Genomic DNA, 72,089 nt, shown 5'->3' with positions numbered 1-72,089 from the left:
TTTGCTTTTGGTCTCCGAATAATCGTAGCACCACTACTTCCGAATAAATGAGAAGGTCACAACTGAAACAAGTTCTTATGTACAAGAATCTCTCATTTGGAAACCAGAAAATAATTGCTACCTATCCATATTATATTAGAAGCACGAAGGTCCTTAGCGAAATATCGTTCGCTTTTTTTACCCGTTAAAAAGAGATTTCATATTGGACAAAATTGTAATTTAAATTAATTTCCTAATATTTAGGATCTTAAAATCAATTTAAATATTTTTTCTTTTTTGAAACATTTATAGAATCCTAATATTTAGGACTTTATAATCGATGAAAATTTACCTCACATAAATTCTTTTCCTAATTAAAGTATGTAACATGTTTATAATTAGTAGTACCAAAATTAGAAAAAATTTAAGGCCAAATATTAACTACACGTAGAAGGAGTTCATGGGCATAAAGAATAAATTTGTTTATATTTATTTCCTAATGCTAGATGACCTTCGGCCCGTGCTAGCACGGGCTCAACATAGTGTGTAGTTGAATTTTTCGTATGTATGCAAAATTTTAAACTTATTTATTTGGTTTTAGTTACATTTTCCTTTCTACAGAAAGTAACTAAAGTTTTTTTACAAAGAACATGCAAATTCTGTCAAACACTACAATTTATATACAATTTGAACATAGCTTTTTGTTGTACAAATGACATACAAAAATATATACAATCTATTTATATCTTACTCTTTGAGTGTTAATCTAAAATTTCATTCAAAATCTACTCAAATTTTTACCAAATTGATATATAAACGCCAAAGGATATTTCAATTACTTGCAACGTCTAATTCAGATAAATAATAATTTTGTAAGATTCTATTTTTGAATTCAAAACTTCGAAACTTTTATGGATGTCAATGGAGTTTAAGCTTATGTCTTTATGTTTCACATGTCTTAAAAAATTGTGTATAAGAGAATACATAAATAAGTTTCACATAAAATAACAAATAAATGGTTTCAGTCTCGCCTTCAGCAGTGTTCCTTTTTTTTTAAAAGTAACTTGACTTTAGCATGGTTAGGATGACGTAAAAAATTATGTGATAGTTAACATGGATCAATTATACGGGATGTGATTTTTTCAAGGAAGCTTTAGTTCGACCCTTTTTTGGGATAAGTTTATCCTTCATAGTTTAAAAACGAAGACGGGAGGTGCAGTAAAAAATAAGGATTTCTGGCCTATAAGCTGGTAAGAGTGCATAGGCCTATCTCTATGTATATCATAGAAGTGGCAAACGGGCGGGTCGGATCGGTATGGTTTGGGTCAAAATGGGTAATGAAAAAACGAATAAATTATCTGACCCGATCCATATTTAATACGGATAAAAAACGGGTTAACCGGCGGATAATATTTATAACTATATTATCCATGACTTCTTGCATGTGATTACTTTTGGGAGAATTCTTAGTCTCCTTAACTTGAGGAACCCCTAGTTTGAGGCTTTACAAATCTAAAAGTTAGACTAATTTGTTATCCATTTTCTAAATGGATAAAATTGTTCTTATCCATATTTGACCCATTTTTAAAATGTTCATTATCCAACCCATTTTTTAGTGGATAATATGAGTGATTAACTCTTTTCTTTTAACTATTTTGCCACCCCTAGTATGTCGGATAGAGTTGGGTGGAATAGGGGAGAAAGAAGAGAGAGAAAGAATGAGGAAGATTGCAGTCTAAATACATTATTTTGTATAAAATTAGTAAATTATATATCAAATATTATAAAAGCATTGTAGAGTTGTATAAAACTTTCTAATATGTGTATTGGAACTTATTCTAAATACTCATAAGCTTTTTTTGCTTAACACATAAGTAGATCTGTTGTTTTGCAACAACATCGCAGAGTTGTATAGAACTTTCAAATATATGTACTGAAATTGCTAAAGATAAGATTGTATAGAACTTTGAAATATGTGTACTGAAATTGCTAAATATATAGTTTTTTCAACACATGAGTCTGACAAAGTTTCTATCTGTAGTTTTCTCCATGAAACCATTTTTCTCCTAGCTCTTATACTTACATCATAACAAACATGTTTGTTACATCTTTTACCTTTTGGGATAAATTTTGAATACCTCAATAAATAACAGTTAAGATAAATAAATACTCTAAAAATAAATAATACAGAACAAATAACCACATCATGTGTAAAGTAACAAATTGTAATCTTAATGTATATTTCTTTGCTAAACAACTTAATGAATATGGTGGTTTTCTTTTAAAATTGTCCTATTTTAGAGAGTGTTTGGGCAAGTTTTTATGAAAAAATAGCTTTTAAGTATTAGCATAAGTTGTTTTTCAGAAGCTGAAAAATAACTTTTTCCTATAAACACTTCTGAAACCTAGGTCGAGCATAAATTGTTGTTCTAATATTGAGATTTTTTTTGAAAAACAACTGAATACCCAAACATAAATTGTAGTAACTCTCTAGTAGTACTTTTTTTTGAAATAGTTTTGACAGAAAGATCTTTTCAAAATAAATAAATTTAAGAGGTTTGGTCAAATTGTCTGTTAAATTGGGTAAAACTATTACTATAACTTAATTAGCGTCACAGCTTCTTACAAAATATATTATCGGATAACTTTGTTGAAAACCCAATTAGAGTTCAATAGAATTGTTTTCATTATATTTCCTAACAAATATCAAATGTTTACATGTACAAAAATAAATTTAGTGACGTAGAGACAATTTTTCAAATTAAAACAAATAATATTCCCTAATTGTTGGAGTTCATGCATAACTTACCAATGAATCGACCTTTGCGAGTATCCCGATTTTCTATAATTAACTTTCAAGATGTGGCTAACTTATTATATTAGTCTATTACCTTCTTTTTTTTAAGTTGCATTGCAAATACCAGTGTATTATTGTTTTGGGTTCGATTTTTTGACTATATTTGTTAACTTTATAGTATTTGTTATGATCACTATTTTTAATTTAAATTTAATGTATTTGTGTCTTTGACCAATTTGTACAGATAATAATCTACAGAAGAAGTTAAGTCAAGCTATTATAAAAGTTATTTCTAAGGAGGAGGGCCGACATATATAGGTAAAAAGGCTGCAACGCACATGTAGCCGAAAAAGTCGATTGGGCCCCAATGTTGCAGCGCTATTAATGACGGATGTTATGGATATTTTGTCCAAATAAGGAAACGCACAATACACAAGGTAATCTAGTACTACAAGATTAAAGTACAGTTGTGCGCGAAATGCCAAAATTGTCCCTGGTCGGCAAGCTGACATGATGACTTTCAGCTGCTTCTCTCGCTCTTCTATATTTTAGTAATTTAGTATCTTGAGATCAACTAAAATTTTATTTATTAAATTTATCCTCTTTATTTGAACTAAGTCCTTATATTTAGGATTTTGATATCAATTAAAATTTAATCAAAATTAATTAAACTTTTATCTTATATAAATTGTCTATATCTGTATCTATCTATATACTATATATTATATTAAAAGCATGAAGTCCCTTAGCAAAATGTCGTTCGCCTTTTTACTCTTTAAAAAATGATTTCACATTGGGAAAAAGTGTAAATTAATTATTTTTCTAATATTTAAGCGAAATACATTAAAAATTTGTATTGAATCTTTTCTTATTTAAACTATATAAAATCTTTTCTTATTTGAACTATGTAGAAACTCCTAATATTTAAGTTATATAAATTTATTTCTTAAATTTCTAAACATTAAAGGTTACTGTTGTAAACTACCATAAACACATTAGGACGAGTAAGAAAATATCTGCAAATAAACAACATGCTTACGTTTAAAAATAATATAATTCATAGTAATAACTAATAATATATAATATACTTTAATTTTTTTATTAACATATTATAATATATGGACATATTAAATCACAAACTCAATTACAATATTTGACAAGTGAAACATAGATAAGATACTTAAATTTGTATATTGAAATTAGTAGTAAATCGTACTCTAATTTATAAGATCGTTAACTTTCTACATATTTTTTTAAATCAATGCTTATTTAAGTAATATAGGAAGTCAAATAATTTTATTCATGTAATTTATTAAAATTTATTCCCATCGATAAGGATTCACGCGCAACGCGCGTACTCTAAAACTAATATATGAAAATACAAGTAGTGTGAAACATAGGAGGGTCTAGGATGAAGGTGTCGGGTGCCATAATTTCCTTTAATGTATACCTTTTATTGACTAATACGGAATTTATTAGGAACGTTTATACAATTTTTTTGAGTTTATTTGGTTCAACATAATATGTATTTTTTATTTGTAAATATAAAAATTACAACTCAAATATAAAAAACAAACATAATTGGCATTTTAAATAAGGAACGACACCTTTATTATAACAACACAAATAAAATCAACACTTTCACTAGAAAGTTACATCTTTTTCTGTATATAAAAAATAAATTTATACAAGTAAGATAACATCTTAAATAAGGAAATTACATCAATCAGAATAGATTTTTTTTTTAAAACATATCTTCAATAGATAAATTATACTACCTTCGGTTCAAAATAAGTGATTTTTGGCCTTTTTTTGTGATCCAAAATAAGTGATTTTTTCATATTTCAGGAATGAATTAATTATTTTTTTCCTACATTGCCCTTGGAGTAAATAGTGTTGGAGTATGTGTTATGAGTATTTATGTGAAGAGATAGTAAAGGTTAATATGGTCAATTTCATTGCTAATTAATGTTAAAAGGTGGATTTCTTAATCCGTGTGAAAACAGCTAAAAAATCACTTATTTTGGACCAGAGGGAGTATCCCATAAGTATAAAATTAAATAAACTTCAAGTTCCCAAAAATCAAAATCATAAATCTCATATTCTTTTTAAAGGCTTACAAAATCTACATGATAATTTAATAGTAAAGAGATTTAATTATATTTAATAACCATAGAATAACACAAATTTTTATGATATAATAAAAGAAGATGGAAAACAATTAATCTCAATCCAAAATTCCTATTAAGACCTAAGTTTTTCGGATTTCAAAGAAGAAAACTCATAAATTTAAGATTAAGAGGAATGCTTATGTTATATAATTTTAAAGTTTTGGAGTCTCTTTTTGAGTGTTCTTGCTAGAGACTACATATAAAATAATAGAATAGAGAAACAAAATAATATAAATAAATAATAAAACGACAAATAGCAAATGAGGAGATAGCCGAAAAGGGAAATGACTGGGACAAAAGAAAATAAAAAGCATAAAGAAAAGGGGAAGTCGGACAAGGTTCAAGATAAATTGCAACTTGAATTTTACGCCGAGAAAAACTTTCAAAAAAGTCTGCCAGTCATGACACCTTTGTCTAGTAAATTACGGTTGCGGGTAGCTGCGGGTAGCAGGATCAAATATTTAACCTAGTTTAAGTAAATTTCAACATATGTATATAAAAATTTTATCATTTCAGCGAGTGTCATGCCACCCCTTCCTAAAGGATTGGATCCGCCCATGGTGTGAAAGAAAGTACTGCAGTAACTTCCTTTCTCTTGTCATTTTCCTCTCTTACAGCTTGTTTGATGGTTGTTACCTATTGTATTGTATAGTGTTGTTAGTTTAAATATAATATTTGTTTTGATTGTTATTTTAATTAGTGTATCGTATCATTAAATCAATCGTTACGTAACATCGAAAATTCTCATTTTATGTAACGACCGATTTGGTGTTATTGCGTCGTTACCTTATTTATTTTTTCTCATTTTGTCTTTACTTATTATCTAATAATTATATTTTTTTCATTTGTCCTACTTTTTTATGATAGCTCTACATGGTACCCTACTTTTCTTGTAGGTTTATCCTTCAAATTGTTGATGTCTAACATTATGTAAAGATAGAAAATATGATCTATCCAAACGTTATATTCATCGAAACAATATAATACAATTCAATACAACACAATACGATACATTACGAAACAAGAAACAAGAAGTAACAACCATTCAAACAAAGTGTTATTCAACTAATATGTGGACATATATTATATGAAGCAAAAGATTCTCCCTAAACAAGTGTTTATTCTTAAGTTATAAACAAGAAAAATCAAGAATTTTTCTTTTGCTTTTCACAGAGAAGATGATATTGTGGAAAGACCATGAATGTCGGATTGACCCAGTGGCGAATCTAGAGTAGACGCAGTAGATTCAATCGAATTCAGACCCTTAAATATATACTACTATGTTAAAAGAAATAAATAAAAAAGGTACATATAGAGAGATTTAAAATTCTAAATCCGCCGTTGAATTGACCTACCAAGTTTGTCCGACAAAGGACGTCCATGCACAATAAGCACAAACAATCTTCTGAGATATGTACACATACACTGCAAACGATAAGCTCATTAATGTCAAATCCTTCCAATCACCCTTATGCTTAGGACTCAAATTATCCCTTAAACCATTTCCTAATTTCTCCACATCAAATATAAGCTGTGGCAATACACCCTTTTTGTTTTCCTTGTTGATTTGCTTCTCTGCTTTCGCATTTTTGAGATCACTTGATTCACGATTTTGACAAGATATTAAGATGGAAAATGATCTTGGAGTAGTGCACTTTGTGTGACATTCTTGAATAGTAGGAGTAGTGTTTTTGCTGTGGAATGAATGACTGAATGAGATTGAAGCCATGGAAAAAACTTTTTAAAAAAAATAGCTTTGATTGTTGGATATTTTAGATGGACATCTGAATGGAGTTGAGAAGATGAATTATTTAGTATGGCATTGATGAGTTAGGGAAAGAAAGTGAATAAAGTGGTTGCCCCACATTATTTGGAGCAACTATAAAGATAAAACAGTCAAACTCAAAACATTAGGGTAGAAGGAAATATCTTTCTATAAGAAACCATTTTCTGCCTTATGTTTTGGTAGTAGAAACGTATGGATAAGGTATTGCATAGAGGAAAAGTCAATGTGGATAAAGGCAGGAAGTAATTTCCGTTGGTATGGTTAAGTGATAAAATCAAATAAAAATCAAATGATGTATTCATTGGTTTGGTATAAATATCTATGTCTAAAAAGCTTTTTTTGTAATATATGTTGTAGAGTATTAAACCACGCACATGACAATTTGCCCCGTTCTTGCACAACTTGCTTATGATTTGGCTATGCCAAGTCAGCCTAAAGTACTATACTCAAGATCCCTAAATGAGTGCTAGATAAGAGAGGCAAGAGAATTTTGCCAAATGAAGCTTTTTGTATTTTGGAAAATTTGATTGTTTTACTTGATGAGTTACAAATTAATAGTCTCCATTATATACTAGTCTCCTAGAGGCAGGTAAGTAAATAATAATTATTACACCAGTCCCTTAGTATTAACAAGTAAGTTTGCTCTCTAAAATTCTCTACACAGTTAGAATCTTCTAAGGTTTTTTTAAAAAACTCATAGGGTTTCAGAGTCTTCCAAGAATCTCCATATTTCTTTAGAACCTTCCCACAAGTGCTAGCCTCCTTCCTATGTCAACTTTTCACATGGCAAAAATATATGCCAGTGGCATGATGATATAGCGGGTCACGATAATTAGCCCGAATTATGTGCGTTGTACAAATATCGGAGCATGTTAAATGTCATGGGCTACTTTCCAGACACGCCCCATGACCCCTTGGCCGCGCCCCATGGCGGCCTAGCAAGCCTCACAATGCCTAGCGCCATGGTCGGCCTCGTGGTCTTGGCTGCGCCAAGTGACAAGCGCGCATGCGCCTCTGTCGCCCCACCGATGCCTCTCGCCAGCGCCCAAGGGGCTGGCCAATGACAACAGCGTCGCGCGCCCTGACAATGCCGCGCGCGCAGATCCTGATTCCTCGCCAGCGCCCAGCTGCAAGCCCATTCCAGCAGCACCTCGCGCACAGACCCTGATGCCAAACACCAGCGCCCAGCCTCAGGCCAACACAGCAAGTGTCGCGCGCGCCCACAACAACGCGCGCGCAGACCCTGACCCGCAAGACAAAGTTGCTGCCATCGGACTTAGTTCTACCTTGTAATAAACTAAGTCTTTTTCATTGTAATTATAGGCTAGTTTACATCATTTCATTCAGTGTGCTTCTACAGCTTTATTAGGACTAGTCATGTAATGTTGGTTTATTTTGTTTAAGCATTATTAAGGGGGACCAAACAATCAAACATTTTCAAGCAAGCAATTTTCTGTACTGGTGTCTCTCCCTCGACACCGCATCTTTTGTAATCAGCATTTCAGTCATCAATAAAATCATCATTATCATCATTCAAAACCCAATGCTCTCTCAGTTTCCGCAATTGCTCGTGACATTGGTTTTCCCGCACGGCACTGACAATCTAGTCTAGCGTGCGGAGGGGACCTCATTGGCGGACATCAACCGCACTGACATCGGTTGCTTAGCCTTACATTGCCCTTCCAAAGAACATCAGGAAGGCGTTGCGTAATAGTTGGTATCAGAGCCTAGGCTCGACATCGGACGAGGGAACACATTTGCCATCATCGCCATTTCTAACCATGGTGAATCATGGGGAGCGCCTGGCATCCCTAGAAGAGACGGTTGACCGATTACGACCCATCATGGATACAGTGCCTGATCAAAACAACAACCTAGTGCAAAGGTTGAACGACCTGGACCGCCGAATGCGGCAGGCAGAAAATGACATTGCAAAGGTAGCGACTACTGCCATGTTTCTTCAGGGCGATGCCAAACTTTGGTGGCGGGTCAAATACGAATCTATCAAGGCCGGTGAAGATACTCTCCAGACATGGGATGAATTGAAGGTAGCCATACGCCTGCAGTTCTTCCCCGAAAATGTGGAAAACAATGCAAGGAGAAAGCTACAGGAACTCCGCCACACCAAATCAGTGCGGGAGTACGTGCGCGAATTCTCCGCACTCATGCTAAACATACGCGATATGGGGTACAAAGACAAACTCTTCGCATTCATATAAGGTTTGAAACCTCATACCCGTATGGAACTATAGAGACAACGGGTAGACACCCTGCCCAAGGCCATTCAAGCTGCAGAATGCCTTGGTGATTATCATTTGGGAACTCAAAATGACAGGCCCCATCCGTCTGTCCGAGGGGGATTCAACGGGAACCATCCCAGTAATGGTGGCCCAAGCAAAAGTGAGGGAGATCGGAGTGCATCCAAAACTAAGACTCCTCCCTCCAATAGCAACAATGATGCATCCATCAACAACAATCAGGGGAGAAAGCCTCCCTCAGAATGCCGTCATTGCGGCGGGGCACATTGGAACAATGAATGCCCAAACATAAAGGCCAATGCTCATCAGACTGTCGAGGATGAGTCAGACGCATCAGACACATCAGAAGAAGACCAGGTAGGCGCCTTCAATGCAATTGTTGGCTCTATTCTGTATGCCTTAGCGGAGACCAGTGCATGTTCTCATAAGAAAATCTCGGTCCCAATCACCAAGAAAGGGAAGGAAAAGATGGACGAGAGACCTCCTAAACAAGCGAGGACCCTAATGTTCGTCAAATTGAAAGTGAATGGCAAGCCCCTTCACGCATTAATAGACACGGGTGCCACCCACAACTACTTGTCGTCAACTCAAGTAAAGCGCCTGGGTCTTGTTGTGCAAAAGAGCAAAGGCCGCGTCAAGGCTATCAACTCACCACCCTAGACATTGGGTGGAACAGCTACAAATGTCCCAGTGAAACTTGGTCCATACAAAGGAAGCATCGACCTGCGCATCGCAATCATAGATGACTTCGACATCATCGTGGGTTTGGAGTTCATGAGGAAAACCAACACCATACCGGTACCATATGCCAACATGCTCCTGATGATGGGAGAAAACGGGGCCAAGCCCTGCACCATACCATGCTTTCCCATAAAGATGCCCGCTGAAAACATCTCGGCCATGCAGTTGGAGAAGGTAGTCAACAGACATGAACCCCTGGTTCCGGCTACCCTTCGCAGCAACAATCAGCCATTAGGTCATCGACCTCAAGAGACTGGTGACGCTCCTCAACGTGTAAAGACTTGTCAGCCATGCCACAAGGACAAGTTGGATCACTCATCACAGAAAGGACCCTCACAGCCATTACATGTCCCTCAGAGACCATGAGAAAGTGTTTCCCTCAGATTCATCACGAGATTGCCCCAAGTCGGTAATCTTGCATCCATCATGGTTATCATAGATCAGTTTTCAAACTATGCAACCTTCATAGCAGCCCCGCAAAACGCATCAGCAGAAGATACAACTTGACTCTTCTTTTCGCACATTGTCAAACATTGGGGCCTGCCCAAAGACATTGTTAGTAGGCGCGACTCACGCTTCACTAGCAACTTTTGGACCCACCTCTTCAGGTGTTTTTGGTCAACATTGAGTCACAACTTAGACATCCATCCAACATCGAATGGCCAGACAGACCGGTTCGATGACATGCTGGAGTTATATCTCCGTAACTTTGCAACCGGATCACAGAAGCATTGGGTGAAGCTCCTAGATGCTGCTCAACTGTGTTTCAATTCTCAAAAGAGCCATCATACAAACAAAAGCCCTTTTGAAATTGTTACCGGACAGCAACCGCTTCTCCCGCAAATGGTGAATACATCAACCATGCCGAAATATCCTCGAGCTGCCAACTTCTCGAGCGAATGGGAGCGCAACATGGGGATAGTGCGGAGCTATCTCGTCAAAGCCCAAGAGCGGGCAAAAAGATTCACCGAACAAAATCTTTGCTTTGCCCAACATCAAACAGGGGACAAAGTAATGCTATGCATCCCAAAGCGATACTTGTTTGCAGAAAGGACCCATGACCCTCGGCTGCAACAAAAATACATCGGGCCCCTGCCCATTGAAAAACGCATTGGGAAGTCCACATACCAGGTGAGAATTCCATCCTGGTGGAAGATCCATCCAGTCTTCCATGTCAGCCGCATGCAATCATTGCTTCGCTACAACAGCAAGCTCAAACAACAGAGGGGCGCAGACCTCCCATCCAACAACCATCAGAATCATCATCATCATCATCATCATCATCATAAGGCTCCGAGGACGGCGCCAACTCAGGTGGGGGAGAATGTCATGGGCTGCTTTCCAGACATGCCCCATGACCCCTTGGCCGCGCCCCATGGCGGCCTAGCAAGCCTCACAATGCCTAGCGCCATGGTCGGCCCCGTGGTCTTGGCTGCGCCAAGTGACAAGCGCGCATGCGCCTCTGTTGTCCCACCGATGCCTCTTGCCAGCGCCCAAGGGCTGGCCAATGACAACAGCGTCGCGCACCCCGACAATGCCGCGCGCGCAGATCTTGATGCCTCGCCAGCGCCCAGCTGCAGGCCCATTCTAGCAGCGCCTCGCGCACAGACCCTGATGCCAAACACCAGCGCCTAGCCTCAGGCCAATACAGCAAGTGTCGCGCGCGCCCACAGCAACGCGCGCGCAGACCCTGACCCGCAAGACAAAGTTGCTGCCATCGGACTTAGTTCTACCTTGTAATAAACTAAGTCTTTTTCATTGTAATTATTGGCTAGTTTACATCATTTTCATTCAGTGTGCTTCTACGGCTTTATTAGGACTAGTCATGTAATGTTGGTTTATTTTTTTTAAGCATTATTAAGGGGGACCAAACAATCAAACATTTTCAAGCAAGCAATTTTCTGTACTGGTGTCTCTCCCCCTCGACACCGCATCTTTTGTAATTAGCATTTCAGTCATCAATAAAATCATCATCATCATCATTCAAAACCCAATTCTCTCTCAGCTTTCGCAATTGCTCGTGACATTGGTTTTCCCGCACGACACTGACAATCTAGTCTAGAGTACGGAGGGGACCTCATTGGCGGACAACAACCTCACTGACATCGGTTGCTTAGTCTTACGTTGCCCTTCCAAAGAACATCAGGAAGACGTTGCGTAACATAAAGCATGTACAGATATTTCTTAAATGTATAAAATTAGTTTTATTTGGTAATTTGGAGAAAAAAGATCAATTCTGTGGAGCTTATAGTCGGAGCCTATAATTCATGAATCCATTCAAAAGACCATTGACTATCAAATCAAAGTTTATATATGTTTAATGTTTATTAACTTATGTAAAAGCTAAAAGATTTTTGAGAAAGTAATTTTATCACACTTATTTCTTGCTAGAGGTACACTATCGAGAACTCAAAAATTTGTAAAATATGTACAACTATACAAATCTCTAAAGCAAAGGAGAAAATGTCTAACAAAAGTTGGGCCAGCCTTGTAATGGATCAAAACCAAAACATAATAGCCCATACTTTAATTAAGGGCCGATGTGCACAAATAGCCATTAAGAGCATATGTCTTTACTTTAAAGTCAGTGTTTTAAATGTCTTTAGTCTTTAGCCACTGGTTTAATAAATTTTTACCTGACCGAACAAAAATACCCTTCTGCTATAACTTATACCTATGCTTTTATTAACTTTTACCTGACTAGACAATCATCAGCAGCAACAACAGACTGTGATCGTCGAATTTCAAACTTTAGAATTGCAGAAGCTTCTCTTCCAATTTGAAACTATAGAATTCAACTTTCTCATCCAAAAATCGACATAAATTTACGGTAAGTTATGCTTTTGTGTGTTTCTATTGATTTTTATTTCGTTACTAGGAATTTGATTTTTTTTGAATTTCTGGATTGATAAGGTTAAGGACATCGCGTCCTGTGATAATTCTATAAAAATTGAGCACATAATGTTATGGATTTGGTGTCCTTAACATTACCGTTGTTACTAATATTAAGGACATAGTGTCCTGATTTTGCAAATTGAATTGAAAAAGTTAAGGACACAATGTCCTTAACTTTTTGTTGTTCTTCTGAATATTAAGGACATACTGTCATAGTTTTGCAAATTGTTTTGAAAAAGTTAAGGACACTTGGTCCTGAAATTTGAGTTTCAAGTTGAAAAGTTAAGGACACTTGGTCCTGAAGTTTGAGTTTCAAGTTGAAAAGTTAAGGACACGTGGTCCTGAAGTTTGAGTTTCAAGTTGAAAAGTTAAGGACATTTGGTCTTGAGTACACCGCAACGGTACTCAGTAAGTGCCAAGCCTAACCTCGGTCGGGTAGTGACGAGGAAGGCTAGGGACCTACTGAGATTAAATGAAATATAAGGTGCGACGGTATAAGATAAACAGTACAATTGGAAGATAATAATAAGAATCAATACAGGATAATAAGGATAACTATAACTGAAACAGAAACAATCACCAGGAATACCACTCATCTCAAAGATAATGACCAGGGATCTCTCAGTATCCCGAGGATCTCTTAGTACCCTCAATATATGCTAGAGATCTCTTAGTATCCCGAGGATCTCTTGGTATCCTCAATATAAGCTAGGGATCTCTTAATATCCTCAATATACGTTCTAGGGATCTCTCGGTATCCCACATCTCAACTCAAATCATAAATACGTGCAGGAAATCTCCTGGGATGTCGTCCCGTACTCCCAAAGTAAAACACACAGCAACAACACAAGGAATACTCAATTAAGCTAAATTTCGTACCAAGTAAAAATAGGTAATTCTAACCTAACATGCTTCACATAATACAATTACGGCAGTTTAAACAATAGCAATTAAGTAAATTAAACATGCCTTTTTAAGCTAATAGCAAATTTAAATTTCAAGTAGAGTAAGCAAAAAAGGAAAACACAATTAAAGCTACTTAAGTGAAAATAGGATTTTCAATAATTAGCACAAGTACGCACTCGCCACCTCACGTACAAGGCATTTCAATTACCACAATACCAAATCCCACATAAGGTTAGACAAGCCACTTACCTCGAACCAGCTCAAAATCAACCCGAAACCATGCTTCTGCCACGAGTACTCGACTCCAAATGGCTCAAATCTATTCAATTCAATTGTATAATATAAATAACACTTCAAGTAACCAATTCCACAGAAATTCTAAGCTAATAGTGAAATTAGGTAAAATGACCAAAACGCCCCTCAGGCCCACGTCTCGGAATCGGGTGAAATTTATATTTTTAGAACCCTCATACTCTCACGAGTCTATACATAACAAGAACACTAAAAGAGTTCAATTGACCCCTGAAATACCCATTTTAAGGTCTCTTAATCTCAAGCCCTAATTACCCATTTTCCCAAATTTTTCACCACTAATTAGGTCCTTAATCACATATAAACGAGTTATGAAGTCAAAAATGTTACCTCCAAGCGATTATCCTTTGGTTTCCTCAAAAATCACCCTCAAAAGCTTCAATCCCGTTCAAAAATGGTGGAAAAATGAAGAAGGATCGCGGATGGGCTATTTAATTACTGCCCAGGTATTCCTTCTTCGCGAACGCGGAAGGCCCCTCGCGTTCGCGAAGCACAAATTCAATTGGGCCCAGATTTCTTCATCACGAACGTGATGCCCAGGTCGCGAACGCGATGCAACACTTCTTCCTCCTACGCGAATGCGGGAACACCATCGCGAATGCGAAGAAGGAAACCAGAACTGACTGCTGCAACATTTTTTTTGCAATTTCTAAGTTCCAAAAATGACCTGTTGAGCATCTGAAACACACCCGAGGCCCCCGGGACCTCAACTAAACATGTCAACCAATCCTAAATCATCATTCAAACTTGTTCCAATCTTCGGAACGCTGAAAACAACATCAAAACACCAATTTAGCATCGGATTCAAGCCTAAGAACTTCAAAAACTCTCAAAATACGCTTTCGATAAAAACGTCTATCAAACCTTGTCCGAATGACATGAAATTTTGCACACATGTCACATTCAACACTAAGGAGCTACTACAACTTCCAGAATTCCATTTCGACCGTCGGATCAAAATCTCACTATCGAACTGGAAGCTTCAAAAATTTAACTTTTGGCATTTCAAGCCTAAATTAGCTACAGACCTCCAAAATACAATCCGAACATGCTCCTAAATCCGAAATCACCCAACGGAGCTAACGGAACCATACGAATTCCATTCCAATTCCGTCTTCACATTGTTCTGACTACGGTCAAATTTCCAAACTTAAGCTCTCATTTAGGGACTAAGTGTCCCAAAACTCTCTGAAACTCCAAATAATTCCCCCCGGCAACTCACAACAGCAGAAACAAACACGGGGAAAGCAGTTAGTAGGGGATCGGGACATAAATTCTTAAAACAATCGGCCGGGTCATTACAACTTGGTCCTGAACTTTGACTTACATGTTCCAAAATTAAGGACATTTGGTCATTAACTTAGAGTTACAAGTTAAAAATTTAAGGACAGGCAGTCCTTAACTTCAAGTTTCAAGTTCAAAAGTTAGGGACACTTGGTCCTTAACTTTGAATTCCAAGTTCAAAAGTTAAGGACACTTGGTCCTGAACTTTTATTTACCAGTTCAAAAGTTAAGGACACTTGGTCCTTTACTTACAATTCCAAGTTCATAACTTAAGGACACTTGGTCCTGAACTTTAAGTTCCAAGTTCATAACTTAAGGACACTTGGTCCTGAACTTTGAGTTCCAAGTTAAAAAGTTAAGGACACTTGGTCCTAAAGTTAAGGACACTTGGTCCTTAACTTGTTCTTGAACTTACAGTACCTGTTTTTAATTATACAAGAATTGCTCTATAAAATATGTTATGAGTTTCCCATTCTCTTGACTTGCAGAATGGAATCAATCTGCATTATAGTTGCTTTTAATGGTAGATGGACTGAAGACTTTAAGTATCTTGATCATCAAACAAAGCTTGTTCTAGTACCTAAGGCAATTCGGTTTGAAGATTTCATTAAACAGATCTTTAAAGTTATTGAATTGGATAGAGACAAGTTTGAAGCAGTGATATGGTTTGATACCAACCTTGGAACAAGCAAGGGAATGCTTATATCCAAAGATTTAGATCCTCACACATTTATAGAGTTACTAAAAAGTCATTCACTCTTCAAGGGATGTCGTTTCATTGTTGATATTTCGGAAAGCGTTTTTGGATCAACAAGTACCTTTGAACATGTCAACGGAGAAACTCAACATGGAAATTAAAACAAATGCCAAAAGATAATGGAAATAGATATGTTCGAAGCCCAAACAATAACTGAAGAGTTGCTTCAAACATTTGATTCTATTCAAGTAGAAGGACAACGTATTATAGAGATTGACAACGAACAAGCTTTGGGTATTCAAGTCTTAGAGAGAGTACCGGTAATCGAAGAAGTTTCTGAAAAAACCTCTACTCAATTAACTAGACGAAGGTCAAATTTGAAAAAAAGAAAGAATCCTCAACTACGATATTAAGAGAAAATGCTTCGTTGGATGAAATAAGTGGAATCAATATTTGACAAAAAGAAGAGTATAATTAACTGTTTTTCGAATATAGCAATTAAAGGACATTTTGAATTCAAAGTTGTTAGATCAAGCTCAACAAGATATTCATTGAAATACAATGATGATAGGTGTGGGTGGGGTGTGTGTGCTTTCAGAATTAAAGATTCAACATTGTTCAAGATAGTAAAGATTGAGAAAAATCATGACTGCTCTGTTAGCACTATGAAAGTTGATCAAAGGCATGCAACTTCAAAGTTGATTAGTGGTTACATTATCGACAATCTTCGAGACCCAAGGTTTGAAGTTACACCAGTTTTTGTCATGGCAGAAATGCAAAAAAATGCAGGACTAGACATTGGATATCACAAGACGTGGCGTTCTATTCAATGTGCTTCCACTTTAAAAAGAGGAACTCCTGAAGAGAATTATGAATTATTGTCTTCATACTTGTATATGATGAGAAGTAAAAACCGGGAACACATACTAACATAAAGATAGACGATAACAACAGGTAAACAATCAAAAAAGAATTTATTACTCTGTTTTATAAACTTTAGGACATGTTGTCTTTAATCAGTTAAAAAGTTAAGGACGTATTGTCCTTAACTTTCATGTGTGTAGTCAAAAAGTTAAGGACACTTGGCCCTTAACTTAGAATTGCATGTTATAAAATTAAGGACATGGTGACCTTAACTTTTGACCTTGTTAGTCTAAGTTAAGGACACTTAACTTTTGAATATTATTCAACTTTTGAGTTTCAAGTTCAAAAGTTAAGGACAGGCAGTCCTTAACTTTGACTTATAAGTTGAAAAGTTAATGACACTTGGTCCTTAACTTACAGTTCCAAGTACAAAAAATAAGGACATTTGATCCTGAAGTTTGAGTTCCAAGTTCAAAAGTTAAGGATTCAATTTCAAAAGTTGAGGACACATGGTCCTGAACTTAGACTTTCAAGTTCAGAAGTTAAGGACACTTGGCCCTGAAGTTTGAGTTTCAAGTTCAAAAGTTAAGGATACTTGGTCCTGAAGTTTCAGTTTCAAGTTCAAAAGTTAAGGACACATGCTCCTGAACTTTGACTTACAAGTTCAAAAGTTAAGGACACTTGGTCCTTAACTTTGAATTTGAAGTTCAATTACACTTGGTCCTGAACTAATACTTACAAGCTCAATGGACAAATCAATACTTGATAGAACAAAGAAATTTATAACATGATGCCTTCATATTACTTCTGAAATTGTAATTTTGCATAGCTGTGAGAAAACATTATGCTATGCAAACAAAATAAAAGTGTCTTTTGAGGAATTTACAAGATATTTCAGAATTTATATGGATTCTTTAAAGCACTTTTATACAAAAACTCAACCACAACTAACTTTCTTTACAACTAAACTACAGCTCCTTCGGACAGTAAGTTTCATTTTCACTATCATAGTTGTCGCCAATATTTTCTGGTGGTGTATCATAACCAGAATTTCTTTTCCACTCTCCATGTGCCCAAAGATTTGCTGCAAGTTCTTTTCTAAAGTCTTTTATGTCTTCAGGTTGGAATTTCTCCACATCCTTTCCCAACATCAACAACTCCACATACTTGATTAGGAATGCATCACAATCAGTCCTAAGAAAAATGTAAGATATGGAGTCAATTAAACAATAAATCTAAAGTACATATAAATTATATAACAAATAACAACATGTACGATCCAGTTTGGTGTGGTGATCTTTGCCACTGAACATCAAATTTGTTGAATGTATTTCCAAAAGACTTGTGATGTTTCTCAAACTGTGAGAACTTTAGCAAGTGGGAGATCATGCGTGCATACATTTCAATGTGATTCATTCCTGCCTCATATGGCTCACTATATATGGAATCGTACACATCAATCTTTTTCTCATTCAAGTCCAATACCCTCAAAAGAAAATGTGCCACAACATTATCATCTTCTGAAGGAAGCCTACATGGAAAAAAGATTTTGTCAACCTTTGTCCAAGAAATTCCACATCTACGATCGTTACCCCACACATATGGTGTCAAAAACAATTGATTATCACCATACCAAAACTCATCTGCAACATCTTCATTGAAATCCTTATACACAAGCACCATATAGTTATCAAAAAGTATATCTGTAGTTGTGCAACAAAAAGGATGGTCGTGAGGGTAGCATTCCTTCTTTATCAGATAATGTAGGGCAATGTCAATATGCTTCATAAAAAGGAAAAAAATAAAACAAATCCATCAGTCATAAAATAATTAAAAAATAATAAATTAAGATTAAAGAAAATAATTGCCTTGCAGATTATCAAACCTTATCATCAAGTACAAAGCTACTATCTGAAAGCTCAAGGAAGAACATTTTGCTACTGATTTTTTGATGATACAATTTGTATGGATTCTTTCTCACACCATTATCATCAGCATATATATCAATTTGTCCCCTGAAACTTTTAAAAATATCAAATTTAGAAGTTAGTCCTGAACTTACATTTTCAAGTTGAAAAGTTAAGGACACTTGGTCCTGAAGTTTGAGTTTCAAGTTGAAAAGTTGAGGACGCTTGGTCCTGAAGTTTGAGTTTCAGGTTCAAAAGTTTAAGGACACATGGTCCTGAACTTAGACTTACAAGTTCAAAAGTTCAGGACACTTCGTCCTTAACTTAGACTAACAAGTATAAAAGTTAAGGACATGTAGTCCTTAACTTATAGTTCCAACTTCAAAAGTTGAGGACACTTGGTCCTGAAGTTTGAGTTTCAATTTGAAATGTTAAGGACACTTGGTCCTGAACTTCAAGTTTTAAGTTGAAAAGTTAATGACACTAGGTCCTGAACTTCAAGTTTCAAGTTCACACATGGTCCTGAACTTAGACTTTCAACTTCAAAAGTTGAGGACACTTGGTCCTGAACTTAGACTTACAAGTTCAAAAGTTAAGGACACATAGTCCTGAACTTCGACTTACAAGTTCAAAAGTTCAGGATACTTGGTCCTGAACTTTAAATTCCAAGTTGAACAGTTAAGGACACTTGGTCCTTAACTTTGATTTCCAAATTCAAAAGTTAAGGACATTTGGTCCTAAACTTAGACTTACAATCACAGAAGTTAAGGACACTTAACTTTAGGAATTTCAATATCAACATACTTAGTCCTAAATTTAAAATTACAAGCTAAGGACACGAATTTAAGTAATTAATAAATAATGAAATACATTTAGGGACTTACGTTTTTTGCGACCTTTCCTTTTCTCCTTGCCCAACCATCCAATGAATTTCTTCAATAATTTTGCATCATCTTTGGCATAATGAAAAATACATGTACGAGTATATTTTGATTTTATCCAGACCGTATTATTGAGAGTATTTGCATTGTGCGCCATCAATGTTCCTATTTTTCTTTCCTGTTCAAAAGGAGATTTCAACTGACAAAGCTTTTTGTTCCTTTTACCTCGACCAAGCTCTTCTTCAACATTTCCTTCAACCTCCATAGACAAACCCTCATCAATGCTCATTTATGTACTTGTAGGAGTAGGAGTAAGAATAGAAAATGATGGACCATCATAACCAATACTATCTCTCTTCCTTTTCCTAGTATATTGGTTAAGATCTTCATCTTTGTTTTGCTCTGTAGACAACACTATATATATATATATATATATATATATATATATATATATATATATATAAGTTTGTTGCAAGTCATAAAATGAAGAGACAAAAACTAAGAACATTATTTTTAAAATGTACTGGCATTTTCAATTATGAATATAATATTTAGGATACAATCAATACATGTCTTGTTCAGACTGCCTTCTTGTATTTTTTCAACAGACAATTGAGCTGACATATTGGTTGCATTTTCTTTATCTTCCAACTGCACATTTTCTTTATCTTGCAACTGTTCTCCATGTTCTTCAATTGCAAGTTCACAAGATTCTGCAAAATATTTGTAAAAGTTAATACAATTAGTACTTTTTACTAATCTTTGATTGAAACAAACATGTATAAAATTTAAAAAGTACTGTCTAACCGTCTGCAACAGTCAAGATCATCGCAGTTAAATCATTATCTTCACTAGCATTTTTTTGGCTTCGAATAGTGTCGGTAAGAGAGCGAGGTGTAGAGAGATCATATATTCCATCTATGCATTTGGAAACAATCTCACTTATACTTGTTCCTTGGGTATTTTCTAAGTCTTGAGATTGTGCTCCACTTTTCTCTTGATACTCCACTCCATCTTCTTCCCTTGCAGCTTCAAAAGATTTTGTAACATTTACAATTAATACTCATTCTAATAGTTCACTAAAACTAACATTCAACATATCATGAAAATTCCATCTAACCTTGATTGGCATAATTTTGAACTCCAAATTTCTCTTTATATAAGAGAGGTGTAGACATATCATATGTTCTTTCTAAACATTTGCATACAATCTCACTGACACTTGTTCCCAATGGACTTTCTAAATCCTGAGATTGCACTCCACATTTACAAATTTTTTTTGTTACTCCTGTCTCTTTTGGATTTTCCTGATCTTGACATTCTACTACATCTTGAACTTCCACTCCACCAATAGATTCTACATATATTTCCTTTCATCGAGTTTCACAAAAATCTTCAACAAAGTATCAGTCTTTGATCCTAGACTTTTCATTAAATCCTATGAAAGAAACTAAGTTAGAAAGTTAAGGACAGGTAGTCCTAAACTTCAAGTTACAAGTAAAAAGGTTAAGGACAAACAGTCTTTAACTTAGAGTAACAAGTTCAAAAGTTAAGGACACTTGGTCCTAAACTTCAAGTTTCAAGTTCAAAAGTTAAGGACATGAAGTCCTTAACTTTGAATTACAAGTTAAAAAGTTAAGGACAATTGGTCCTGAACTTCAAGTTTCAAATTGAAAAGTTAAGGACACTTGGTCCTGGAATTCAAGTTTCAAGTTCAAAAGTTCAGGACAGATGGTCGTGAACTTAGACTTACAAGTTCAAAAGTTAAGTACACTTGGTCCTAATTCACGACCCTAAACCCGGACCTGGTCGTGATGGCGCCTCTCGTGAAGACAAGGGCAACCAACTTGTCCAAATTCAATTTTTAAACGGTTAAACATTAATAAACAGTCTAAGCATGAGTAAATAAACCAAATACTAAGCAAAAGATTTTATAATATGTGGAATACAGCACAAACATAGCCCGATACCGGGGTGTCACAAGTCACGAGCATCTACTAGGGTCTAAATACAATTGAAAAGTCTGAAATGTGCAAAATACGGATTTATGAAATAAGGAGGGAGAAAAGCAGTGTTGCGAACGCCGGCAGCTACCTTGCTAAACTCCGATGACTCTGCCTCCAATCAGCCAATACCCGCTATCGGATTTAGAAATACCTGAATCTGCACACAAGGTGCAGGGAGTAAAGTGAGTACTCCAACTCAGTGAATACTAATCATAACTAAAGTCTAAATGGTAAGAAATCACAAAAAGTGCATCAACATGCTATATAGAAGCAATACAAAACCAGTAAGAAAGCAATGAAGCTATAAAATCTCTTAAAACATCTTAGCTCAGTTAACTTCTTGGAAAACGCTAAAATCTCAATTTCGCCAATTCATACCTAAACCTTCCACGAACCTCCAAAATGCATTTCGATCACGCTTCTAAGTCCCAAATCACCTAACGGAGCTAACCAAATCATAAAAATCCCGATCTGGGATCATATACTAACAAGTTAAATCTTGGTCAAACCTTTCAAATTTCAAGCTCAACTGAGAATTGTTCTTCTAAATTCATTCTGATTACCCTGAAAACCAAAATCAACGATTTACATAAGTCATAATACATCACACAGGGTAGGTCATGCCTGAGAACTAATGAGCAAAGCGCAAAAACTCAAAACGACCGGTCGGGTCGTTACGCCTAAAATTCAAGTTTCAAGTTCAATAGTTAAGGACAGGTAGTCCTTAACTTATAGTTACAAGATCAAAAGTTAAGGACAATAGGTCCTTAACTTCATGTTTCAAGTTCAAAGGTTAAGGACAGGCAGTCCTTAACTTTGAATTCCAAGTCTAAAAGTTAAGGGCCATGGTCCTGAACTTCAAGTTTCAAGTTCAAAAGTTGATGGTCCTGAACTTAGACTTACAAGTAAAAAAGTTTAGGACAGGTAGTCCTTAATTTTGAGTTACAAGTTCAAAAGTTAAGGACACAAGGTCCTGAACTTAGACTAACTGAAATTAATGATATTACCTTGATATCATTTTGAATCTTTTTTCTGATACATATATTTTCTGATTTATTCTAGTAACCAGTATGCAGATCCTTTTTAAACTTCTCTGATAATCTCTGAATCAAAAACCATAAAAACAAAAAAGTCCCTAAAGAAAAAAACAATCAAATAAAAAACCAATGCTATTCAAAGACAGAAAACCTACTTTAAAGATTTCCTTAAGCATGGCTTCATCAAACTGTGTGGAAGAAGGCATTGAGCTTTGATCTTGAGAAATTGGCTCATGCACACTAACAGGCTCTATATCTTCTTCAATAGGAATAAATGGTGCCACCTCGATCAAATTATACAACTATTATATAACAAAAAAATAAGTTTTCAGAACTAAAACAAATAAACAAAAAGAAAATAGATAGTAATTAGATTAACTTATATTTTCATTATGGAAGTAATTTTTTAGACAGAGAATCATATTGTGGAGATTTCATTTCCGAATAACATAACATCCGAGGAAAACCACATTCTCGGAAGTTCACAAATTGTTTTTCCTGGAAAATAGGCAATACTTCCATAATCCAAATACAAAAAGCAAAAGGAAAGCCAATTATAGTGTAGTTATCCTTGTCTGTATCTTTGTCTTTCTCTTTCTCATTCTCATTCTCATTGGGCTTCAAAAAACTCTTCAATGATTTTAATAACGTTTCATAACAAAGAGAGCCCCAGTTGAAAGAAGAGAAGAGTTAATCATCATCTACAATTTTCATTATCTCCTCGGACACATTCCTATTCTTCCGCTTCCCCATCAAAACAGATTCAATAAAATAAATTGTTGCCAACTTCACAACATCATCGCCGCTGCCTACAAATGATGCAGTTGTACCATTTGGGTGACTAGTAATAAAATTAAACAAATCACTCAACTCAACTTTATACTTTCTGGGGAAATAGACTTTCGAAAGCCTATTCTCTTTTTCATGCAAACCTTTGATGTCCAGTGAAAAATAATACTTCAAACCAGTAATAATATGAAATGTTTCACGTGTAAACTTAATTTTATGGTCAAAAACCTTGAATGTCATCAAATCAGGGTCATTATTTATAATTTCTGAAAACAATACATAGTGAATAAGTTTACCACAGAACTTTACACTTTGTAATCGGAAAAAGTTTCCGAAAATACCATCCATCAACTTCTTCCACTGCCTGTTCGACAAAAAACTTTTTATTGTTTCCTTATATTGTAAATCTCATTTTCAATAGCTCATTAAATTACGCTAAACATCAAAGTCAAACACTCCTTCCATTAGCACACTACAAAGAAGGAAAAAGAACATAAAAGATTAGGACTTACAGTTACAAGTTGAAAAGTTCGGGGCACTTGGTCCTAAACTTCAAGTTTCAAGTTAAAAAGTTAAGGACAGGTAGTCCTTAACTTAAAGTTTCAAGTTCAAAAGTTAAGGACAATAGGTCCTGAACTTTAACGTTCAAGTTCAAAAGTTAAGGACACTTGGTCCTTAACTTCAAGTTTCAAGTTAAAAAGTTAAGGACAAGCAATCCTTAACTTATAGTTTCAAGTTGAAAAGTTAAGGACACTTGGTCCTGAACTTCAAGTTTCAAGTTCAAAAGTAAAGGACATTTGGTCCTTAACTTTGAATTCCAAGTTCAAAAGTAAAGGACATTTGGTCTTTAACTTTGAATTCCAAGTTCAAAAGTTAAGGACACTTAGTCCTGAACTTTGACTTACAAGTTCAAAAGTTAAGGACATTTGGTCCTTAATTTAGAGTTACAAGTAAAAAAGTTAAGAACAGGAAGTCCTTAACTTATAGTTTCAAGTTGAAAAGTTAAGGAAACTTGGTCTTGAACGTCAAGTTTCAAGTTCCAAAGTTAAGGACACCTGGTCATGAACTTCAAGTTTCAAGTTCAAAAGTTAAGGACACTCAGTCCTTAACTTTGAGTTCCAAGTTCAAAAGTTAATGACACTTGGTCCTTAACTTCTATGAACACAGTTAACTAAAAATTCATAAACACAGTTAGCTTATGAATTCGTACGACTATTTCTATGAAATGTCCTTACATAATCAAATATATTTATTGAACCACAAACACATTTCAATACCAAAAATGTTTGAATAACTTCCTCACAAAAATTCGCTACTTATTCGACACTGAATCAACTTATAATCATTATTTTTGAAAGCTCACACATACTTGACACAGTATTGATCGCGATTACACATATACAAAAACAAAAATGCATAAAAGCAAAAAACAAAAATACCAGTTCAATCGTTCAATGTAGAGAAGATGACAAAGGAGAAAGATTAAGTGCAGCTGGTTTGTATGCGAGGATGATACAGATACTGAGGAGCACGCGAAACTTGCCTCTAAAATTTTCGCTCTCAAATGTTCCCTCTGAACAAATAAAACAATGGTTTGGGAATATAAGAATTGAAGAAAGGGTAAAACTGTCTTTTCAAAATAATTTAATAGAGTAGTGGCTATTTTTGATCAGCATTAGAATTAGTGAATAAAAAATAAACACAACCTTACTTAGTGGCTACCACATGCCATTTTTACTTAATTAAGTGGATCTCAGCCCAGACTAACCAAACCAACTATATGATCCCAGCCACAAAGCCCACTCTCACAAAAAGTATCCATAAACTCGACCCTATTCTCATACCTCCTTTTGCAGAAAACTGAAAAGAGAGTACAAAGATGACACAATGTAGAATGTCCATAAGCCAAATCTAAAAGGAAAGGTAATGGCTCGAACGATATTTAGGTAATGGTCATACCTAAATACAAAAGATCTTTAGGTTAGCTGCATGAGACGCTATCAAGGTCAATACAGCTCAACATAGTTTATTAGTTTTACACTGATGTTTAATTTGCCTAACTTCCCTGTTTTACCTAGACTTGAATCGACATATGTTGTTGTCACAAGTGAAATCCAACAACAATGATAGTGTGTGTGTGTGTGTTATTTTTTTGCAAGTCCAATCAAAAAAAAGTCTTGATTCAAATGTGGCAATTCATAGCACCTGTTAGGTGATTCATGTCTTACACTTCCTACGCTGCTAGTAGTCGAACTAATGATTAATATATTTTTGGGGCACATGCTCATGTTGTCCAGCCAAAGGCCCAATGGCATAATCCGATTCTCTTTTGGTTTCTATTCCTAATCGGAATTGGATTCGGTGTTTATTTCTATTTTGAGTGGGTTTTGGCTATAAGAGAAAGCACCACTCATGATATACAAATAGGACAACCTTAGAGAATTATTCTATGCTCATTGATATAATCTTTGAAAGACTTAAGAACATAAGAGTGGTTTTTGAGAAAACTTTCATTAAGAGAGAAGAGAGAAGAAAAGTATTTGTTTTTGCTGTAAATTTTTATTCCGACCAGCCAACTTCAAATTACGTTTTATGATTCGTTAACCGTTGGATCGGTCTAAAATTTTGACTGAGTGTTTCTAACATCTCGGTATTTGATTTTAATGGCGGAGATTGGATTCGGAGATCCGTAGTATCTGATTTTGAGACTCAAACAGCAGCTTCATTTTTGTGGATTCTCCTCTTTCTTCAATTGATTAGTTGTTGCTATTGTTGCTCCGTGTTTGGAACTTGTTGCATATCCAATTTGGAGAACTTTTGTAACCCTATTATTATTATAGTGGAGCTTTTTGGATCTTTGTGATCCCGTGATTTTTACCTTCGATTTGAAAGGTTTTCCACGTTAAAATTTGGTATTCTTTATCTTCTTTATTTTTGAGTTTGCCTCTTCCTCGACATAACAATGGTATCAGAGCCTTGGTTATTTATTTGGGTTGTTACGGAATAGAGGCGAATATGAGCAAGATGGTATATTTAAATAGGAGAAATTATAATATTTGAAGAAGCAAGATGAAAGATCTGTTGTTCGTGAAGAAGAAGCATCTACCCATTTATTTAGCTCATAAACCTGAAAGTATATCTGATGAAGATTGGGATTTCGAATACCAACAAGTATGTGGATATATATGACAATGGGTTGAAGATAATGTTCGCAACCATATTATGAACGACATACATGCGAGATCATTGTGGGAAAAGTTAGAGACTCTTTATGCTTCAAAAACTGGGAACAACAAATTATTTCTGCTAAAGCAATTGATGCCCTTTAAATACAAGGAAGGCAGCCTTATCCTTGATCACATAAATGATTTTCAGGGCATCCTTGATCAACTATCTAGAATGGGAGTTAATTTTGATAATGAGATACAAGGACTTTGGCTTCTTAATACTCTTCCAGACTCTTGGGAAACTCTTCATGTTTCTTTGATAAATTCAGCTCTTGGAGGTAAGGTGACCATGGAATATGCTAAGAGTGGTGTGTTAAACGAGGAAGTAAGGATAAAATCTCAATGTTCGTCCTCACAAGAAGATATCTTGGTTACAGAAGACCATGGGAGAGATAGAACAAGAGGTTCGTGGAATAGAGGTAAAAGTAGAAGTAAGTCAAGGTCCAAATACCATAATATTACATGCAATCACCATGGCAAGAAAGGACATATCAAAAGGTTTTGCCGCAAGTTGTTGCAAGACAATAGAGAAGGAAAGAAAGTTGAAAATAACGAGAACAATGTTGCTGCTATTGTTCGAGATGACCTTCTTTTTGCTTATGATGAAAACGTCATCAATTTGGTATCCCATGAGACGAGCTAGATAGTAGATTCTGGAGCTACCTCACATGTCATAACAAAAAAGTATTTTTTTTCTCATCTTATACTCGTGTTGATTCGGGAGTATTAAAGATGGACAATGCCAGTGAAGGTAAGGTGTTTGGTGTTGGTACAATTTGTTTGAAAACTAATAATGGTTCAACATTAGTTCTTCAATATGTCAAGCATGCTCCAGACTTTCCTTTCAATTTAATCTCCGTAGGAAGATTAGACGATGAAGGTTACCATAATGCCTTCTTTAATGGCCAATGGAAGCTCACCAAGGGCTCGTTAGTAGTGGCTCGAGGAGTCAAGTTTGGTCATTTAAATGTGACATGGGGCTCTATTCTTAATGACTCCATAAATCTGGTGGAAAGTGACACTTTATCAAAATTGTGGTACAAAAGATTGAGTCATATGTGCGAGAAGAGGATTACATGTTTGGCTAAGAAAAATTTGCTTTCTGGAGTGAAACAAGTAAAGCTAAAAAGTTATATCCATTGTTTAGCTGGCAAATAGAAAAGGGTTTTTTCATAGCCATCCTCTCTCAAAAAAGCCCGATTTATTGGAGCTAGTACACTCTGATTTGTGCGGTCCTTTTAAAGTAAAGTCAAAAGGTGGTGCACTTTACTTTTTGACCTTCATTGATGATCATTATCGTAAGCTCTGGGTGTATCCTTTGAAATCTAAATATCAAGCACTTGGCATGTTTAAGAAATTTCAGTCCTTAGGTGAAAGACAGACGAGGAAGAAACTAAAATGTATTCGCACTGACAATGGTGGTGAATATTGTGGTCCCTTTGATAACTATTGCAAGGAACAAGAAATTCGTTATCAAAAAACTCCACCCAAGACGCCTCAATTGAATGGTTTGGCAGAGATGATGAATAGAACTCTAGTTGAAAGAGTTAGATGCATGCTTTCAGAGGCTAAACTTCTAAATAAATTTTAGGCGGAAGCACTTAACACTGTTGTATATGTTATCAATTTGTCTCCTGTTGTTTCTTTGGATGGTGATGTCCCAGACAGAGTTTGTTTTGCCAAAGATGTTTCTTATGATCACCTGAGAGTTTTTGGGTGTAAAGCTTGTGTGCATGTTCTTAAGTATGAGAGATCGAAACTGATGTCAAAACTAAGTAGTACATCTTTATCAGTTATGGTCAAGATGAGTTTGAGTATCGTTTTTACAATCCAATTGACAATAAACTTATTAGAAGTCGTGATGCAATATTCTTTGAAGACCAGACTATAGAAGATATTGACAAAGCAGGGAAGACAGATTCTCAGAGTAATGAGACCTTAGTTGATATTGATCCAGTTTCTATTGCTAAGGCACCTATTGCACATGAAGGAACCCAAGACAATAATAAAGATAGTGATCAAGATCAAAATGATCATCATGGTGTAGATGTTATGGATGCTCCAGTTGATGAAGTTGTGGTTGATCAACAACCAACTCCTGCTCAGGTAACTACTTCGAATACTCCTGAAACCTCTCTTAGAAGATCAGAAAGAGAGAAGCAAAAATGCATGTGTTATCCTCCTGATGAGTATGTACTTTTGACTAACATGGGAGAACCTAAGAATTATGATGAAGCCATGCAATATACTCACAAAGATCAGTGGATCGAAGCCATGGAAGATGAGATGAATTCACTCCATGAGAATAGCACATATGAGTTAGTGAATTGCCGAAAGGTAAAAGAGCTTTATCTAACAAATGGATATTCAGAATAAAGCAAGATAACCATACCTCTGTGCCTAGGTACAAGGTGAGGTTAGTTGTTAAAGGTTTTGTCCAGAAGAAAGGAGTTGACTTTGATGAAATTTTCTCCCCTGTTGTGAAGATGTCTTCTATTCGTGTGGTTCTAGGCTTAGCCGCAAGTCTAGATTTAGAGGTTGAGCAAATGGATGTCAAGACTGTTTTTCTTCATGGTTATTTGAATGAGGAGATTTACATGGAGCAGTCTGAGGACTTCGTATTTAAGCTTATAGATAAGTGTTTTACAGAAAATTGGTAGGCATGAAACCTGTCAATAGTTCCTCTACTTGGACCCTTGGTTGGAGGGGGAGTTTGTTGGGTACATGCCCATATTGTCCAGCCAAAGGCCCAATGGCCCAATTGTTAGGTGTTGCCATAATTTTCTTACCATATTGGGTTTTCCTATCTCTTGAAGGAAAGGGCAACATATTTACCACAATTGGGTTTTCCTTTTTGTATAAGGAAATTATAAATCTCTCATATTTGTCTAGTCCTTTTTCTTGTAAGAAAATATTTGGAGTTCTATAAATTGAGGATCTTTCTTTCACATTCAGTAGCATCCACAATGTAACCAAGGGGGCTTGAGAGTCTTGTTTAGGGGAAAACTTTATGGGACAAGTGTTAGTGTATCACTCGTGTTTGCCTCTTCATGAGGTTATTCTCTCAATGTTTTGTACTCTCTTTTTATATAGTGGATTGTTCATCTCCGCCGTGGACGTAGGTCAATTGACCGAACCCCGTTAAATGTTTATGTCTCTTTTGACATATTTCTCTTTGTTGTATGATTTATCGTCGTTCAAGGTTTGCTTTGCTAGTTTTCGCATGACACCTAATTATTTTTTGTCCTAACAAGTGGTATCAGAGCGATGTTCAAGACAGATTCATCTTGCAGGTTCAGTTCTAGCCGCAACATATTTGATGATAATCATGATTTTTGTATAAGAAATTTGATCGGTGTGCTACGCACTGTTAGATAAATTTTGCGATGGAGATTTGGAGATGCGACATGTTGAAGGCTGCGTGAAGAAGGTGGATCAAGTTTATTTTATCAGAAAATTCAGGCCAAGGAGGAGAATTGTTAGGTGTTTCCATAATTTTCTTACCATATTGGGTTTTCCTATCTCTTGAAGGAAAGGGCAACATATTTACCATAATTGGGTTTTCCTTTTTGTATAAGGAAATTATAAATCTCTCATATTTGGCTAGTCCTTTTTCTTGTAGGAAAAAGTTTGGAGTTTTATAAATTGAGGATCCCTCATTTACATTAAGTAACATCCACAATGTAGCTACAGGGGGCTTGAGAGTCTTGTTTAGGGTGAGAACTTTATGGGACAAGTATTAGTATGTCACTTGTGTTTGCCTCTTCGTGAGGTTGTTCTCTCGATATTTTGTACTGTCTTTTATTATAGTGGATTGCTCATCTCTATTGTGGACGTAGGTCAATTGACCGAACCACGTTAAATGTTTGTATCTCTTTTGGTATTTTTCTCTTTGTTGTATGATTTATCGTCGTTCAAGGTTTACTTTGATAGTTTTCGCATGACCCCTGATTATTTTCAGTCCTAACAACATTGAGTATACAGAAGAATTATGACTTGTCTGTATATATACACACCCATTATCGGATTACACTTGAAGCAATTGTTATCAAGTCCACTTATATTATGCATTAAGCTCTTCTTCCTCTGGTATGTCTCTTGGTTATACTTTTCGTTCTTGATAGACTGGTTTTCCTATCTTGTTTGTTTATTCAATTCCTATATTTTTGGAAATCGAATGTAATATTGCTGACTGCTTATTGTTTGGTTTATTATGTTGAACTTTGTTTTTATCCATTAGTTTGTCTTCTAATTTCATTCTTTTCTCTATGTTGGAGGTCAAGTTTGATATATAAGTTGTGTTAAGTCGTGGCTCCTGTTTTCCTAAACTCTCTCAATCGCATTCGACGCTAAATAACTACATGTGAAACTTACCTATGTGAGCTTTGAATAACTTGTCTCAAAACCAAATCTAACACCTATGTTGCGTTGGTTGATGGCTAGTGTAAAAATAGTCAAATTATGATTAATCTTTATATTAATGAATGTGTTGGACATATGGGCCTGACTCTGATACCATGATAAAAAAATAGAAATTCAGCAATCTTCAATTTGATGTTGAATTTCCAATAACTTCAGCACATCATGTTGATTCCTTAGCTGTAAAGAGTGCATGTGGGATATTAACATCAATATCCATTTATCAGAAAATGAATGAATATTTTCTTTAATTTGCGTACCAAACAGCAGAAAATGAATAAGATTACTACTTGTTTTCCAAGAAAATATCTTCTTGAAAAATATTTTCCGTCATACCAAACACACCCTTAGTGGTTCTACTTCTTTCTCATCATCTAGTTGTTCCTTCAACTCCAATAATGGTATTTATGACTTGAATTTACTTAAGAGAAGCAACAGATTCACTTCAGATATTGGTATGGAATGGTGGGTGAAGGATACCTTACAACAATTCACCGAAGATGATTTTCAGTTCTTCCTTAGTAACCTAAACTTAAAACAATAGCTTCCCTAAAGGTTCTTTTACTCATACCATGCTTGTCATTTACTAATATGTCCTCGAAAAATAAAAATAAAATATTTATCATCCCAATTTATGTGAAAGTGTTTGATTGACACGAAAGTTAAGAAATAAATGAAGACTTTTGAAATTTTGTGGTCTAAATAAATCACAAAAAATTATGTCATCATTTCATTAAGGATAAAACGAGAAATTTCAAGTTGAAAATATAAAAAGATGTCATTTTTTGGAATGACTAAAAGGGAATGAGTGTAACATAAATTAGAACAGAGGAAGTAATTAACTATCTACTTGAAATTACCCATGAAAAAGTCTATTTATTCTTGAAATTTTAAAACAAAAAAAGAAGCAAACTTAGTGAGTATTAAATCAGTTTTGCAAGTGTCGTGGAATTCATGAGCATGTCAACCTATGTTTGTGTTATTATGTTTCTCAATTTATTTATTTGAGAAAAGCAATACTGATTATAATGAGTATTACATTCTTGAAATTAGTATTTAACTACTCCTTCGGTCCACTTTAAGTGATGTTTTAGTTATTTTCACACATATTAAGGAACTAGTATTAGAATCCGCGCAATGCGCAGATTGTTAAAAAAAAATTAGCATAACAATATTGCTCTTAATTATTTGCTCATTTGAATTCTATGAAAGTATGGTAAATTTACTACATAAATACATAAATATGGTCAAGGATGCTGAATTTAAAAGGGAGTCATCTCAAACTCAAAAATAACATGGTTTCTAAGCGTGCACTTTGGGAACCTTTTTCCCAGGTCCTAAACTGGGATGTTGTGGCTTAAATGTTTGAGTATTGATTCCATTTTTTTCCATTTTACAAGAGTGGCTTCAATATCTCATTCATAAAATATATATCAGACGTTTGAAGTTTCATAAACACAAGTAGATACGGAAATCTTAACTACACAAAAACACTTATTCAGCTCTTGATTCATTTACTCAAGTCACATATAACATCCAAAAGTTCCTTCTTATCATTCTTTGAATGATATAACAACATAGACATTCAAATGCGATATTTCAAACCTTTTCAGTAGCTCTTTTACTATTTATCAAGTCAATAACATAAAGAGTCAAGTAACTTCAGATTATAAATCATTGTTGATCTGGCTTCAGATTATAAATCATCATTGATCTGGCCTACATCAAGCATACGGCTTTTTTGCAACTTTCAAGAGTAGAACTGGCTAAAGTGTAAAATCGTGCCTTGATCACTTTCCAATAAAATAATCATTTAATTATACAAATCAAAAACTGGAAAATATGAGTGTGACATAAATACAATAGTTTTCCTTTTAAGCATCTCATTATCTTGGTAATGATGAAGAGCAATCAAATACCGATTGAACCTTGATTATGGAGGCAATTCTGTTCACATGAATAATGACCAAATCAAACAAGCAAATAATAACAACTACTATGCCTCAGTCCCAAAAATATGAGAAAATTAAAGAGAGTGAGCGAGAAAGAACAAAAGATGGACTAATAGAAAAACAAAGATAGAACTGGTGGTATCGTCCCCATTGAAGTCAGCCAGATAACTCCAAAAATTCCTCATAAGGATGGTCATCTTGGTTTGTGTTACCAAGCCATTTCGTAACACCCATAATGATATGTCTGGTAGAGAGATTTTTTACTACCCTGGGTACACATACTTATCATACTGTTATTTACTAATGACAATTTTTCTGGTTGGACGAAAGCAACTATTAAATTGTTGATATGGAATATATTCATATCATTGATCATGCTATAAAAGAGAATTGACAATCCAACTGCATCATTCTCTTGCTATAGGTATCTGCCATAGCAGTCATAATTCCTGTAAGATATTAAAGCCTATCTTAATTTTGCTTTACCTTTTAGTGTTGTATTAGCGTTAAGCTTATGTACCATTCTTATGAGAAATTTTAGTTTTTTTCGTTATTGTTGATAGTATGACAGTAGTAGATTTCTTGAAATGAGAGATAAATTGTGAAATATTCCAAGAGTTAAAAGTGATAAAGACATTCACAGGTATACTCTGGCCTCTGAAAATATGCACTAGATGCAAGAATACAAAATGAACCGAAAGTAAATAGTAATGTTAGCACTAATTTGTATGCCACTTTCTCATTATAGTTTATTCAGCTAACTGAAAACTCAAATCTTTCAAGACTCAATAAACTATCTTTACAATGATGAAATTTTAAACATGCAAAAAGAATCATGAATTGTCTCTTTCGATAAAGGTGCTTCAAAATATGAAGATAAATCATATTTCACTTCGGTAGTCTGAAGTATTGAAATCTGTTACTTGAAATGTTTTTTTCCTTAACACCAGTTCTCCGAATTGGGAGCAAATTATATAAAAAGCATAAAAATAGTCACACAAACTCAAGTTGTATCGAAAGTCGGCGTAGTTTTAAATCTAGGCTACTTAAGAGATTCTCAACCACTAATAGATTCTGAAACTTTATTTATTTGTCTTGTAGTTGATTGGAAAGGTCAATCATGTAAAGTTTATTATGTGATCACTCAGATGCAATAAATTATATTTTTTTACTTTATTCAAACTAATAGTAGTCCTTTTACACCTATTTTTTTTATTTATTTCTCTTAATTAAGCTCAAATAGATTCTCTTACTCAAGGCTTCGAGTGATATAGAACATAATATTTTTCAAGAAAAAAAATACGATTTAAAATAAACAGCAAAAGTAAGCTTGGAATCACGTAAGTCTAATAAACGTTATAAGACTGTTGATTAGCATGATTCAAGGAGACTTGATTTAGGAGTGCTAATTAGTATGATTTCAGGAGCTTTGATTTGATGATATTCTGATTTGATTTGATAGTTGGATTGATTGTATAGATTTATTTTATTTCCTTAACTAGCATTAGGAGATTTGTATAAATTTCCTTGCTCATTGGATGTAAACATATACAGAAATACAAGAAGTTTTTTCTTCTTCTCAAAATCTACATAGTATCAGAGCCATTGCTGCCTTTTTGAGGTGAGCTATCTCCCTCGCAGCATTAGGGTTCCTTTTTTATCAAAGATGTCGAGTCTCCTCTCTCTTGGTGGTTGTCAGTACACAAACTCCTTCTGATTTCCTTCTGATTAGGTTGAAATATGGAGACCTTCAAGGAGACAGTTTTTGGAGAAATCTTGTCTTCCGATAAAATTCAGCTTCTCCATCGCCTCCTAGCCAAACTTGACTCCTTTATTATTTCCACATCCAATCAAGTGCAATCAGGTACTACCTTTGTTGATAGCCTTAATTCTTGGATTGTCGATTCTGGTGCAAATAGACACATGACAGGCTCTTCTAAAGGCATTCAAAACTATTCTCCATCTCCCAAAGGAGATAATCTCTGGAACAAGTTCTGTCATTTCTACTCCTAATATTAAACTATCATCCATGTTCCATGTCCCTGAGTTCCCTATCAATCTTTTATCTGTTAGTGCCATCACCAAAGCTCTAAACTGTAAAATCAAGTTCTTTCCCGATCATTGTATTTTTCAGGATCTTCAAACAAGGAAAAGGAGTGGCAGTGATAGACTGCGTAATAACTTGTATATTTTAGATGGGATTCAAAACTCTAGTCAAGCCTTTTTTGGGGAAAGTAAGGATGTCAACCAAGAAATAATACAACGGCATAGACGGTTAGGACACCCATCATTCTTTGTTTTAAAGAAGTTATATCCTGATTTATTTTTAAGGACTCGATTTGAATCTTTGTTCTGTGATGCGTGTGAATATGCCAAGCATACTATAAACTCTTATCATGTGAGTGATAATAGAAGCACAACTCCATTTATAACTATTTATTCTGAAGTATGGGGTCCTACCCAAACTGTTTCTTTGTCTGGTAGTCGATGGTTTGTTACTTTCATTGATTGTTGCACTAGTATGACTTGGGTATATTTGTTAAAACCCAGAAGTGAAGTTTTCTCTTGTTTTCAGTCATTTCATAAGATATTTGTACTCAGTTTGATGCCAAAATAAAAATCTTGAGAATTGACAATAGCAGCGAATACATAGATAAAAGATTTGGTGCTTATTTGGAGTCCAATGGGATAGTCCATCAGACTAGTTGTCCTTACACTAGTGCACAAAATGGGGTCGTTGAAAGAAAAAATGGACATCTGTTAGAAGTAACAAGATCTCTTATGTTCACCATGCATCTACCAAAACATTACTGGGGGATGTTATTCTAGCAACTGCCTATCTTATCAACAGAATGCCACTTAAACCCCTCAATTTTCAAAGTTCTCTAGAAACTTTAAAGGGTAAGAATGAATATACTATTTCCCCAAAGGTGTTTGGGTGTGTTTGCTTTGTCCACACTAGAAATTCTAGGAAACTTGATCCTAGAGTTATAAAGTATGTTTTCATTGGGTAGTCTCCGAGACAGAAAGGTTACAAATGTTATCATCCTCCCTCTATGAGATCTTTTGTTAGAATGGATGTTACCTTTAGAGAATCTGAGCCCTATTTCAGTATTACCTCGTCACATCTTCGAGGGAAAGCAGTAAGGAAGAAGAGGTGATTCTACCTAGTTCCATTACTATACCTTTTGCTGACATTGTCACATGGGGGAAGTAAAATTGGAGAAAGAATTCAGGGGGAGACTATTGGGAGTTTGGATAGGCTTGATTTGAAAACTTACTCAAGGAAAAATACAGCAGAAGAAGCCATCATGCAATCTACCGAAGCTGAACCTTCTTCTACTAGTGAGTTATCTACATTTTCTGATGAGTTAGATGAACCTACTGCTCTAAGAAAAGGAGTCAGGTCTTGCACCACCAAACACCCTTTATCTAATTTTGTCTCCTATAATTCTTTGTCTCCCTCCTATAGAGCCTTTGCCTTGTCTATTTCTTCTGTGTCTATTCCCCAGAATTGGAGGGAAGCTTTTGCAGATCCTAAATGGAAGCAAGCTATGATTGAAGAAATGAAGGTCTTGTCAAAAAATGAGACATGGGAACTTGTCACTTCACGACCAGACAAGAAGCTGGTTGGCTGTAAATGGGTCTTTACTGTGAAGCACAAAGCTGATGGCTCAATTGAAAGATTCAAAGCAAGATTGGTGGCTAAGGGATTCACTCAGACTTATGAAGTGGATTATCAAGAGACATTTTCCCATGTTGCTAAGATGAACACTATTAGAATTCTTTTATCTTGTGCAACTAATCTTGATTGGGACTTGCAACAGTTTGATGTGAAGAATGCATTTCTTCAGGGAGACTTAGAAGAAGAGGTGCATATGGAGATTCCTCTTGGATTTGATATTGCACAGAATCAAGAAAAGGTATGTAGATTGAAGAAAGCCTTATACGGACTGAAGCAATCCCCTAGAGCTTGGTTTGACAGATTTGGTAGAGCAATAATCTCCTTCGGATACCAACAAAGCAATGTTGATCACACCCTCTTCATAAGACATCAAACGGGTAAACTTACTATTCTCATAGTTTATGTTGATGACATAGTAATGAAAAGAGATGACAAAGAGGAGATGTCTCGATTTAAGAAGTTGTTGGAATATGAATTTGAGATCAAAGATCTAGTAAAATTGCAGTACTTCTTAGGAATTGAGGTTGCTAGATCCAAAAGAGGAATCTTTATTTCTCAAGGAAAGTATATTCAGGATCTTTTGAAAGAAATCGGTATGACATGTTGCAGACCCGCAGAATCTCCCGTTGAAAGGAATCACAAGTTACAAAGCGGAGTTAGAGAATTAGTTGATAAGGAGAGATATCAGAGGCTGGTTGGAAGACTAATTTATCTCTCCCACACTAGACCAGACATAGCCTATTTAGTTAGCCTGGTGAGTTAGTTCATGCATGATCCCCAAGATCCTCATATGCAAGTTGTCTTTCACATTTTGCGGTATATGAGGTTTGCTCCAGGGAAAGGTTGTAACGACCCGATCGGTCGTTTTGAACTTTTGCACTTTGATCGCCAGTTCCTGGGCATGACTTGCCCCGTGTAACGTATTATGACTGATGTGGATCATTGGTTTTGGTTTTCAGGAAAAATCAGAATGAATTTGAAGGAATACTCTCAGTTGAAAGCTTTGAATTTAAAAGGTTTGACTAAGAGTTGACTTATTTGTATATGAGCTCGGATCAGAAATTTTATGATTTGGATAGCTTCGTAGGGTGATTTATGACTTAGGAGCGCGATCGGAATGCATTTTAGAAATCCGTGGAAGGATTTGGCTTGAATTGGCAAAGTTAATATTTTGGCGAATTCTGGTTGATAGGTGAGATTTTGATCTGAGGGTCGGAATGGAATTCCGAGAGTTGATGTAGCTTCATTATGTCATTTGTGATGTGTGTGCAAAATTTTAGGTCATTTGGACGTCGTTTGGTCGACTTTTTGATCGAATTCGGATTTCGGAAGTTTTGGAATTCTTAGGCTTGAATCCGAGGGTGATTTGATATTTTGATGTTGTTTTGAGCGTTCCTAAGGTTGGAACAAGTTTGAATTAAATTATGAGGTGTGTTAGCATGTTTGGTCGGGGTCCCATGAGGCTCGGATATGTTTTGGAAGAGTTTTTGGAAGTTTTTGCCGTTTTGAGCATAAGCATGTAATGATCCAAAGGTCCATTTTTAGTTTTAGAGATCGAAATTTGATTTTGAGACTTCCGGAATTTTGATAATGAATTATAGGACTGATCTGGAAAGTTTGGTCTAATTTCATCAAGTCGCTATCGGGTTTTTGACACGAAATATGAGTTAATTGTTTAACGAGCGAAATGGGTATTGAACTGAGCAAATGAGCTCCGAATTGAGTTTCGACTGAAGGGCTATGTTTGTATTATTATTTGTGACTCATAGGAACAAGAATCATCGAATTCCGAGTTCGTATGATGGAGTTAGAGCCTTTTTAGTGAAAAGAAAAGCTGCTGCAATTTTCTGGGCAGTTTCTGCATTTTTCGCACGTGTGAACAGTAACCGCACCTACGTGAACAGTACCTATGAACAGTAAAATGCGTGAACAGTAACCACAGAAATTCTGGACAGAATGTTGAGTTCTGAAAATGGGACTTTCCATTTTTACCAAATTGGAGCTCGGGGAGAGGCGATTTTCGGGAGATTTTCAGAGAAAACAACGGGATTCGAGGCATTCGGAGGTCGATTTGAGAGACAAAGGCATCGCGAGCTAGAGGATTAGCCGGTTCGAGGTGAGTAATGATTGTAAATGATGTCCTGAGGGTTTGAAACCCTGGATTTGCACATCGTAGTGCTATATTGAGGTGAGACATGCGCTGGATGATGAGCGCGGGGTCTTTCACTACCGGGGATTGTGACTTGGTCCATCCCGATTGATGATTTTACCGCATATTTGATTGAAACTTATTTGTTATCATCATGATTTGGGTTGATTGCCATACTTGGGCTTTGTGCCAATTATTTGAATCCTTTGGAAATTTTTATCATTATTTCCTTACTATTTTGACTTATATTTAAACTCAGTCCTATTGATAATTATTGTTTTACAAACTCAGCCGCTTTTATGCAGATTTGAAAACTCAAATGATATTTCTAAATGGTATTTGGGGCTGAGAACTACTATTTTACAAATGCCCGAAGGGCTTATGATGATTTTCGGACTGAGTGAGGTTGAGGGCCATATGTGAGGATATGCTGAGTGATATGAGGCCGAGGGCCTGAGATACTATTTATGCCACGAGGTGGCTTGAGTGATGTGAGGCCGTGTGATATGAGGCCGAGGGCCTGAGATACTTTATATGCCACGCGGTGGCTTGAGTGATGTGAGGATATGCTGAGTGATGATGCCACGAGGTGGCTTGATATAGCGCTTGGGCCGTAAGGGGCCCCTCCGGAGTCTTCACACCCACAGTGAGCGCGGATACCCATTGTTCTGAGTGATTGATACTATGCCTGAGGGGCTGATATGAGTGATTGTGAGGTAGCCCGAGGGGCTGATACTATTTTGAGAGTGAGCCCAATGGGCTGATACTATTCTGATATTGAGCCCGAGGGGCTGTTACTGTTCTAATATTGAGCCCGAGGGGCTGGCACTGTTCTGATATTGAGCCCGAGGGGCTGGTTCTGTTGATATTATGCCCGAGGGGCGGTTTGTTGTACATGTTTTGCCCGAGGGGCTGTTTACATTTCTATCATTTTTGTTACTCACTTGTAAACTACTTGCTTTACTTGTTGAAAAAAAGGGATTTTCATTTGATTTCTCACTGCTTTACTGTTTAAAGTGATTTTATTTCTTCAGTATGGAATACCTTGTGTTTTTGGGTGATTTCATGCCTTCAGTCTTTATTTATTATTATTACTCACTGAGTCGGAGTACTCACATTACTCCCTGCACCTTGTGTGCAGATTCAGGTATGTTTTGACTGATCGGAGGCAAAGTCATCAGGGTTTAGCAAGGTAGATGCCGGCGTTCGCAGCACTGCTTTTCTCTCTCCTCATTTCATTAGTCTGTATTTGTACACTCCAAGCTTTTAGTTGTATTTATACCCTAGTAGATGCTCGTGACTTGTGACACCCTGGTTAGGGCTGTGTCGGGTTGTGCTTCTGTTAATTATATCATTAAATCATATTTAAACTGTTTATTAATGTTTAACTATTTTTGAAAAGGCGATATGGGTTTGTTGGATGGCCTTGTCTTCACGAGAGACGCCATCACGACCGGAGCGGGGTTTGGGTCGTGACAAAGGTCTACTTTTATCCAAACATGACCACCTCCAAATAGAAGCCTTTACATACGCGGATTGGGCTGAATCTCTAGATGACAGAAGATTAATATCCGGTTACTGTACGCTCGCAGGAGGAAACTTGGTTACTTGGAGAAGCAAGACGCAAAGTGTAGTTGCTAGATCAAGTGCGGAGGCAGAATATAGAGCTATGGCCTAGGGTGTTTGCGAACTGCTTTGGCTACAAAAGCTACTACAGGAATTAAGACTATATGAAAAAGAAAAACTTTCCTTGTACTGTGACAATAAAGCTGCCATTAGTATAGCTCATAATCCAGTCCAGCATGACCGAACCAAGCATGTGAAAATTGATCGACACTTCTGTAGGCATATAAATTTTATTGAAATTAAATCCGTAAAATAATTGAGATTATATTTTAAAATTCAAGATATATTAGGTCAAATAAATTTATTGGGCTAATATAATTGGATTAATTATAAGCCCAATATATGTGGATTAAATAAATAAGCTTTAATCCATTGGGCTAGTCTATTTAGTTGGGCTACAAATGATGAGCTCACTTCATTAGGCCCAATATGCCATCTTCATATAGGCCTAGTTTGGTGCCACATGTCAAATGATGTGGCACGCCAAGTCAAGCGGAAGAGCCAATAGGATCATGCCACATGTCAAAATGACAAGGCATACCAAGTCACATTAAAAGGCTAATGAAAGCGCACCACGTGTGCAAGTGACATGTTCTAGCCAATCAAATGCGGCCTCGTCATACTTCGATTTGATTGGTAGGAAAGAGTTTGTTCTTATCATAACTCTTCCATCCCACAACTATAAATAGGGGATTTTATAACTCAGAAAGTCACCAGAAGTTATAACAAGAAGCAAGAAAGAGCTCGTGGATTAAACACCGAAAATTCTCCACAAGTTTCAAGCTTCAAGAAATCAAGTTCAAGCTCAAGAACGAAGAACAAATCAAGTTCAAGCTCAAGAACGATGAACAAATCAAGGTTCAAGGAGTGCGAGTTCAAATCAAAGTTCGTGCTAGTTGAATTCAAGATCATCGTTCGTGGCAACAAATATATATTCAAGATCAAGCTCGAAAGCCCTTGAATTTATTTACTATTGGAAAGAAGAATCAGAGGATTCATAGAGATTGTAACACTTAAATATTTAAAATAAAATACTACGATTGTTGAGATATTTTTCGATATTGATTTTATTTTCTCGACGCAAATTTATTGTCTACAACTTCATCAAAGAAAAAGTTACAACTGGTGTCTTGAGCTTGTTTCGTGTGCCATCGGAAAAACAGCTAGCTGATGTATTTACCAAAGGTCTCAACAAGCGAACTTTCCATACTTTGAGTTGCAAGTTGGGCATGTGCGACATCTTTGCACCAACTTGAGGGGGAGTATTGAATAGCATGATTCAAGGAGACTTGATTTAGGAGTGTTGATTAGCATGATTTCAGGAGATTTGATTTAATTTTATTCTGATTTGATTTGATAGCTGGATTGATTGTATAGATTTATTTTATTTCCTTAATTAGCATTAGGAACTTTGTATAAATTCCCTTGCTCATGGGATATAAACATACAGAAATACAAGAAGCATTTTCTTCTTCTCGAAATCTACAAAGACAAACAACCATAACATCATTGAGTGCAATGAAAGAAAAGCAGCGTCAAACCAGAACAGATAACAAAATTATGAATCAGTTCTAGAACCCTATATATAGGAAATCAAATACTACTGGCATTAAAAGTAAGAAAGTGAATGGATAATTGTCCTATCTCATGTGCTTTTACTTCTTCACTCATCTCCAAAAATAGCTCTAAGGCCTTAATTGCTAGAGCATTCCCAGAATACCCATCAATTATAGCCTTAATTGCTAGAGCATTCCCAGAATACCTATCAATTGTAGCTGCATAGGCTATCACCAAGACTTTATGGTTCATCTTCATCTTTCACCTTTTAGCATTAATTAACAATGTAATTGACAATATTAACCTTAATTTGTTTATTGATAATACAACAAATACTCCTAGGCTCTTTACTCCAAGGGCAGCTTTGGAATTCTTTCTTGATATTTAAAAATCAAATATTGTAGACCACAAAAAAAAAAGACCAAAAAATCACTTAAAAGTGGACTGGAGGGAGTATTTAAAAACTACATTTACGTAAATTTAGTGAGCATTTCATCAGATTAAATACATTTTTGCATTCATGGAAATGGTCTCAACTACACTATGAAAAGGACCATAATTTCTTGAAATGGTCTAGAATCTATGTTAGTATAGGAGAGAAGATGTTCACAGCATGGTCTTACATCCAGGGCTCGCATTTTGCCTGAATTTGAATGACGTCCGAGTTTCATGCTGATTCCTAGCTAAGATTTTGTCAGACGTGACAACCAATTCACTGAATCGTAATTTTTGTTGATGAATACGATATCAAGCAACGAGATCTAGTCATTAGATGCATTTTGATGTTTCACATTTCCATATAGCATATGCCAATGCTTGCAGCAAATTCCTAGTTAATTTTGTTTATAGCAAACATCTCTATTTGCATTTTTCTTAGCGTCATCGGCATTTAGTATTTTCCAGTCCGCTTGGAACACTCGTACTGATAAATACCTAGATCAAAGCGGGGAGATAAATTGTGTATCACCTTAATTATTGACCCCAAAAAGCTTTAGTTGTAGCCTGTAATTAAGGCCATCAAAATACATCCAACTGCTAACTACCCAACTTCTCTGCCACGCAATGCAATTTGAACTTGTCAATTGTCAGCCTTTTGAATTTAATGAGTCTATCACATCCTCTATATATGATCATTTATTCGTTTTGATACGTAAAAAGCCTTGCATTCAATTCCATTCCTACTCTTGCAATTCCTGTTTTCAGTTCATCACTAACAAAAGGGGTCATGACCACCCCTACATGAAGCAGAGCAATAATTTACTACTTTGACCAATTAAATCAAGGCCTCTGTTTCTCCCCCTCCCCTCCCCCCCCCCCCGCACAGTTCGACTATTTTACTGGGTATTCTTGCTACCTCCCACTAATACAAGTACTCCATTGAGTAATGTTGCACAGCAACGCCTATACAAATAGAAAGAAATCACTTAGCATTCTGATTTCAATACTCTGTTCTACACTGGGGGCTCTAGCATTTCAACCAGAAAAAAGATTAAAAATCTAAACTGGCAAAATCATGCCAACGTGAAATACAACCATTTGTTGCTTCCAGAGGACAATATAAAAACAGCAGCAGAAAGGGTAAAAGAATAAAGGAGGCAAATGGCAAATGTTTGCGCAATGAGGCATGTGAATAAGAAAAAAGTTCTCGACAAGAATTCTGTGGTATTAGATATATTTACAATTAACTGAACCTACTGGAGCCCATATTATACAGAAGAGTCCCCCCCCACCCCCCCCCCACCCCACCCCCAAAAAAAAACACCCCGTGCTCCTGTCGAGAAGCAAAGGCATCTCAGGTAAACTAAAAGATTGCCGTACAAAACTGTGTACGGACAATGATCACAGAAGACAACCAGCAAAACTAATTCTGCACCCCCCCCCCCCCAAAAAAAAAGCCAAAACAAAGCAGAATAGCCTGGCCTGGGCACGATATTTGATCCAGCTTCAAACATCATGTGTCAATCGCAATCATCTTGCTTCCAAGAATATGAAAAGATGGCCTTCGCACTGGCAATCATCTGGAGGAAGGCTGTAAGGCCACATGATTGGCAGTCAATGGAAGTCCAAGTTTACAGCTCTCAAAGCATCAGAACATATTCAGTTCAGGGCATAATGAACACGTTCTAGCAGCCGCACAACCTGATTGACAGTAATTGGAGGAGGAGATTGCTTTGAATTGAACGTAATCGTGTTTTGTGCACCAAGAGGCAATGCTAATACAGCTTCTTGTTGCATACTAGTAAGCTCCAAGAACTGAGCAAGCATATCACCATCCAGAGCTTTAGGTGCCCTAGCCTATAATTGGAAAAGGCAAAATACCGGCACAAAGAATAATGAGTGACAGTTTCAGGCAGATACTTAAACATCAATCATAAAAAGCATGGCCCTCTAGTTTCTGCAATGCAAACCTAAAACACCTTGTCAAGGAAAACGAGAACTATAGAGAGCAAGAGTGAAAGACTGTAGTCACAGATTCCTCTTGTTTGCATTTCCATTTTTTTTTCTTGTGTGATATGGAAAATCCTACTCCAGTAACCCCTCCACCCCTTAGGAGACAACATTCACCAATGGCCTTTTCCCACTTTTTCCCTAGGTGGCTTGAACCGCCACATGGCAGGAGGTGAATGGTCCTTTCCACTACGCTATATGTCCCGTTGTCCTTGTTCACATGCTTATTGGGACATTCTATTTGCACTCCTCTGACATGAGCACAATGAGCAGCATGTGAATTGTAGCATTATACTTGAACAAAGCAAAAGCTTTAAATAGCCAAAGGCTAATGACAATTCTTTTACAAGAGTGTGAGACATCACTATCTAACATAATAGTCTTATCTAATGACAATTCTTTTTCATAAAAAATCATCAGGCTTGATTAGAAACTTCACCTTGTAAAAGCCGGAATTAAATAAGAACTTCTTTAAAAAAAATTATAAAAAAAGAACTTCAAAACAGTTTACATCTAAAATAAGAAAAATAGATCCTTACCAGACTCCCACGACAGCGAAATTCAGCGTGGTCATTTCCCAATATAGGAGCAGTCAATGGATGGATGACAAGCCTAGCCTGTACCGCTTCTAAGAGATCATATTCCTCCCTATGAGAAAGTAAATTTCTTCAGAGGTAGTTTAACAATATCTTCTATGCAGAGAAAATAGATAGCCAATTGAAAACACTGCATTTTGGCATTCAATTAAAATACTTCAACATTTGATCCATGTTAGGAGTAATTCTCTTTTTGTACCAACTTACCCATCTCCTATTTTAATGTCACTACCCAAATACACGTGATTGGCACCCAGCACACTACCCCACCCGAATGAACCAAACCGTATGATGTACCCCAACCATATGCATGAAAATCAATCTGACCGGAAGCTTTTTGAAAATCATATACATTTTCAATTTAAATCATGAAATATTTCTCGATTTGTGCGTGTCATCCTTGTGCAAGGGCCATGCTAATCTTCTCTCTATCATTCCAATTTTATCGGATGTCCCCGAAATAAAACAGTGTAAATACACTCCAGAAACTACTTATGACCACTTGCTTTCCAATTTCCCAGTCACTGTTTTCCCTCCCACTTCTGCAGGACAGCAAGGAGTGGGGTAGGAAGGGGAAAAAAACACCAGATAATACTTACAGAGACTAAGAACTCCTAAACCAACTACAAAGCAGGAACATCTAACTCGGGTTGCCCGACACTAGCCGTTCAAAAGAGTAGTTGAATTCAATCAGTTTAAATGTCACGAATCACGAGAAGTCCAAAAACTGGCATTCTAATACTCCAGTAGAGTCAACATGCTGAGACAGCTATAAATGCATATATTAATTATTTAACATCTTGATGAAGAGACTAAGCTGATTGTCACCGAGGAGCAAAAGCAACCACCCAAATGTTATTATCAGATGATAGTCATATCCTAAGTTTGCAGCTCAGACACTAGAATAACAAACTAAAAAATGCATGTAAATAGTGAAATAAAAGGCACAAAGAGTCGAAGAATGACGAAGCACATCCCACGAAGGTGAAGATGAACTAAATTTTTCAGGTAACATGAACAGTAAGTTTGACAGGATAATTGTGAAATACCTAGTAAGAGGAATGAAAATAATTATGCTCCCTAAAAGTGTACTAGCCATGATACTATTTTGTGATATGTCACCGACATTGCTGGCAACTTGACAGCCCTTAAGTGCATCATCTGCTGGAAGTTTATAAGAGAATGACCCCTGCAACAAATAATAATTCTCAAATCAATTGAGGCTGCCACCAAAACAAAGCCAAGGTGATAATGCTGCAGCATTTTGTCCCAAATCATCAAAGTTCATATCCCATTCCATCAACTGTTAACGATTTTGTCCCAAATCATCAAAGTTCATATCCTATTCCATCAAATCATTTAAGACTTCTTACAAAATCAAGTGAAGCCAATATCACTAAATATAGGAGTATTGTTTTTTTTTTTTTCAAATAAAGTGAAGGTGCTCGAGTATTGATTTTATTTTAACCTAAGCTTAAATATGTAAAAAAATTAAATTCAACTTAAATGATTGATTAAGAAGAAGTATAAGAATTATGAATTATTAGTTTTCTTTGGAAATTATAGTTGAATACTATTAACTTAAATATATAATAAGGAATACAATTGGTAAAGCGAAAAACAGATAATCGATGAAATCAGATAATTTGCTATAGATGGAAAGAGTTGAAAAGAATTTTGTTCTCTCCATCTCCCTCAAGCACCAAAATCAGAACCGAGGAAATTTTTCAATACTCATAACCTCACCCGTGTCACCACTGAACACCATACTTGTTTTTTCTCAGCTTGGGGCATCATCTAAGAGAATAATATCAGCTACAATCAAATTTTCGGGTCTATCACAAGTTCTGTGGTTCACGCCTGTGTCAGATTTGCCATCTTCTATATATCCTATGATATGCATTGTATCTACTTTCTGGACCACAAACACCATAAGGCATCCAACAATTATCTCCTATAGGAAAGTGCACCTGCTTTCCACTGACAAATATATTGTTGTCTATGTCATTTATACTATTTCATAAGGAAAAAATAAGAAGAGGGTTCATTAGAAGGTGCATTATAGGGTGTAAAGGTTATCATCTTTGACAAGTATGGTCTAAACCCATCATCCAAAACTGAACGGCTCCAGCCAAATGCTTACCTTTCGAACTCTCATAGCTATCTCACCCATGTAGAATGAACAAGTTAGAGCTAGATTGCATTCTGGACTGGAATTATCTGTAAAACAAAGCCATATTTTCAAAAAACAAGTAAAGGATTTAAATTACAAATAGTTATTAGAGGAAGAGAAGTATGAGAAAGAAAATGATGAGGATATGCCATAAGAATCTCAGCTAGTGAAAACAGCAGAAAAGGTAATCATAAGGCATTAAATATGAACAGAGATCCTGATCTTTCTTTTCCTATGCAGTTGTATTTTAGAATTTGGAGTTTACATAGATATTGCAAGTTGAATTTACCTTCTGAGTGATTCAAACATGATAAAATGGATAGACTCCCCTTTCGATCTGAAACAGCAGCTGTGTCTACATCCATAAGAGTGCAATCAGCAACTAACCTCTGGACAGGGTCACAGTAAACTTGCTCTAGTTTTCTCGCATCCTGATCACAAGACAGAAGAAGATGGCTTGTAAGGCAACAAAATTTCCAAACCTACCAACGCAAGGCTATGTTGCGCGGACTCTCCAAAATGTAGCCGCACCCGTGTCGGATCCTTCAAAAATGCACTACTTTTGGAGGATCCGACACGTATCCGGCCACATTTTCGGAGAGTCCGAGCAACATAGACGCAAGGTGGTAATATCTGGTACAAGTATTTACATGTCCCATGCAAACTACAACCTAGAAAGAGGATTTCCAAATTTCCAGCCCCATAATGGAATACAAACAACCAATTCCCAACAAAACATACAACAACAACAAACCCAGCTTAATCCCATACATGGGGTCTGGGGAGGGCAGTGTGTACGCAGCCTTTTTTTTTAAAAACCTACTCTAGCTACTTACCTCTTGATACGAATAGAAGAGGACACCATCACGGCAATCACCAACAGCAATTCTAGTGAAGTGTGCAGTAAGAGTCATGATCATGAAACGAGTTCTCCCTACTGCTAAGCGTCTGACTCTTTGAGCATTATCATTTGGAAAACCACAAACATAAAACTGCGGGAAGCATGAAATATATTTTAGTAAGAAGTAACACTAACTTTGCGAGAAAGTCAGTATATGAGAGTTATTTCAACGTACACAGTTGCCCGCAGAGGCCAAGAAATAACGATCAAGGTATGGGCAGACTGCAAGCACCATTCCAGGCCAGGTGGTTGAATAACCTAATCTTAAGTGCCATGCCTCACTTTCCTCAAGTTTAATCCCGTCACAGCTGTTATCGTCAGGACTGCTACAAAGACTACTGCTAGACAGCTGCTCAGCGGCATATCCACCAATCTCACGGAAAGGTGAAGTCCGTTGAGAAGACGATCCAGCCCTTGAAGAAAATGCAATTGACCCACTATCCGAGTTTTGCATTTGCTCGATGCAAAGAACTATTAGACGGCCCTTTGTGCTGTAAAAAGTATCTTTATTAAAATAATACAAAAACATGCAATTCATTCATACACTTCACACAAACAAAGATCTACCCAGATAAGATAGATTATTGGGAAAGAAAATATAAGCAAAAACAATGTATGCTTTGTAGATTTATGGAAGTAAAATGTTATAACTGGCGGATGGCACTACCTTTCAGCTTCACCACTAGGCATTATAGCTGAACCAGTAGAGAGACTAGTTCCAACAACAAGAACTTGTTCGTATCCAACTTTTACCAACTCCATGCATTTTCCAATCTCCCCTGGCTCAAACTTAAAGGAAGACAACACCGATCCGCTGAGAGGATCTACGCAACAGACATCAGATGAACATAAATCATCACTGAGATCAGTCCGTAATACAAGCAACAACCTGCTGTCACTATGATATAGAACCTTTCGAGGAGTGCCGCCAAAATGAAATTTCTGCACATTAAGCCGTTTACTAGGCACCATCTCCACCTGAAACAAGAAAATAGAGGACCACTTTGACTGACTATTAAAGGTGTAAAAAGACCAAGATCGATATATACAACTAAACACAGTCAACCTCCCTCATTCCATCCTTTGCTTTTCGCTTCTTTAGTTTTCATTCTCTATTATTTTCTTCTTTTTTTGGGTGTGATGTGTGTGTGTGTGTTTGGAAAAGGGGGAGGGGGGGGGGGGGAAGGTCATGCAAACGGAAGTGGCATGAATAAAGTGCCATTGAATATCCGCCATCAACCGCATATGAGAACACCGAGAAGAAATCCTACTCCAAGTGCAACTAGGGAGGTGATGTACCAATGTTGAGCTCTGTTAACAATAATGAGGCTTTTCTCTTACCAAATGAAGACTGTTTTCAGCAACAAAGATAATTCCCTTGGGACATTCAGGTGAGCAGACTGGAGTAACATGTGTGGAAGGTGGAAAAGAGATTGAAGTATACGAGAGGCTATGCCTTGCAGTTTGCAATAACCAGGGCCTATCGCTTAGAGCGATCACATCAGCATCAAGAGAGTCATTCAATGGAACGAGAAAAACAGGAGTGATGCCAATCCGACGAACTGCAACTAATTGCAGATAAACAGGAGAATCCTTCGTCTTAGCCAATAAACTGGACACTTGCATAGGTTGAGTTCTAAAATTCTGAGATGCAAAAATTGAGGAACCACTGGAATTAGCCATACAAGAATTGTCAAAAGTTTGAAGGCCAGGCGACTCAAGTGAGGCAACTATCGAGGTGGAGGGCCACTCAAATCTGAGTAGCATACCGTTCCTTAATCCTGAAAGAACATAAAGCCGATCAACGAGTACAAGTCTTACATCTTGAGGAATGCAGCCACTTATGGTTGTTCCAAGAGTGTTTGTTAAGGTTATAGATCCAATGGCAAGAACATTCACGCCTTTATCAGAAGTAAATGATAGAACTTCCACAGAAGGCTTATGTGTACCAATAATGAAGGTGTTACTAATGTCCAATCCGGATGGAAGAGAATCCAAAGGAACTCCATTTGTATGACTAGTTTTAGATATAAAAGGTTTTTGCTCAAGCCGGGGGATTGAAATGCAGGATAGTTCATCTTGCAATCTCACATGTTTCATCTGGTATATTTCTTTATGATGGGCTGATAAGGTCCTGATGCCAAGAATAAATAAGAAGCATGGACTGGAAGTTGCAACAACTATCAAATTAGGCCCAACAGCTCCGAGGCTTATTGTCATATTATCAGGGGACCATGAGGTGAAAGTTGGTGATGACGAATCAATACCATCTGGATGTGCCGCAATAGTAGGTACACACAGTCTCACAGCAGTCTGGTGGATTTGCACCAGTAAACCATCGCCCACAAGACCACAAGCCAACGTGCAAACATCCGGCTGGAAACCCATGAAGTCAGTTACATCAGAAAAGCTCACACCAACAGATAGAACCCTGGTCTCTTCAACAAATGATAGTACAAGGAAAGAATGATAAGAATCAGCCATTTTCATTTTCACTGTCCAAGTTCCAGTAATACCCTGATAAATAGGAGCAGTTTTCAACAATTTCTCTACGCTGATGCCACTGCGTATAACTCGTAAAGATCCTTCAGGTGCCATCCCACAGCAGGCAAACATTTGATCATGTTTCTCATCATGGTAATCCACAACGGACATATCCAATATTGGTGCGATATTTTGGATTGGACTTCTATAAACAAGTTTTCCCTCTTCAACTTTTAACACCATCCCATCACCCATCTCAATGATAACTGCCAAAAACCCACCTCTCACCCACAAAAGTGCCTTGGCAGGTTGAGTCTTGTAAAGACAATCAGACAGAGATATTTTCAGGCCATCAGAATCAAATAAAAAATCAATCAGGAAAAGCTCTCCAGAATCAGCACAAAATATCATCCTAGGACTGTGCTCATTTCCAGGATTCCAACTCCATGAGCAGACAAAATTTGAACCCGGTTTTACATTGCTATCATCGTCAATGTTCATTGGGTCATTTTTATTCAAGTCGCTAAGCTCAAGCAATGCAGATGCAGCAACGCTATACATACCGTCTTCGTCAATAATATCAGGAATTCTAATAGCCTCTTCTACAAAATTCTGCTCCTCAACTGAAGGTGGTGTAAAATTTAAACTTATTCGATAAAGAAAACAAGGGTTGTGAGGATCTCTAAAGTCCATCACAATAGCATCCCCAGCACGAAATACTAACAGGATTCCATAAGAATGAGGAACTTCTATGATATGATGTGCTAGTGGTCCAGGTTCAGAATACTGATATATTACATGGAGTGAATGCTCCTTCATATTCCACTCTATCAACATGAGCTCAGTCCTATATGATCTCCTCCTGCAGGGCCAAATTTGAAACATCATATCAATACTAGCATAGCAGAAATTAGAAGATGATGATTTGTCATATACAACTACAAAAGAGAAAACCCACTTTCCATCACAAAGCCAGTTTAACGATTGCGAATCTGACAATTAATTATGTTTGCGAACTTATCCATCATCCTACCTATTCAGAAGAATGGCCAATACAGGATTGTGCTCCTTATTTGGTTGACGAACATCTGTTGAGATGAAGCACATGCTCCATATGGTACCACAGATACTGGTGAAACCACTGGCAGTCCCAATCTTCCCTTGATTGTCAGTGGGACAAAAGATTCTCTAATATCATTATTTAAAACAAATCAGTAGAATAGAACATAGCTATCCAAGCGGTTAAGTTGCATACATATCTAGCACGAAATGTATGCAAAAATATTAACCTTATCAAGTATATCACTGCCAGCTGAAGCAGAGCGGGAGAAAAGAGCCAATCTGTCTTCATATGCACTAGCAGCAATGAAACAGCCACTGCATAGGGCAGAATAAGAAATTACCGACATGGACATCTAAGAATCTTTAGGTAGTAGCTGAAGGTGACTGGTTTCAATTGTTGCCAACCATCTAATTAGTTTCATTTGTCCATCAAAAATACAACTTACCTGGAATCAATAGCCAACATCCTTCCAATTTGATGCCTTGGATTTCCAGGAGATGAAAGTTGAACATGTGTTACAGCGAAAAACCTATGTGAACAATGCAAAGGTACGCCTTTAATGAAAAGGATGACTGTCTTGGCTAAATCAAGATTTTAAGAAGAATTCACTGCTCCTTTTATGTGTAACAAAAATAAAAGGAAAAAGATAAGTTGAGAAACAATTAACCTGTGCATTTCATTGCAAAATCTGAGAACTGAGAGCTTCCCTGAATCCGAAATAACAACCAGGAGATCCTTGCTCAAAAGCTATTTAAAAGAAGTGAAAGGAAAATGCCATGAGTATAGAATCTTAGAAATAAGGGATAAGTTGAAAGGAGCAATCTAAGACACCTGCGGGCTTCCAGCACGAAACTTCTCATTCCAGGGCAGCACAGCTATATCTTTTATTATGCCAAATACAGGCTGCTCACAGATAGATTGCACAATTCCATCTTCATCTATAATCACCAACTCTACAGATGTTTCCTGCATCAAAATACATTGTCATATTACTTGCTGAAACTTGCTAAATAAAACTGTAAACCGAGTAGCTAACATTCAACATGTTGAAGCCCATATGCAAAGTATCCAATCAGAAGCAATTAAGCATGCAGCACACCCGTGCTATATAAGCATAGGATACTATAATTCATCTAGAAATCAAGAGAACATGCAAGTGCTACTAAAAAACATATTTTAATAAAATACAAGGCAGTGAACAATAGATTAATCCTGGTTGACCCCTTTATGCACCCACAAGGCTCCTTTTAGTATACAATATTGGGTGTTATTTATAGAGAACCACATCTCTTATGTTGGCTCTCTATTTCTTTGGCTAACTGCTTGTATACGGGAGTTTCCAAATTAACAAAATTTCATATACCTTATAAAAACTGATAGTATGCGAACGCCAAAAACCAAAAAACAAGGATGCAAAACGCCAAAAAACCAATACTTACCTTATAGGAAAAAAAACAGCAAAAACCAATACTAGCTACAAGGTTGACTGGGAATATCTATTGGTTAAAGCATCTAAAGGAAGGATAACAAAATTGTTAGCTACAAGGTTGAGCAAGAACATCTATTGGTTAAAGCATCTAAGCTTTACTTGTTGTCACGTTACATGGACTCAATACAAGCATCCAATACGGGTATCAATCTAGAAGCCAGATTCGTCAACACCTAAATTTTAAGATTCAGAGATACAAACAGAGGGCAAAATGGTTGGGTGGTGGCTAAAAATTATGACAACTTCTATAACATAGAATTGTTTAATGTAACTATGATAGTGTAATTAATTGAACTATAAATGATATTCCCATGTGAGTTTGTATGTTTTTTCCGGTTGTTTGATACAAGAGAGCCTTATTAATGGATTGTCCAGTGTTGTCAAAGGCGCGCTTAAAGCGTGCTTAAGCCCTGAAGCGAGGCTCAAAACACGTTGAGCGCTTCGCCTCGCTTTGTGTGTGCTTCAGTGTCACATCAAAGCTCTAAGGCATACTTTTCCTTGCCAATGAGTGTAATCCTGAAAAGGTGACTTTAAACAATTGATATTTCACTTTATCGTGAATTTTTTTTTCAATTTCTTTGTCCATATATTGGTTATTCATGCTTAAAATGATTAGTCTTGAACTACATGCATATTTTTACTTTTTCTCCCGTTGCGCCTTTTTTCATTAAAGCCCACGCTTTATTTGCGCTTTGCGCTTCAAGCCCCAACGGACTTAGAGCTTTTTTACGCTTTTCGCCTTTGATAACACTGGGATTGTCAATAATTTTGAGATGAAAACCAAGCAAAAAGTAACATACTGAAAGTTAGATCAACGTGATCAGATGATAGGGATGAAAATTACAAGTAAAGCATCTCCCATGAAATGGCTGTGGAGATATGTACAGGAAGATCAGGGAACCTGAAAGAAAGTGGTGAATGCAAGGCAACTGGTCACAAAAGTCTCTAGCCAGCACATGAGGTTGGACCTTGGAGAAACATAATCAGACTATGGGGAGAGTTCCGACAGAATAGCAGATTTCAGATAGGAAATGGTGCAAATGTCAAGTTTTGGGAAGATAATTGGCTAGGGGACTCAACTTTGCAAAATGACTTCTCAAATATCTATCAAATAGCAAGCAGAAGTGACTATACTATCTCTCAGAACAGAGCATACAACACCTGGAATCCAATTCTCAGAAGGAATGTGCAGGATTGGGAATTGGGTGAACTACTCAGCCTCTTAGACGGATTGGGAAGATGTATGGCCAATGAGCAGGTTCCAGATAAACTCATTTGGGGAACAAGAGCAAAAGGAATCTAGACAGTGAAAGAGGGATACTGACACATCACTAGCCAGAATGAAATGGTGGACAATTGGCCTTGGAAGCTTATCGGTAAAACAAAACTACCCCCTAAAGTTATCTGTCACAGTTGAACTGCATTGAATGAAGCTTGCCTCACTCAAGACAATCTGTGCAAAAGGAGTATTCCCACAGTTAACAGATGCTACATGCGCCATCAAGATTTTGAAACAAACAGGCACCTTTTTTTGCATCGTTGAGTAACTTCAGACATTTGGAACATGTTCATTTCAGTGCTTGGACTCAATTGGGTGACACCAGAAAGTATTAAAGATGCTTACAGCAGCTGGAGCTTATGGAAAGTTGATAAATCCATCAGAAAGATCTGGAAAATGATTCCTGGATGTATCTTTTGGACAATTTGGGCAGAAAGGAATAGAAGATGTTTTGATGGAATATCAACTCAACTTACTTCCTCAAGGCTAATTGTTTAATTTTGTTATGTAGCTTGAGTAATCTCTCCCCTCTTTAGCTCACATGAGTCACTTTTGGATTTTGTTTGCTCCCTATCCTTAGCATAGGATTATCTGTAATAGGGCTAGCAAACTCTCTTTTGTATTAGCGCCTGCACAATGCTCTATTTTGCATCTTCTTGATGCTTTTGATAATATCTCTTACTTCATCAAGAAAAGAACATCTCCCATCAAATACATTGCCTCAACCTCCAACCAATCCCCCCACCCTCAAGAAAAGGTCTTTTAGCAAGCAAACAAAAACTGATACAAAAGGCAAATTCCTACAGACCCAATCCAGCTTGGTTACTGATAGAGTGAATAAATCTCACGCTTAGATTCAAGCTTCTGATTGCAAGCTCAACCTATAGACATTCGCCAAGAGCGAAAATAAAAGTTTATATGACCATCATTCAATTAACGGATCTTACCTGATAGGGAATATCAACAAATATATGTGTCATTTTTACTCTCCAACGCTGCTAAAGACATTTTTTGGTCGGTACACTGTTATTCAGACAATTAAGAATGAGACCTCCTTCCACTGGTACTAATTCCCTAAACAACAGAAAGTTCAATTTGCATTTGCTTCAAGGCGCAGTGCATGTATGCTCTACAAGAACTTAAACCTTCAATGTGCAGTGAGGTCAGGTTAAATTCAGCAGACCAGATCTCAATTTGACCTTGATCTTGTAGATTTCTCTTCCTACTACTGGAATCGGGTGGTGGTGGCTGCTGGGTAAGGGATTTCAGTACGCAGATAGCAACCTGGAAGCTCCTCTAATTTAATTACTAAGTCTTGTTGGAAGTGTTTATAAGATTGTGGCCAAGCTGCTAGCAGAAAGGTTGAAGAAGGTTATCGATAAAGTGTAAACTTGTCTCCAATCATCAGAATGCCTTTATCGAACATCGAACAAAGATAGATCATTGATGTAGCACTTATAGCCAATGAGGCTTTAGATTGGAGTATTAAAACTGGGGATCCTGGCATATGTGCAAGTTGGACATAGAGAAGGTTGTTGACCAACTGAACTGGTCCTATCTAATATCTATACTGAGGAAGATGAGATTTGGAGACAAATGGATAAGGTGGATCAGATTCAGCATTTCAACAGTCAAGTACTCAGTGTTAGTTAATAGAGAACCAGTGGGTTTCTTCTCTCCCAAAAAGGGATCAGGTAAGGAGACCCACTCTCCCCATTCTTGTTCATTCTAGCCATGGAGGGACTAAGCACGATGCTGGAAAAGGCCAAAGAAATGCAGTGGATTCAGGGATTCAGAGTAGGCTCCAATATTGGGAACTCAATCACTATTTCTCACCTGCTATATGCTGATGAAACTTTGATCTTTCGTGAGGCAGATAAATCACAAGTTATGTACCTGAACCTCACACTTCTTCTCTTCGAAGCTTTGTCAGGGTTACATGTCAATGTGTTGAAAAGTATAATTTACCCTATTAATCATGTGCCTAATGTAGAGGAGCTCGGAGGCATTATAGGTTGCAGTATTGGTGGACTCTACCTACCACATACTTGGGTCTACCACTGAGTGCCAAATTCAAGAATTGTGAGATATGGAATGGGGTTATTGAAAAATTTGCGAAGAGATTAACTTCCTGGCAGCTTCAATATATATACGTAGGTGGCAAATTAACTCTCATCAGTAGTGTGCTTGACAGCACACCAACATACTACATGTCATTGTTCCCCATCCCAAGGAAGGTGCTAAAGCAATTGGATAGAACCAGTAGGGACTTCCTTGGGGAAGGTAATAGCAACACCCACAAGTTTCATCTGATAAAGTGGGATAAAGTCATTCAGCCGAAATGCAATGGAGGTTTGGGAGTCAGAGATCTAGCAACTAGGAGGTTAATCTTAGAAGAGTTGTGCAGGACTGGGTATAATGGATATGCTAGCAAAAGTGGAGTGGTATAATATTTATGTGAGCCAACCAAATACCATATGTTGCGGGAATAAGGGCACCTTCACAGTAAAAGAATGCTACAGACAGATTGGTTCTGAACCAGGTGAATGATGCATGGCCCTGGAGGCTAATGAGGGACTATGTTGCGCGGACTCTCCAAAATGAAGTCGCACCCGTGTCGGATCCTTTAAAAATGCACTACTTTTGGAGGATCCGACACGTATCCTGCCACATTTTCAGAGAGTCCGAGCAACATAGATGAGGGAGACCAAACTACCTATTAAAGTTATTTTTCATAACTGGATTGCCCTCAATGAGGCCTGCTTAACACAAAACAACCTCAACAAAGGAGGTTTCCACCTGGTCAATAGGTGTTATCTATGTTTGGAAGATGCGAAAACTGTCAGCCACCTGTTTTTGCACTGCCCAGTGGCAAATGACCTTTGGAATATGTCCCTTTGCATTTTTGGCTAGATTTGGATCATGCCACAGAATAAAAGAGGCACACATTAGCTGGTGTTTATGGAGAGTTGATAAGACCATCAAAAAAATCTAGTTGACGATCCCCGGTGCTATTATTTGGTGTTTATGGATCTCTTTTTTGTTGGACTAAGTTAATTGTTGTAATTAGCACCGACCAATTTCTGGACTTTGTTAGCTCCCTTGTCTTAGATTGACATTGTAAAGGGATTTGCAATTCTTATTATTTCTGCATTTCAATACTTCTGTAACTTTGCAACTTCTTGTTGCCTTTTTCTAATGGAACACCTTATTTCATCAAAAAAAAAAAACTTACTAAAGGAAGTAAGTTGTCTATGGAGAATGGTAGATAGACTTTCTTAGTACTAATAAGTTTGACATAGTACTATATTTCGGAAAAAACTAATTTCTAATAGGTGTCACAGGCCAAAAATCATAATGGGAGTAGGCCAATTTTATTTTTGGACCAAAACACTTGACCAATAAAATTTTCATCAAGAGGAGACAAAATTATCGAAAGCTTTTGGCATTATTGTAAGGCAAAGGAGCTTAGTGAGATTGCCAAAACCCTCTGAGGTACGTCTCTACGAATCTATGATAGAAAATTGACAAACCGATACCACCAGGTTCCATAAAACATAATGAAAAAAAAAAGAAAAAAGAAAACTTTCTTCTAGAGATTGAATATGTAAGTGAAAAGAAGAAAGTCACAACATACTATTACAACATTCCTTAAAAACTTAATCTACAAACTTAAACTCTATTTCTTTTTCTTTCTTTTTTTGATAAAGCAAACACTATTTCTTACTCCTGAAACTATGATAATACAACCTTCTACATACGGCTATTCCACTTCTTCCCTCTAATTATCCCACAAAATAACTAGATCATGGTTGAATTCGTATTGATATAAAGATTTAAATCGTGACTTTCCTCTCATAACCCTTTCAAGCATCAAAAGGAGAAGAGAGGCTCGCAATGGGGTTTGTAAGATTCATAAAAAGGAATAGTGGTGCAGACTTCCAGGTTATTGACCATTGGTGCAACCCACTTGCTTCAAATAGAACACGGGGGGGGGGGGGGAGAGACTACAGAAAGAGCACCTGGCAGCCCAAATAGTTACACGTGCATATAAAAGAAAAATTGGGCTATGCATCGATCGGTAGAATCTGAGCACAACATACGTACCCAATGCTTATGCTTTCTGCCATATGGGTTCAATTTCATAATGTCACTAGAAGACTCCATTAATTAAATTTGGTCTAGCTATTTTACAAGCTTACGTTTCACGATTTTAATCTAATTTCAAATAAAATTAAATCAATCAACTATGCCCCCAATCACATAGTAATCATTTTTTTCTTTAAGTTAATACATCCTTAAAGACGGGAGGTTAGCCTGCGCCTTACGAGTATATTAATATCCAAAAGATAAATATATATAGGAGGGGAAGTGGAAGCCTAACCTCCTCTTTGAAATAATCATCCTTATTCCATTACAAAATACTTTCAGATATATAAGTATTCATTCGAATTATATTTAGAAACTTTAAATCTAAAGGATTGATAGTCCTTATCTACATTAAGCAATCCCGTAAGAAAAGCAACTGGAGTCAGCCATATGTCTTTTTTTATATCAATTTTGCTCTGCCCTGGCCAATTTCATTCCAATAATTTCAAAGCAGATGATCACACATTGAAATTAACATTTAACACAACTAATCTGCAAATGAAGTTTAAAAAAATGAGCTACCTTGCCAAGAACGACGTCGTACGAAGTAGAAGAGCGGATACGGCCATAAACGACTTGCAGAACAACACTACCTCTGAGAACAGTCTTAGCTAAATAAGAGGCGCCACGAGGAGCAGCTGATCGTGACTTGCTGCTGCAACCGGCAGAGGATGAAGACGAGGATTCTTCCTCCGAAACCGCCATTAATAGCTGAGATTTGATTCAGTTTTTCCAATTCGTCGCCAGCGAAAAATGGACTCAAAGATGGATGGAGAAAAATAGGGTTTAATGCATGAGGTGAGTTTACAGTGAATGTAATCAAGCAGTACAAGTTTGGGGGAAGAAGAGAAAACTTTCTGGATGTTACTATTAACTACTCATACTTACCAGGAATAATCGTAAGTAGGAGGAGGAGTCAGTCATTCCATGTGCCCTTCGCGTGACAGCTTGTTTGGATGGTTGTTACACACTTTATGGTATTGTATTGTTTCATCATCTTTATGGTATTGTATTGTTTCATAAATATAATATTTAGATAGATTGTGTCATTTACTATAGTTTCATGATATCACGCACCACCAATATGAAGAATAAACTTACAATATTATAAAGAAAAATTATAATACAACGTAAAATTACTATATAAAAAGGTATGATAAATGATAAAATAAAATAATTTAATAATAATAGAGGGTGAGATTGAGAGAAAAAGATAAGGTAACGACGCGATCACACCAAATTGGTCGTTATATAAAGTGACACATTTCGTCGTTATGTAAAGACGGATATAACGATACTACACAATAAAATTTAAGTAACAATCAAAACAAACATTGTATTTAAAGTAACAATACGATACGATATAATGGGTAACAATCATCCAAACAAGCTGTGAGGGACCAAATGGAAATCTTTACACTTTGTTTGTTCTTTTTTCTAAAACTAGCTTTAGGGTACGTGCGTTGCACGTATTTATCGTGTCAATTAATTAAAATTTTTGTAAAAGAACAAGTTATGTAAAATTATAATGGACATTAAAGTAGATACAAATAAAGAATATTAAAAGTAAGTATGCATGTATATTATTGTGGAAAAAAATACATGTAAATTACTAAATTATTAATCATAGGAGTAAAATATTGTATGTACATTTAATGTTAGATAAAAATATATATATGTAATAAGAATATTCTGGAGAGTAAAGTTTTATGTGAAATATGCGAAAGAAAATTTGTTGGTGATGTATAGTTATATATATTAGGAGTTCTATATAGTTAAAATAATAATTAAATTTTTAAATAATAGAGGATTAATCAAATTATAGCTTTTTTCTAATATGAAAGTTGTTTTAAAGAATAAAAAATGCGAATAAAATTTTGCTAAGGAGATTCATGCTTTTAATATAGTATCAATAGATGCAAAGTACGTGCATTGCATCTTATTGTACGTTCGTTGGGCGTTACCTCGTATTAATAAGAATAATTTTTTTTTAAAACGACATAAGTATTATTCAAAAAATGTGTTTACGTTATAATATAAGAATTAACAAAAATTAAAATTTTAAATGATAATTGTGTCAACCATGTTTAAAATTTTGATCTATTCTAGTAGTTCTTCCTTTAATTTGTTTGAATACTTGCTTCATTATACAAAAATATCATAGATTGAAAGGTAAAAATATATTTTGTGCCTACGCGCTTTAAAAGTTTTAGAACTATAATAATTAAGACCCTGAAGCCTAAAAATGATGTTCGAAACTAAAAATATGATTTCAAGGCATTTGGCATACGTGCCTTAGCCTAATATCAATTTGTAATATATGGTTTTTAAGCTTCTAAATCTCAAAAAGTGATTTTCTTTTACAAATAAGGTATAGTACATAATTAGAATAGGAAAAAATTTAATACATAAAACTTAATTAATTTTGACGTCCTAAATATTTAAGAAATAATTAAGGTCCTAACTATTTAAAAATAATAATTAAATAACTATTTTGTTCATTGTAATTTTTTTGACACTTCCTACAGTAAAACTATGCAATTTTTGATGATAAAAATAATAGAATAGTAAAGCTTCGTTTATATATGCATTACATATATAATTGAAATAGGAAAAGATTTATGTAAGGTAAAAATAAAGACTCCTAAAACAAAAAGGAGTTCAAAGTGCTTATTTTTTTACCTAATAACTTATAAAAAAAATTAATCTAAACCTAAAATGGGTACAAAGTGGTTGAAACTTTCCTAGTACAAAACGAAAGTGCTTGAAATTTAATTGAGTCAAAATTTTATTTAAAAAGCCTCCTAAAATTAAAAGGAGTTACAAAGTGGTCGAATACTTTCCTAAGATAAATTGTATTTGAAATTTAATACTTCTAAATTTAAGTGGAGGTAGAAAGTAAAAAACTATCATAAATTTAAAACTAAATGGGGTTTGAAAGTGACGAAAATTTTATTAAAAGATCAATCTTAAACATATAAGGAGTACAAAGTTTGGGAAATTTTTATAGTGGTAATTAAAAGTTCATGAAATTTAACACTACTAAATCTACATGGATTTGAAAAGGCACGACTTGTAGAATTAAAAGAAATAGAAAATTAAAGTCATAAATAGTAGGAGAATAATTAAATGAGTATCCCTAAATATTAGGGAATTTATTAAATAAATATTTTTAATTATTAGAGAAATAATTAAATGACTTTTGTCTAGTGTGAACTTTATTTTTAGAGGGTGAACAAGGCAAATGACATTTCGCTAAGGGCTTTCGTGCTTTTAGCCCGAAAACATATGCGTCGGAATATTATCAGGTGCCGAGATATTTCCAAGTTCGATCCAGAAGAGACAGATGCAACGAAATCCACGGCGGAAGAACTGGAGCAAGTTGCATTATTTGAAGAATTCCTAAAAAGGAAATTCCACTTGGGGAGAGGACTGCACCCGAAACTCAGCGCGTTGCGCGTGTATTCTATGTCAATAAATATAAATTTTTCAAAAATTATACAAATATTATGAAGTAATGTATTTTAGTTGATGAATCTAAATTAAAAATGTAGTATAAGTTTTCTAAAATAATGTATGTCAATTCTATTTAGCTAGCTCAATAAAAGAAGAAATTACTTCCTATTAGTCATCTGATGCCTTATTGTATTTTTGCCATATGGGTTAAGTATTTGGTGACGAAACCTATAGAGAGAAGCACAAAGTGTTGAATTATATTCACATTGCTCACAATAATATTTCACTCCTTCTATGATCTTTACGCTTCCCTAAGGAAATAATTTGAAAATGCAAGCTCGAATATTGCAAGCTTAAACGTGAAATTTTTGAGTTTGAGGACAATTCAAGTTTACTAAATCCATAATGGACGCGTATGAAAAACTCCTGACCGAAGTAGGGTCCAACTAGAAGTTTGATTAATATTTGTTTTTCTCCTTACAAGATTTTTCTTAAGTAGGAAGATGAAGAGTAGTGGCAGAAAACAAATTCACTTCCTTGTGATTTTTGGATTTGCCTCCAATTACCCAGATTATGCAGTTGTCTTTTCTATTTTTAAAATTAATTAGCAGAATATACTTGATATGAAAATATTAATTTATAGAAGTTCTCTTGGCAATATAAGTAAATTCATAACTTATTTTTGGTTTCCTATTTTTTTTAAATACCCTCTTTGACATCTCTCGAAACCAATAGTCAAATATAAAGGTAGTATTGTTTTTTTATTGATATTTCTAGGTTTTCTCAGTTTCTTTTCTGACAAATAATTATTATTTTTTATCATAAATATATGATTAATATATTTTTCCAACATTAATGATTACTATTTCTAAAGCTAATGATGGATATTATTAGTAGAATTAATTGTCGTAGTAAACTTTAAAAATAGAAAAATAATATAATTTAATAACCAAGCTTTTAAAAAATATTTATCGATTGAAATTTTAAGAATAGAAGTATGAAAGGAAATAAAGAGGCAAAATTGGCCTTATATAATTAAAATACAAAGAACAAAGAACATAAAATTATCGTGGAGTTTCCTTGTTGGAAAAGGAAACTCCTTCTATATTTTATAGTAGACTATAAATTATTCTTACGTGTACGCTTTTATAATTCTGTGGTTTAGTTGATAATGTTGGATTAATTATTATTTTAACAACTTTAAAGTCCTAAATATTAGAAGTACTTTTTTACTTAGTTCAAATAAGGAATGATTAATAAAAATATATTAGTATATTTTAAGAAATAATTAAATGACTATTCCTAAATAGTAGGAAATTAATTAAATAACTCTTCCTAAATATTAGAGAAATTAAATCAATGACTACTTTGTCCAGTGTGAACTCTATTTTAAAAGGGTAAAAAAGACGAACGACATTTCGCTAAGGGCCTTCGTGCTTTTAATATAGTATAGATATATTATATTATCTTTTTAAATATATATATTTTTGTACCATAGACTTATTTTATTTAAAATTAGTTGTTTTAACTCTTAAATGATGAAAAATAATAAGTTTTTTTATTAATTAATCATTTTATTGATAACACAATGTTATGGAATTTTCAAATTTTTATGAGTTAAGTTACAACTTGTTTGGATGATTGTTATCTATTGTATTGTATCGTGTTGTTATTTTAAATACAATATTTGTTTTGATTGTTACTTAAATTTTATTGTGTCATATCGTTAAATCCATTATTGTGTAACGATAAAAAGTATCACTTTATGTAACGACCAATTTGGTATGGTCGCGTCGTTACCTTATTTTTTTCCTCTCATATTGACCTTCGTTATTATTAAATAATCATGTTCTATCCTTTATCCTTAATAATTCTATTTGTACTTTACTTGTTTATAATACTACAAGTTTATTCTTCATATTGCTAGTGCATGACATCAAGAAATGATATACAAACAATACGATCTATCTAAATGTTGTATTCATCAAAATAGTATAATATAATATAATACAATTGATACATTATGTAACAATCTGTAACAACAATCCAAACAAGCTTATAAACAATAAATTTTCCCTTTGTACTTTAACTGTATTTGCATATGCATAGCAAAATTATATTTTTATATTATTTGATCATGAATCTATTCTGATTACCCTATATTCAACTCATTAAAAAATTTGTTGCACCCAAAAACACAAATTAAAATCGAAAGTACAAATAAAAATAGGACTAATATAACTAAACATTTTTTATGCATCCAAAAGATAAATTAAGATTCAAAAGATACAAATCCAAATTTCTTAAATATTCAATAGTTTTTGCTAACAATAGGTAAACTCTATGTTATCCACCCAATGGATTCTTCTACAAAGAGGATCGGTGAAGATATTGAGCCCAATGAGGACCTCTTCTCCTTAGGCATATCCATCTAACTAATTCAAAAGTTAAATCAAGTTCAAAAAGGGAACCTTTGCATTGTTATCCTCAACTAGTCATGAAAACATCATTATTATCGTTCCTCTGTAGTGTTCTTTTATCTTTCGCTTTTGTCAAGTTAATTAAGCAAAAGAGGTGCATTTGAGGAGTCAAAGAAGAGACGGATGAATATACTGATCATTGCATCAGACTGGGAGCAACCATTTGAACTCATGTGTGAAGTGAAAAAACAGTAATAAATAAATCATTCGCTAATGTGTTTGGACAACATTTGAAGGTGAAATGTAAAAAAGATATAATTTAAAGTTCAAGTTGAAAACATAGACTTTTGGAACTTGATCGAGTGTGTAGTAGCACCGTATAAAAAAAATAATACCCTCTTAGTCCATATTTCAAGAGTCAAACTTTTAAATTTTGATTGTGAATTCGAACATAGAATCTTTTAATTTTTTTAAATAAAGAGTACATATTTGAAAACTACATAAAAATTATATAAGTCGCAATAAGTAACAGTTCAGAATATTTAAAAGAAATATTAAAAAGATCATGAAAAAAAAGAGAGGAAGTAATGTCCAACACGAGGTTTAACATGCACATCTTTTGCTCTTGCAAGTCATGCTCGAAACAATTTGAAATGTCTTCCTTCTGAGCTTTTATCGAATGCTTCACTCTGCAAAGAGATTTGAATATATTGGATCGACAGAGTTATAAAAAAATCATTAAAAACTATTGAATTGAGCTCAATTATGACCAAAATTGAGAAGAGAGACAGAATCGCACACATACATTCTAGAGAGAAGAAATTGGGAAGAAGAGAAGAAAAATATTCTCATTATTCTATTTTCTGAGAAAGAGTATAGATGAATATATAAGCTTCAGTGCTCTCAACTCTCAAGTGCATTTCACGTGCAATCTTACTAACTCATTAACAACTTATTTCAACTGTTAATTATTGCACCCTATTTTGCACGAGTCAAAACATGATTCAACTAGTGGTTTCCATGTTGATGATAAAAAAGAGTCGTCACCTAATATATAAAGGTATACTAGGGTACCAATTTAATTATTAAGATCATTATCCTATTAGTCTGCTAACCAGTGAGATTTGGGTAAGGGTTCTTGTTCTTCTAAGGAAAAAGTGTTAGGCACCCCCTAGAATCTACCTAAGGTAGCTCCATAGGATTTAGACTAGGTAACGAGAATTTAGATGTCTATATTTATGTTGTGTTGTAAAACTTATCAATTTTGAGAGAGAAGCGGTGTATATATTTTGAAAAGGTGTAAGTTTTTTGTTTGAGATGAATGCCTTTGAAAAGTGTTTATACAATTGAAAAATATTTAGAAAAAATGAGTTTATAGCACCTGCTCTACTAATAAATGGGGTTGAGTTTTAAAATATTGATTTCGAAAATAAAGTGGTTGTTTGTGTTAAGTAAAACTATCTAAAAACGGGGTTTAAGTATACCTTGGAAATTCGGTTTCAAATCTCATATTCAAATTCAAACCATTTGAAAGATCCTTAATTGCAGCAATGTTTGTTTGAACAGGCCACTTTTGAAAATCATTTTTTGGGTTTTCGATTTCTTCTTGTTTTCAAAAGAGAAGGCTGTTGACTTTGCAAATCTGTCTTAGTTTCAAAACTTCGTGAAGATCGTTAGTAAGAATAAAATAGAAATTGGATAATAGAAGTGATTAACAATTAAAATTAATTACTACAAAGATACAGTACCTTGATTTTTACCTACGTCTTTAGGGTTTGCCTAGGTTATTACTATAGCTCAAAGAAATAAAGTAAAATATTCAATCAATATCGTCATTGTTGATACACATAAGAATAATAGTAAACATATAAGAGTTGTGAAAAAAAAAGGAATGGACTCATAGTTTTGGTCCTGAAAGAGATTAAGCCCCGCAGACAGCGAAAACAAACAACAACAACTCTGATGACTCCAAGGTTCAGGCAAGCACTTGGGCCTGAGTGTAACGATCATTTTTGAGAGTTATAGCCCCATTTGCCCCATCTATGCTTCTTTATGTATTGTTCAGCTGTGTTGAGTTGTATCAAGTTGGTAGGTTTGGGTTCGGAGTAGTTTTGGAGTGAAATAAACACTTAGTCTCTTAGTTAGAAAGCTAAGTTAGAAAAGTCAACCGAAAGTTGACTTATGAGTAAACGAATTTGGATTTTTATGATTCGATTAGCTTCGTTGGTGATTTTAAACTTAGGAATGTGTCCAGCGTGTAATTTGGAGGTCCGTGGTAGAATTAGGCTTGAATTGACGAAAGTTGGAAGTTTAGAAGTTCTTAGGCTTGAATCTGAGGTTGATTTGGTGTTTTAGTGTTGTTTTGGGTGTTCTGGAGGTTCGACTAAGTTCAGGTAGTGATATATGACTTGTTAAAATTATTGGTTGAGGTCTCGAGGTCCTGGGGTGAGTTTTGGACAGGTTTGGGTTGTGTTGTGTTCGTTTTTCTTATGTTTCAACGTCGTTTCTTCAAGCATAAATGATATCATATTGAACAAATGAGCTCCGATTTCTTATTTAATTGAATCATTAGATTTGTATCGTAATTATGGACCTGTAGCAAAAAGAATCATCGAATTTAGACAGTGTATGAGGATTTTATGATCATTTTACTAAGAATTAGGTTGCCAGATTTTTTCAGATTAATTACGAAATTGCCACTAGCAACGTATTTAAAAATTTGCACTATTTGCATATATTAAAACATACATATCTCATTCATTATAAGGTTAAATTGAGTGATTCAAAAGCCTAACTTAACTAAAATTTCACAAGAAATCCATTGGAGGCATAAAATACGAGTTTCGAGATTGTTTGGCATGAGAAATGAGGCAGAATAGCTGGCAGAATAATATATAAAATTAGGGTTTGTTCATTCAGTCATATTTTGAGTTGGGGAGCTCAGATTTGGGTGATTTTGGAGGCGATTTTCACCATATGGATTGGGGTAAGTGTTCTCTACTCGGTTTTGGTTATATTTCATGAATCCATCATCATTTTTGGGATTTGATTGATGATTTCAAAGTGAAATTGAGGGAGATAGGGTTTGAGTTTTGGAGAGTTTTAAGTGGGGATTTGAGGGACCAAACGAAGTCCGATTTTGATGAATTTTATATGGTTAGACTTGGGAGAGGCCGAGGATTATTATTCCATTTTGATTTATTCCGAAATGTGAGCCCGGGGGCCGAGTTTTAGCCGATTTCGGATTTTTGGTATATTTTATAGTTTTTATTGTCGAATTTGATTCTTTAGCATGTATTGATGGTATTAATCTGATTATGGTTAGATTCGGAACTTTTGGAGACCGAGTCCAAAGACGAGGGCATCCCGGAGTAGGATTTTACGTTGTTGAGGTAAGTAACAGTTTTAACTCTGGCTTTGAGGGTATAAACTCGGAGAATTTGATATCATGTGATTGTTTGGAGGTGATACCCACGCTAGGTGATGGGCGTGTGGGTGTATACCTTGAGGGATTGAGACTTGGTCCATCCCGTCAGGCTGCGAGGCCTAATAGCTATTATCTGTGGTTATGTGTTTACTTGTTGTTGAACTTGTTTGCCTTCATGTTAGAGATCATGCTTAGGCTTTATTCATGCTCACATTATTTGTACTCAGTCATAGAAATTATTGTACATATTTATCTTAGTCTCTATTATTTGCTAATATGTTGTGATACTTGATGTGGGTTGTGTCCCCTTATTTGTTGATGATAGTGAGGCTAGTGAGGTATATGATTGAGTAAGATCGAGGGCCTGGTTGTGAGGATATTAATACCATAGCGCGTGAGTTGTCCGCGTAGCACGTGAGTTGACCGTGCGGGTCCAGGTATTTATACCATAGCGCGTGAGTTATCTGCGTAGCACGTGAATTGACCGTGCGGATCCAGGTATTGATATGATGGCATGGTTGTGAGGATATTAATACCATAGCGCGTGAGTTGTCCGCGTAGCACGTGAGTTGACCGTGCGGGTCCAGGTATTTATGCCATAGCGCGTGAGTTGTCCGCGTAGTACATGAGTTGACCGTGCGGATCCAGGTATTGATATGATGGCACGTGAGTTGTCCGTGCTTAGCGCTTGGGCTTTGGGAGCCCCTCCGGAGTCTGTACACATCCCCAATGAGCATAGAGTGTTAAGTGTACAGAGTGTTGAGTGCATTGAGTGTTGAGTGTTGAGTGATGAGTGCGAGTGCTGAGTGATGGAGTGACATTGCTGTGAAGTTGCATTTACTTTTGTTGTTGCTGCATTTATCTGTTAAATTTCTTTGTGGTATTTACTGAGTTATGGAATTTACCTGTTTATTTATGTTTATTTTTTTAAAATTGTGAAAATAAATAATTGGATTGTTTTACTTAGCTCGTCACTACTGCTCAGTTCCTTAGTTATTTCTGTTACTACTGAGGTGGTTGTACTCATACTACACCCTGCACTTTATGTGCAGATCCAGGTGAGTTAGAGCACGACAATCATTGATTTCAGGCCGGCTATCTGTGGAGATTGTAAGGTAGCTGCCAGTGTCCGCATGACCTTGTTACTCCTTTTTTTATTTCTTCTTTGGATAGTTAGACAATTTATATATCTTAGTTCATAGTGTTAGACGTTCATGTCTTAGTGACACCCCGATGTCTGGGACTCGTTTCCGTATTTTTCTATATTATATTTAGAGTTGATTTAGTTTATGAAAAATTTAAATGTTGAAATATTTTATTAATTTCTTATAATCAAATTAGTAGTAATATTTTGGGAATATGCTTGCCTTGTAACACGATAGGCGTCATCACGACCATGGTTAGATTTTGGGTCGTGACACTGAGTTCTTTTAGAAATCGGCAAGGCCCAACTCAGACACATGCGAAAGAAAGAAAAAAGGTTACTAGATATATGGCCCAATGTGGTACTTAAACATAAGTAACACCAATATAAGCCCAAGACAAAACTGTGATAATCAATAATAGTTAGGAATGCAAATTAATGTGAAGTCATACAGAGTAAAGCAATTTACATTGAAACCTTTGTTTTCATTTAATACTAAACCTAAAGAGATTGGTAAATGTTAATAGAATAAGGGCTTAAGGTAGAATTTTGTTAATGGCCAAGTTATCCTTTGGATCTCTGGCACTTCAAAGTTCACAAGGGTCTTAAGGACACCGAGCAGTGCTTGTGTTAGGGAGAATATCTTAATCAAGAACTAAATTCTACTCCTAAATACCCCTAACTACTCATGGTTACTCTTCTTTACATGTTTAAGTGCTAATGAGGTAGTCAATGTAAATTCCAATACGCCAGTAATGACAACACACAAGGAGATGTACATTTATTGTAACAACTATTCAGAATATTGCAGACAATATCATAAGAGATCATGGTCTATAATACACTGTCATGTACTTTATACTAAGGGTGTGTTTGGTATTTTAGAAAATATTTTCCGGAAAATGTTTTCTAATTTTTCCATGTTTGGTTGGCTTAAATGTTTTGGAAAATACTTTCCTTATGAACTCATTTTCCTCCAATTGGAGGAAAATGTTTTCCTTATCAAGAGAAGGGAAAACATTTTCCAAAACTCCTTCTCAACCTTCCCCACCCTCACCAACCCACCCACCCCCTCTATCCAAAAAAAGGTTTTTTTTTTCAAATTTCAGTTTTTCCGTTACAACTCATCCTACTACCCCTCCACCCTACCCACCCCTCCCCCTCATACGAAAAAAATATTTTTTCCCTTATTTTTTTTGTGATTTCAAATTTCTATTTTTTCGTTTTTCTGCACTACACAACCCCAATCTAAATAGATACTCGACTCCATTCCTAGCTCCATGTTGAAATCGATCCCGACCCACAAATTGGGTAAAAGCTATTGTGACCCTCTCTTCCTACTTTTTAGTAGTGCGGAGTAGGCAGCGATCACCCCCTCCCCTTCCCTCCCGAAAAAATATATTTTTTAAATATATTTTTCAGTTTTAGTTTTTTATTTATCGGTTTAAAGGTTCAAAGTTATGGGTTCGGAGGTTTATGTGTTTGAAAGTTTACGGGTTCGAAATTTCGTAGTGTCGAAATTTTATGAAATTTGTGGGTTCGGAAGGTTGTTGGTTTGAAAGTTTATGGCTTCATATTTATTATATCTAAATTATTTATGAATACTCTTGAGAAGTCATTTTTTCTAATTTGCGTATCAAATACCGGAAAAGGAATAAGATTACTACTTATTTTCCAAGAAAATATTTTCTTGGAAAATATTTTTCACGGAAAATATTTTCCGTTATACCAAACACACCCTTAATGAAAATCTACACACGGACTAGAACTCCACTTCTTACTAAGTGTAAGAGTTCCACTTCGGTATTTTTAAATGACAGGGATAAGCAGATACAATTACTTAACAAGTGACATGACCTATAAAGAGATATTTCTTTCCATCTAGGTTGGTTAGAAGTTAAATATACAGTCCTACTTTTAAACATGACAGATAAACATCAAAGGGGTCTCCCCTAAGTCCGTGGGTAAACTACAGTAAACTTAGTAAATGATATGGAGGTACAGCCACAAACATGATGTACATGGATGAGTACAGAACTTCCAATAAATGTCATTCAAATATGTATATGTTACATTCTAACCAGACTACAACATGATTGAGTAACAAATAACATATGATTAGACTAACATTGTCATTATGGTAGTCCAGAATAGTGAAAGTTTTATACTAAGTAAGCATGGGTCAATTATAAATTAAGTAGATTATTCTGTCATGATAAATTTTAGTTATACCTAATTCAATAGATGGTATTCAACTATAACAAGTGCAACTTCAATCAGGTTTCTAGGCATGGCTTAAGCTAAATAGATAGCAGCAAACAAAAACTTGAATGCAGAGATTCATTAGAACTTAATATGATTACTTTAAGATGTTATCAAACAATTATAGGAGCTGACATAAGACTTTTTCACTGATCTCTCCAGAGTTACAGAATCACAGAAGAATACATTAGAGAAGAAAACAACTTAAGCATTGTAAACTGCTATACTTTAATTAGGTGACAGCTCTATACTTAGCCTTAGGTGTTCATATCCATTATTTAGTTTGTTTTATCAGACAAATAACTTCAAGTATAAATCAACAGATAACACTAAAGTAAAATCAATGAGGTGGACATGAAAGCCATAACAGGACAGTCAAAATAAGTGTAAGAAAGAGTCAAGATTCTTTAGTTAATTACAAAAGTTTGATCATATAGGTTACTTAATTTGGAGCAGTACTCATTATAATCACACAATAAATGATTAGTATCCACTTGAATCGTACAACGCCTGAGCATAACAATTGATTATGAACACATCATGAACAAAAATAGCCAATCGTAAACTAATAACAGAATATTATAAGCTGAAACAATCAGTAAAAGTTAACAGAGTAGACATGGTTTCAGCAATTAAAAAGAAAGAGGAAAAGGTCAAGTGCACTGACCTTATTTTGAGAAGCAAACCAAACAAAAGTCTTTCTTAGCCGTTAAGAATCAAGAACTCAAACTCCAACTAATGTAAAGCTCAGATTCTGGAAAGAAAATCAAAACTCGTTAGAAACACTAGCCTGATTTTACTACTCAAGAATAAATTGATCTTTCTTTGTTTGTTAAGTGATTTCGTATGTGTCTTATGTTGTTACGTAAGAGC

General features: G+C 35.6%; 1 protein-coding gene and 1 non-coding gene across 2 annotated transcripts; both read right to left on the bottom strand.

The window, feature by feature from the left end:
* Nucleotides 1-43,523: 43,523 nt before the first annotated feature.
* On the bottom strand, nucleotides 43,524-59,437 carry LOC104230287 (uncharacterized). Its single transcript, XM_009783050.2, has 15 exons — nucleotides 59,030-59,437; nucleotides 52,422-52,556; nucleotides 52,258-52,337; nucleotides 52,036-52,119; nucleotides 51,817-51,904; nucleotides 51,561-51,715; nucleotides 49,385-51,389; nucleotides 48,711-49,021; nucleotides 48,219-48,534; nucleotides 47,979-48,134; nucleotides 47,432-47,573; nucleotides 47,113-47,189; nucleotides 46,019-46,158; nucleotides 44,913-45,021; nucleotides 43,524-44,220 (listed from the first exon to the last, which is right to left on the bottom strand). The coding sequence occupies exons 1-15, from the start codon at nucleotides 59,210-59,212 to the stop codon at nucleotides 44,023-44,025; spliced, it is 4,179 nt and encodes a 1,392-aa protein (XP_009781352.1). The 5' UTR covers nucleotides 59,213-59,437; the 3' UTR covers nucleotides 43,524-44,022.
* On the bottom strand, nucleotides 45,332-45,436 carry LOC138884501 (U6 spliceosomal RNA). The gene has a single exon (XR_011404682.1). It is a non-coding gene; the product is annotated as a U6 spliceosomal RNA (small nuclear RNA).
* Nucleotides 59,438-72,089: the final 12,652 nt, after the last annotated feature.

Source organism: Nicotiana sylvestris, chromosome 12, assembly GCF_000393655.2.
Source record: "Nicotiana sylvestris chromosome 12, ASM39365v2, whole genome shotgun sequence".
NCBI lineage: Eukaryota > Viridiplantae > Streptophyta > Magnoliopsida > Solanales > Solanaceae > Nicotiana > Nicotiana sylvestris.
This window is presented reverse-complemented; position numbering and strand designations above follow the sequence as displayed.

Coding starts and splice junctions, on each gene's coding strand:
- LOC104230287 (XM_009783050.2), bottom strand. CDS start 59,212: ATGGCGGTTTCGGAGGAAGAATCCTCGTCTTCATCCTCTGCCGGTTGC. Junction 52,557..59,029: donor ACGACGTCGTTCTTGGCAAG/GTAGCTCATTTT, acceptor ATTTTGATGCAG/GAAACATCTGTAGAGTTGGT. Junction 48,135..48,218: donor TGGCCTCTGCGGGCAACTGT/GTACGTTGAAAT, acceptor TGCTTCCCGCAG/TTTTATGTTTGTGGTTTTCC.